Below are 72089 nucleotides of genomic sequence, written 5' to 3'. Positions count from 1 at the left end.
TCACTAGTAAAGTAATGCTCAAAATTCTCCAAGCCAGGCTTCAGCAATATGTGAATCGTGAACTTCCAGATGTTCAAGTTCGTTTTAGAAAAGGCAGAGGAACCAGAGATCAAATTGACAACATCTGTTGGATTATCAAAAAAGCAAGAGAGTTCCAGAAAAACATCTATTTCTGCTTTATTGACTATGCCAAAGCTTTTGACTGTGTGGACCACCAAAAACTGTGGAAAATTCTGAAAGAGATGGGAATACCAGACCTCCTGATATGCCTTTTGAGAAACCTGTATGCAGGTCAGGAAGCAACAGTTAGAACTGGACATGGAACAACAGACTGGTTCCAAATCAGGAAAGGAGTACGTCAAGGCTGTATATTGTCACCCTTTTTATTTAACTTATATGCAGAGTACATCATGAGAAATGCAGGGCTAGCGGGAGCACAAGCTGAAATCAAGATTGCCAGAGAAATATCAATCACCTCAGATATGCAGATGACACCACCCTTATGGCAGAAAGAGAAGAAGAACTAAAGAGGCTCTTGATGAAAGTGAAAGAGGAGAGTGAAAAATTTGGCTTAAAACTGAACATTCAGAAAACTAAGATCATGGCATTTGGTCCCATCACTTCATGGCAAATAGATGTGGAAACAGTGACAGACTTTATTTTTTTGGGCTCCAAAGTCACTTCAGATGGTAACTGCAGCCATGAAATTAAAAGATGTTTACTCCTTGGAAGAAAAGGTATGACCAAATATTAAAAAGCAGAGACATTACTTTGCCAGCAAAGGTCCATCTAGTTAAGGCTATGATTTTTCCCGTAGTCATGTATGGATGTGAGATTTGGACTATAAAGAAAGCTGAGCACCAAAGACTTTATGCTTTCGAATTGTGGTGTTGGAGAAGACTCTTGAGAGTCTCCTGGACTGCAAGGAGATCAATCCAGTCCATCCTAAAGGAGATCAGTCCTGCATATTCATTGGAAGGACGCTGAAGCTGAAACTCCAGTACTTTGGCCACCTGATGCAAAGAACTGACTCATTTTAAAAGACCCTGTTGCTGGGAAAGACTGAAGTTGGGAGGAGAAGGGGATGACAGAGGATGAGATGACTGGATGGCATCACTGACTCAATGGACATGAGTTTGAGTAAACTCCAGAAGTTGGTGATGGACAGGGCGGCCTGGTATGCTGCAGTCCATGGAGTCACAAAGAGTTGGACACATTTGAGTGACTGAACTGAACTGAAAATCCAGTCAAAACTAAATAGATAAAGACTTCTGAATGTTTTCTTAGTTATGACTGAGTAACTGAACTGAACTGACTGAACAACTCATAACAGACTCACCTTGCTACTGTAAACTGGAAAACTGGAAAAGTAGTTGTAATTACTCTGTAGACATGTGACAACAGGCATCTCTGTGCTGGTATCTGTGATGGAAGGAAAACAAATCAGGTGAGTCTTATAATTGCCCAGGCTTTCATTTTGGTGGTCTAATCATGCCCTGCCACAAGAGGGGTTGCCCAAGAAAATCACAATATTTCTACTAGTTGTACAAGAGATCAGAACACAGGGGGCTTAGTCACTTCAAATATGAGGAAGAGGACATGAGCTAGGTAGAGAAAGAGCTCCAGAAACATGAATACAGTCCTCTTTTTTCTTTGGCTAATACTGAACTTTGTATGTATAGGGTGAAGTTCCATGAGGCCAAGTTAATAATAACTACTGCTGATTTGGAAGCTGAATGATTCCCAGAACTCACAGAAAGCCTGGAGATGTCTGAACTTGCATCATTCAGCTTACTGAAACCTGAAGGAAAATTAAGTACAGGCCCATGAAAAGTAATAGTTTAGGAGTAGTACTGCTGCTGCTGCTGTTAAGTCGCTTCAGTCGTGTCTGACTCTGTGCAACCCCAGAGACGGCAGCCCACCAGGCTCCCCTGTCCCTGGGATTCTCCAGGCAAGAACACTGGAGTGGGTTGCCATTTCCTTCTCCAATGCATGAAAGTGAAAAGTGAAAGTGAAATCGCTCAGTTGTGTCTGACTCTTAGCGACCCCATGGACTGGAGCCCACCAGGCTCCTCCATCCATGGGATTTTCTAGGCAACAGTACTGGAGTGGGGTGCCATTGCCTTCTCTGAGAAGTAGTACTAAATTTGTTTAACTCTAAATTAAACCTGCTTTAACAAGTCTTAGAAAGAAACTTCAAAAAGATTAAGCTTATATCAGATCAGATCAGTCTCTCAGTCATGTCCGACTCTTTGTGACCCCATGAATCACAGCACGCCAGGCCTCCCTATCCATTACCAACTCCCAGAGTTCACTCAGACTCACATCCATCGATTCAGTGATGCCATCCAGCCATCTCATCCTCTGTCGTCCCCTTCTCCTCCTGCTCCCAATCCCTCCCAGCATCAGAGTCTCTTCCAATGAGTCAACTCTTTGCATGAAGTGGCCAAAGTACTGGAGTTTCAGCTTTAGCATCATTCCTTCTAAAGAAATCCCAGGGCTGATCTCCTTCAGAATGGACTTGTTGGATCTCCTTGCAGTCCAAGGGACTCTCAAGAGTCTTCTCCAACACCACAGTTCAAAAGCATCAATTCTTCGGAGCTCAGCTTTCTTTACGGTCCAACTCTCACATCCATACATGACCACTGGAAAAACCATAGCCTTGACTAGACGAACCTTTGTTGGCAAAGTAATGTCTCTGCTTTTGAATATGCCATCTAGGTTGGTCATAACTTTCCTTCCAAGGAGTAAGCGTCTTTTAATTTCATGGCTGCAGTCACCATGTGCAGTGATTTTGGAGCCCAGAAAAATAAAGTCTGACCCTGTTTCCACTGTTTCCCCATCTATTTCCCATGAAGTGATGGGACTGGATGCCATGATCTTTGTTTTCTGAATGTTGAGCTTTAAGCCAACTTTTTCACTCTCCGCTTTCACTTTCATCAAGAGGCTTTTGAGTTCCTCTTCACTTTCTGCCATAAGGGTGGTGTCATCTGCATATTTGAGTTTATTGATATTTCTCCCGACAATCTTGATTCCAGCTTGTGTTTCTTCCAGTCCAGCATTTCTCATGATGTACTCTGCATAGAAGTTAAATAAGCATGGTGACAATATATAGCCTTGACATACACCTTTTCCTATTTGGAACCAGTCTGGTGTTGCATGTCCAGTTCTAACTGTTGCTTCCTGACCTGCATACAAATTTCTCAGGAGACAGATCAGGTGGTCTGGTATTCCCATCTCTTCAAGAATTTTCCACAGTTTATTGTGATCCACACAGTCAAAGGCTTTCGCATAGTCAATAAAGCAGAAATAGATGTTTTTCTGGAACTCTCTTGCTTTTTTGATGATCCAGCAGACATTGGCAATTTGATCTCTGGTTCCTCTGCCTTTTCTAAAACCAGCTTGAACATCTGAAAGTTCACAGTTTACATACTGCTGAAGCCTGGCTTGGAGAATTTTGAGCATTACTTTACTAGCATGTGAGATGAATGCAATTGTGCGGTAGTTTGAACATTCTTTGGCATTGCCTTTGTTTGGGATTGGAATGAAAACTGACCTTTTCCAGTCCTGTGGCCACTGCTGAGTTTTCCAAATTTGCTGGCATATTGAGTGCAGCACTTTCACAGCATCATCTTTCAGGATTTGGAATAGCTCAACTGGAATTCTATCACCTCCACTGGCTTTGTTCATAGTGATGCTTTCTAAGGCCCACATGTCTTCACATTCCAGGATGTTTGGCTCTAGGTGAGTGATCACACCATCGTGATTATCTGGGTCATGAAGATCTTTTTTTGTACAGTTCTTCTGTGTATTCTTGCCATCTCTTCTTAATATCTCTGCTTCTGTTAGGTCCATACCATTTCTGTCCTTTATCGAGCCCATCTTTGCATGAAATGTTCCCTTGGTATCTCTAATTTTCTTGAAGAGATCTCTAGTCTTTCCCATTCTGTTGTTTTCCTCTATTTCTTTGCATTGATCACTAAAGAAGGCTGTCTTATCTCTTCTTGCTATTCTTTGGAACTCTGCATTCAAGTGACCTAATGGCCATAAAATAAGCCATTACAATTTTTAAAGGAGAGCAGGATAATTTAGAAGCTCAACAATGTTATAGTCATAATGTTTCAAAATCAATAAAAATCAGTAGATAGTACAAAAAAAAATGCAAATCACAACCAGGGCAAAAGTCAGCCAGTAGAAACATACCAGAAATTATACAAATATTGGAATTAGTCAACAAGAACTTAAAAAAGGCCTTATATACACACTCAAGAGTGTTAAGGAAAATAAGAATATAGCAGAGTGAAAAAAAAAGGAAACTACAAAAGAAAACCAAATGGAACACGTTGAACCGAAAATGCTTTATATGAAAAGAAACTTTGGTAGATGACCTTAACAGATCAGTAGACATTATAGAAGAAATAAATAAAAAACTTGAATATTTGGCAAGAGAAAGTGCTGAAATAGAGAGAGATAGAAAGAGAGAGAGAAAGAGAGAGAGAGAGAGAGAAAGGGAGAGAGGATTCAAAAATAAATAGACTTAGTGCCTTGTGGTACAATATCAAGTGGTCTAATGCAGTTCAACTGGACCCAAAGAGTGGCATAGGTTAGAGAAAATATTAGAATCAAAGATGGCTGAAAATTTCCAACTTTGAAGAAAACAATAAACCCGCAGGATAGGCTCAATGAACCTCAAGCTGAATAAACACAAAGAAAACTGCATCAAGTTATCCCCATAATCAAATTGCTTAGAATCGGTGTTTTTTAAAAAAATGTTATGCCAACCAGATTATAAAGACAAATTTCATAGAGGACCAAAAATGAAGATTATTGTTGACTTCTTGTCATAAAGAATACACACCAAAGGACAATGAAACAATATGTTTAAAATGTTGAAATAAAAACCTGTCTATCCAGAACTATATACAGAGAAAATATTCTTCTAAATTAAAGTGAAGTAAATTTTATTTTCTTTCAGAAAAATAAGAGCTTAGAGAATTCATTGCCATCACGTCTTCCCTATAAGAAATGTTAAAGGAAAATGACACCAGATGGACACTTGAGTCTACAGGAAGGAATGAAGATTGTTGGGAATAGTAAATATGTGTTTAAATATAAAAAAGCTTGTTTTCTTCTTTTAAGTTGTTTAAAAAAGATAACAGCTTACAGTAATTTAAACTTTCACTTTACCTATAGTTCCTAATTTTATGAAATGAATACATACTGCATAGAAAACCCTGAAAGTAAAACTACACATACAAAATTGGCCATTTTACAAACTGGCTATTCAGTGAATTACTTTCAGCAAACTGTCCAGTTGGTAAATTATTTTCAGCAACTGATTTTCAGGCAACTGGCGCAAATCATGTAAAAGACATAATCAACATGATTTAATTATGATGGAGAGGAGGAAGCAAGCAGAAAAATGGTGCCATATTCTGATCAGGGTAATGCAGCAGGAGCCACTTTAGAGGGAAAATAATAAGTTTTCGGTGTGTTGAGTCCTAGGTGTCTATGGGACATTCAGGTGGAGATGTGCAGTGGGTTGCTGGGTTATAGGTGTAAAATCCCACCTAGAAATATGGATTGGATTTTCAATTCAGTCAGTGAGCAAGTGGATGAGATGGCTCAGAAAAAGTGAGTAGGACAAGAAGAAAGAAGTTGAGGATCTGTTGTCATTAAAATTAAGGACAGGTGAATAAGGAACCTTGAAGGAGAATGAATATAAGTAGGCAGAAGTTGAAGGAAAGGTGGAAAGTTAAAGTGTCTTGAAAATGCAGTTGTCAATGGTATCAAGTAAACAGGACATCAGAATATCCACCTGGTTTAAAACATCTGATGCAATTAATGAACAGTAGTGTGACACAGACAAATCAGTTTTAACTGTTGCCATGCTGTAGAGAGGGGAACACCAGCAAAGAGAACTTAGCATCTTGGTCAAGGCAGTCCAGCCAGGAGTAGTTCAAGGCAGAAGACTCAGTACAATTAGATTTGGCTCCTTCCACAGCAACACATCCCTTCTAGATGTGAGCTAGCCACCAGAATAAAGTTGTTGGGAAAAGGCTTTGTAAAGTTCTGAAACACTTTTTAGAGAAAAAATGTGGCTTTCATTTTCAGTAAAGGTCTCATTGGAAAAGACTGATGCTGGGAGGGATGGCAGGAGGAGAAGGGGACAGCAGAGGATGAGATGGCTGGATGGCATCACTGACTCGATGGACCTGAGTCTGAGTGAACTCAGGGAGTTGGTGATAGACAGGGAGGCCTGGTGTGCTGCGATTCATGGGGTCGCAAAGAGCCAGAGACGACTGAGCAACGGGACTGAACTGAACTGAAAGGTCTATAAATTGCATTTAATCCCTTCAATCTTTGTTTTCTATTTGTCTAATACTTCTGTTTTTAGAAACACTTTTTCTTGTCCATGGAGATGTTTATTGTGTTAAGAATCATCTCCCTGTTCCAGCATATTAAGCCACACACTTTGGACTTGAGATGATGTTAGTTTTTTCCCCTTGTTAATCCCCTTTTTATGTCAGTTCACTTCATAATCTTGATTTATCTTTCATCCTTGGGAAATTGTAGATTTTATAGCATTGCACAGGGAGATTTTCTTTTTAAAATAGTACATTTGTTCTTGAAATGTAAAGCTTAAGATAAAAATTTGTTTTGAAGACCTTTGAGGTGTTACTTGTAACAAAGATGAGCCCTGAAAAAGCTCCATAACTAAATTCTTTCATTATTTCTGTGGTAAGTTTCCTTTTAAAATTTTTAATTGAAGGATAATTGCTTTACAATGCTGTGTTAATTCCTGCTATACAACAACATGAATCAGGCATATGTATACATATATCCCCTCCCAAGGGGCTCCCTCCCACATCCCCCATCGACCCCTCTAGGTCATCACAGAGCACTGAGCTGAGCCCCTCGTGCTCTACAGGAGCCTCCCCCTAGCTGTCTGCTTACACACAGTAGTGTACACATGGCAGTCCCACTCTCTCAGTTCATCCCACCCGCTCCTTCCCTCACTGTTCAACAAGTCCACACTCTACATCTGCATCTATTCTTGCCCTGCAGATAGGTTCATCAGTACCATTTCTCTAGATTCCATATATACATATGCAGTAATATAGTATATATATTTTCTCTTTTTGGCTTACCTCACTCTGTTTGGCAGACTCTAGGTTCACCCACATCACTACAACTGACACAGTTTTGTTTCTTTTATAGCTGAGTGATCGGCATCTGGTCCCATCACTTCATGACAAATAGATGGAGAAACAATGCAAACAGTGACAGACTTTATTTCCTTGAGCTCCCAAAATCACTGAGATGGTGACTGCAGCCTTGAAATTAAAAGACACTTGCTCCTTGGAAGAAAAACTATGACAACCATAGACAGTATATTAAAAAGCGGAGACATTACTTTGCCAACAAAGGTCCGTCTAGTCAAAGCTATGGTTTTTCCAGTAGTCATGTATAGGTGTCAGAGCTGGACCATAAAGAAGACTGAGAGGTGAAGGACTGATGCTTCTGAATTGTGGTGTTGCAGAAGACTCTTGAGAGTCCCTCGGACAGCAAGGAGATCAAGCCAGTCAATTCTAAAGGAAATCAATGCTGGGACTACTGGGTCATAGGATAGTTTTATTCCTAGTTTCTTAAGGAATCTCCATAATTTCCTTCATAGTGATTGTATCAATTTCCATATATAGTTTCTCCCAAAGCACCTCAACTTTGAAAATCTCACCTACAGTCACGCATCATCTGACATCATTCAGTAAAAACATCAAAACTAGTGCATCGAGGCTTTAATCTAATGAAAATTTTGACAAGGCAGAAGTTTATGTTGAGAAGTAGAAGACACAATAGACAAAAGCAAACTAAAGAGGACGAACAAATTTGGATATATCCCTGGATTGGGAATCTGATCTATGAGGAGTCAGCCTCAGAATTGGAGAAGCTAGAAAGTCAATAGAGAGGAGCACTCGATTACAAGTGGGTGGAAGGTAGGGACAGCCAAAGGGAGTTTTAGTTGAGAGAAAAGCTGCTTCTGACAGACGCTGAGACGAAGTGCTTGATAGAGAACCTTTGCTACCACTAGACTTACAGCCTATGGGAAGATAAGGGCAGAGAATCACAGAAATCTTCTTTCTTGTTTGCTGGACAGTGCAGTTATTCCCAGAATGAATGAAATATGAATACACTATTGAATGAAAGTGAAAAGTGAAAGTGTTAGTTGCACAGTTTTGTCTGACTCTTTGCAACTGCAGGGATTGTAGCCCATTAGGCTCCTCTGTCCATGGGATCACCAGGTGGGAATATTGGAGTGGGTTGCCATTTCTTTCTCCAGGACATTTTCCTGACCCAGGGATTGAACCTGGTTTTCCTGCATTACAGGTGGACTCTTTACTGTCTGAGCCACCTGGAAAGCGTATCTTACTCTAAATTATAATAGATAGCTCTTAGTGTTAATTGTTTCTTGACATAATTCTTGTTTTTATTAAAGTCATTTCATATTTATTTGTTACTTTTCCCCAAATTGCCAGATTTCAGAAGGCAGGGACTCTGCTTTAAGAATTCCAGTGACCCTCAAGAAGAGGAAGTTTAATCAGGTGATTATATATAGGGGCTTAAATTTACACAGACCCAGGCATGTGGGCTCTGAGACACATTGTCTCTGTGAGCAACTTACCTTAATAACGAATATCATTATTATGAGAAATAGAATATATGTGCATGATGTTTTCAATCTTGGCAGCCAGAAAGTGTAAAGGGTCTTTGTCAGGCACAGTAATGGATATTCAAGAAATGGTAATAACAGTCATTTTTCCAATGATTTTTTTCTTAATTATACCAGATAACTGTTTGTTGAAAGAAACTGTCTCTAAAAACCAAAGCAATACTTCAACATAATAAAAGCTATATATGACAAACCCAAAGCAAACATTATCCTCAATGGTGAAAAATTGAAAGCATTTCCCCTAAAGTCAGGACCAAGACAAAGGTGCCCACTCTCACCACTACTTTTCAACATAGTTTTGGAAGTTTTGGCCACAGCAATCAGAGCAGAAAAAGAAATAAAAGGAATCCAAATTGGAAAAGAAGAAGTAAAACTCACTGTTTGCAGATGACATGATGCTCTACATAGAAAACCCTAAAGACACCACCAGAAAATTAGTAGAGCTAATCAAAGAATATAGTAAAGTTGCAGGATATAAAATCAACACACAGAAATCCTTTGCATTCCTATATACCAATAATGAGAAAATAGAGAAATAAAGGAAACAATTCCATTCACCATTGCAATGAAAAGAAGAAAATACTTAGGAATATATCTACCTAAAGAAACTAAAGACCTATATATAGAAAACTGTAAAACACTGTTGAAAGAAATCAAAGAGGACACTAATAGATGGAGAAATATACCATGTTCATGGATCAAAAGAATCAATATAGTGAAAATGAGTATACTACCCAAAGCAATCTATAGATTCAATGCAATCCCTATCAAGCTACCAGAAGTTTTTTTCACAGAGCTAGAACAAATAATTTCACAATTTGTGTGGAAATACAAAAAACCTTGAATAGTCAAAGCAATCTTGAGAAAGAAGAATGGAACTGGAGGAATCAACCTGCCTGACTTCAGGCTCTACTACAAAGCCACAGTCATCAAGACTGTATGGTACTGGCACAAAGACAGAAATATAGATCAATGGAACAAAATAGAAATCCCAGAGATAAATCCACACACCTGTGGACATCTTATCTTCGACAAAAGAGCAAGAATATACAATGGAGAAAAGACAATCTCTTTAACAAGTGGTGCTGAGAAAATTGGTCAACCACTTGTAAAACAATGAAGCTAGAACACTTTCTAACACCATACGCAAAAATAAACTCAAAATGGATTAAAGATCTAAACATAAGACCAGAAACTATAAATATCTTAGAGGAGAACATAGGCAAAACACTCTCCGACATACATCACAGCAGGATCTTCTATGACCCACCTCCCAGAATATTGGAAAAAAAGCAAAAATAAACAAATGGGATCTAATTAAACATAAAAGCTTCTGCATAACAAAAGAAACTCTAAGCAAGGTGAAAAGACAGCCTTCAGAATGGGAGAAAATAATAGCAAATGAAGCAACTGACAAACAACTAATCTCAAAAATATACAAGCAACTCCTACAGCTCAATTCCAGAAAAATAAACAACCCAATCAAAAAATGGGCCAAAAAACTAAATAGACATTTCTCCAAAGAAGACATACAGACGGCTAACTAACACATGAAAAGATGCTCAACATCACTCATTATCAGAGAAATGCAATTCAAAACCACAATGAGGTACCATTTCATGCCAGTCAGAATGGTTGCAATCCAAAAGTCTACAAACAATAAATGCTGGAGAGGGTGTGGAGAAAAGGGAACCCTATTATACTGTTGGTGGGAACGCAAACTAGTACAGCCATTATGGAAAACAGTGTGGACATTCCTTAGAAAACTGGAAATAGAAATGCCATATGACCCAGCAATCCCACTGCTGGGCATACACACTGAGGAAACCAGAAGGGAAAGAGACACGTGTACCCCAATGTTCATCGCAGCACTGTTTATAATAGCCAGGACATGGAAGCAACCTAGATGTCCATCAGCAGATGAATGGATGAGAAAGCTGTGGTACATATACACAATGGAGTATTACTCAGCTATTAAAAAGAATACATTTGAATCAGTTCTAATGAGGTGGATGACACTGGAGCCTATTATCCAGAGTGAAGTAAGCCAGAAAGAAAAACACCAAAACAGTATACTAACGCATATATATGGAATTTAGAAAGATGGTAATGACAACCCTGTATGCGAGACAACAAAAGAGACACAGATGTATAGAAGTCTTTTGGACTTTGGGGGGGTATAATATCATAAAAAATTGAAAGGTTGTTGTTGTGAATGGGGGCCCAGAGACGAGGCTTGATCGCTCGATTTGGGAGAATGGCATTAAAATGTCATGTAATTTACATTTTAAGATAACAGAAGGTTGAATCCAAAGACTGTCCTTATCACATTATTGGTATATAAAAAATGAAGAAAAAGTTTGTCCAACAACAACAGGAAAAATCCTAAAAAACCAGAAATGTCACAATGAAGAAACAACATCAAAAAATGAAAAACAAACATTTCTATCCCTGGAAAACAAACAATCCTGGGAAAGTAATCTCTCAGGAAATGGTCTTGAGGGAGTGTCTGAATAATGAAGTCACTGAGATCTACAATCCTAATAAAACTCCCCATTCTCCTGTTATCCACTAGTCAGGAAAAGGCACAGCCTCCTTCCTTGTAACTGGAGGGTTTTGAGTAAACCAGTAATTGGAAACATGCTCTTTATAGCAGAATGAGATACAAGATAAATCAGAGATTCTGATTCTTAAGACCAGATTGTGAGGAGAGAGTTCTGAGCTCAAAGCAGCCATCTTCAATTCACTATGGTCATTTTCTTTCCCAGGACAATTGTGGACAAGAGACAGTGGAGTATGGCCTTACAGCTCTAAACTAAAGGAAGGTGAGTTCGTGATTGGCCCTGGTGAGTCATGCAACATGGTGGTTACCAGTGCAAACTGTGAGAGTCAGACTGCCCAAGTTCACCTTCTGGCAGCTGCTCAGTAGTTTTAGGGCTGAGTTTTGGGTAAGTTACTTAACTCAGCTTTCTCATCTGCAAAATGTGGATAATAGTATTGTCACATAGCTCTTAGTACACAGCCTCACATAGTAGCCACTTAAATAAGTGCTAGCTTGAAACAATTATCATTAACTCTAAAGCCACTAGAGACAGGAGATCCTGGAAAAATATGGGATCTCCTTCTTTGTTTGTCAACACTGACCCAGAGGTGGGAGCTCTGAGAAGTCACAGTGTCTTCTGCCAGTCAAGGGAAAGTCCCCATTGTCAAACAGAAGTAGGAGAGACAGGGCACAGAAAATGGACTGACATAAAGACCTAAAAGACATCTCTTATTTTTGAATGAACTGGAATATGAATATATGTCTGCTTCTTGTAGAAGTGCCAGCGGTCACTCTGGAGGCAAAGTCTAGCCTCTTTATTGTTCTCTGGAAGGTCAAGTCACTTAGCTATTAAAATAGATCCATAGCAAATGGTAGAAACCTTCCTTCCACACGAAATCTCAAATGTCTTGGTGGATTTCATTCTCAAGAATGGGAGGTGGGTACTGGGAGGGTGGTAGTGGTGTTTCTCTCAAAATGGTTCTCTTTTCGTTCCCCCATGGACCGGGTTTTCTCCAGGGGAGAATGGCAGCTGAGAACTCTTCAGTGACAGAATTCATCCTTGCAGGCTTAACAGACCAGCCAGGACTCCAGATCCTCCTCTTCCTCCTGTTTCTAGTTTTCTATGTGGTCACTGTAGTGGGGAACCTGGGCTTGATAATGCTGATTGGGTTGAACTCACGCCTGCACACCCCCATGTACTTCTTCCTCTTCAACCTCTCCTTAATAGACTTCTGTTACTCCACTACCATCACTCCCAAAATGCTGATGAGTTTTGTCTCAAAGAAGAACAGCATCTTGCACGCAGGGTGTTTGACTCAACTGTTTTTCTTCTGCTTCTTTGTCATCTCTGAGTCCTTGGTCCTGTCAGCGATGGCATATGACCGCTATGTGGCTATCTGTAAGCCACTGGTGTACACAGTCACCATGTCTCCTAAGGTCTGTTTACTGCTTTTGTTGGGTGTGTATGTGATGGGGTGTTCAGGGGCCATGGCCCACACAGGAAGCATAGCAAGTCTGATCTTCTGTGCTGACAACCTCATCAATCATTTCTTGTGTGATATCCCTCCTCTGCTTGAGCTGGCTTGCAACAGCTCTTCTGTGCACGAACTGGTGGTCTTCATAGTTGTGACCACTGTTATTGGAATGGTCATTGTCACCATCTCCATCTCTTACACTCTAATCCTTTCCAGCATTCTCCGCATTCACTCCACTGAGGGCAGATCCAAAGCTTTCAGTACATGCAGCTCCCACATAATTGTGGTTTTCCTTTTTTTTGGTTCTGCAGCTTTTGTGTATCTCAAACCACCTTCCGTTTTGCACCTTGACCAAGGGAAAGTGTCATCCCTGTTTTATACCATTGTGGTGCCCATGTTAAATCCACTGATATATAGTTTGAGGAACAAGGATGTCAAAGCTGCCCTGAGGAAAACCTTGGGGAAAATTAATTTCTTGAGAAAGGAGTAGTATTTGAAGAAGTAGATAAAATATTTTATTTATTAGCTTGTGTGTGTTTTCAACGAAGGGTGTAAGTTCCATTCTTTCCTCTCTCTTGTATGGAAAGCTTTAAGTCTTTGTGTCTGGATGTGCAACTAACACTTTCACTTCGGGCTTCCCAGGTGGCACTAGTGGTAAAGAACACAACTGCCAATGCAGGAGACATAAGAGATACGTTAGATCTCCCGGAGGAGGGCATGGCAACCCACTTCAGTATTCCTTTTTAAAAAATGAATTTATTTATTTCAATTGGAGGCTAATTACTTTACAATATTATGGTGGGTTTTTGCCATACATTGACATGAATCAGCCACGGGTGTACATGTGTCCCCCCATCTTGATCCCCCCTCCTCCTCCCTCCCCATCCCATCCCTCTGGGTTGTCCCAGTACACCAACTTTGAGTGCCATGTTTCAGGCATTGAACTTGGACTCATCATCTATTTCAAATATGGTAATATACATGCATCAATGCTATTTTCTCAAATCTTCCCAACCCTCACCTTCTCCCAGAGCCCAAACGTCTCTTCTTTATATCTGTGTCCCTTTTGCTGTCTCACACATGCAGGGTCATTGTTACCATGTTTCTAAATTCCACATATATGCATTAATATATTGTATTGGTGTTTTTCTTTCTGACTTACTTCATTCTGTATAATAAGCTGCAATTTCATCCACCTCATTAGAACTGACTCAAATGTGCTTTTTTTTAAAGGCTGAGTAATACTCCATTGTGTATATGTACCACAGCTTTCTTATCCATTCATCTGCTGATGGATATCTAGGTTGCTTCCATGTCCTAGCTATTGTAAACAGTTTTGCAATGAACATTGGGGTACATGTGTCTCTTTCAATTCTGATTTCCTTGGTGTGTATACCCAGCAGTAGGATTGCTGGGTCATAAGGCAGTTCTATTTCCAGTTTTTTAAGGAATCGCCACACTGTTCTCTGTAGTGGATGTACTAGTTTGCATTCCAACCAACAGTGTAAGAGGGTTCCCTTTTCTCCACACCTACTCCAGCATTTATTGTTTGTAGATTTTTTGATAGCATCCATTCTGACTGGTATTAGATGGTACCTCATTGTGGTTTTGATTTGCATTTCTCTGATAATGCCCACTCCAGTATTCTTGCCTAGAGAATCCCATGGACAGAGGAGCCTGCTGGGTTACAGACAATGGGGTTGCAAAGAATTGGACATGATAGAAGTGAGTGAGCACTGAGTGTTTGGTTCAGATGTATTTCCCCTGCCCCTTGATCCACCCTGAATATTCTAATATTATTTTATGCATATGCTCTACAATCATAGATCATTTAATCTTGAATGGGTCTTATAAACCATTTAATCTAGTCTCCTCATTTAACAGACTTGGAGACTTGGAAATATTACATATGTTTTCCAGGGCCACAGAACTGGTGCCACAGCTGGGACTGGAATCCAGGCCTTGAATTTCAATCTGCTTCGTTTTCCTCTGTGCCCTTTGTTCTTGCATCATTTCCTTGTTGCCCTTGCAGATTTCATTTTGAAAGTATGATATATCAGTATATTAAAATCTGACAGTAGTTACAGTTATTTAATAAAAGTTCTCAGTATATAAGTTTTGAATATTACATTTCTTCACAAGAGTAGGAGACAAATGTTTGCTAAACTTGATCCTGGCCAACTGACAACAGAATTGTGTTAAAAATGTGGTGTGTGGGTATCAAGTGTGTAGGTCCAAGATAGCAGGTGAAGCATGGTAACTCTTATGGTTATGTGTAGAAGCTGAGGGACCCAGGCTAGTGAATTAGAACTTCTGTTATTTAAAGGATTATAAAGATGCTTGATTGGAATATTTCCAACATTATTTCAAGACTAAGAGAGTCAGAATTTAGAGTTATTTAAGGGTTAGAAGAGAAGACTCTCAGAGAAGACAATGGGACCCACTCCAGTACTCTTGCCTGGAAAATCCCATGGATGGAGGAGCCTGGTAGGCTGCAGTCCATGGGGTCGCTGAGGGTTGGACACGACTGAGCGACTTCACTTTCACTTTTCACTTTCATGCATTGAGAAGGAAATGGCAACCCACTCCAGTGTTCTTGCCTGGAGAATCCCAGGGATGGGGGGAGCCTGGTGGGCTGCCGTCTATGGGGTTGCACAGAGTCGGACACAACTGAAGTGACTAACAGCAGCAGCAGCAGAGAAGACTCTACACATGAACATCACCAGATGGTCAACATCGAAATCAGATTGATTATATTCTTTTCAACCAAAGATGGAGAAGCTCTATACAGTCAGCAAAAACAAGACCTGGAGCTGACTGTGGCTCAGATCATGAACTCCTTATTGCCAATTTCAGACTTAAATTGAAGAAAGTAGGGAAAACCACTAGACTATTCAGGTATGACCTAAATCAAATCCCTTATGATTATACAGTGGAAGTGAGAAATAAATTTAAGGGACTACATATGATAGATAGAGTGCCTAATGAACTATGGACAGAGGTTCATGACATTGTACAGGAGACAGGGATCAAGACCATCCCCATGGAAAAGAAATGCAAAAAAGCAAAATGGCTGCCTGGGAGGCCTTACAAATAGCTGTGAAAAGAAGAGAAGCAAAACGCAAAGGAGAAAAGGAAAGATATAAGCATCTGAATGCAGAGTTCCAAAGAATAGCATGGAGGGATAATAAAGCCTTTCTCAGCGATCAATGCAAAGAAAGAGAGGAAAACAACAGAATGGGAAAGACTAGAGATCTCTTCAAGAAAATTAGAGATACCAAGGGAACATTTCATGCAAAGATGGGCTCTATAAAGGACAGAAATGGTATGGACCTAAAGAAGCAGAAGATATTAAGAAGAGGTGGCAAGAATACACAGAAGAACTGTACAAAAAAGAGCTTCATGATCAAGATAATCACGATGGTGTGATCACTCACCTAGAGACAGACATCCTGGAATGTGAAGTCAGTGGGCCTTAGGAAGCATCACTGCGAACAAAGCTAGTGGAGGTGGTGGAATTCCAGTTGAGTTCTCTTAAATCCTGAAAGATGATGCTGTGAAAGTGCTGCACTCAATATGCCAGCAAATTAGGAAAACTCAGCAGTGGCCACAGGCCTGGAAAAGGTCAGTTTTCATTCCAATCCCAAAGAAAAGCAATGCCAAAGAATGCTCAAACTACCGCACAATTGCACTCATCTCACACGCTAGTAACGTAATGCTCAAAATTCTCCAAGCTAGGCTTCAGCAGTACGTGAACTGTGAACTTCCAGATGTTGAAGCTGGTTTTAGAAAAGGCAGGGGAACCAGAGATCAAATTGCCAACGTTTGCTGGATCATCAAAAAAGCAAGAGAGTTCCAGAAAAATATCTATTTCTGCTTTATTGACTATGCGAAAGCCTTTGACTGTGTGGATCACAATAAACTGTTGAATATTCTGAAAGAGATGGGAATACCAGACCTGCTGATCTGCTTCTTGAGAAATTTGTATGCAGGTCAGGAAGCAACAGTTAGAACTGGACATGGAACAACAGACTGGTTCCAAATAAGAAAGGGAGTACGTTAAGGCTGTATATTGTCACCCTACTTATTTAACTTATATCTAGAGTACATCATGAGAAACGCTGGGCTGGAAGAAGCACAAGCTGGAATCAAGATTGCCGGGAGAAATATCAATCACCTCAGATATGCAGATGACACCACCCTTATGGCAGAAAGTGAAGAGGAACTAAAAAGCCTCTTGATGAAAGTGAAAGTGGAGAGTGAAAAAGTTGACTTAAAGTTCAGAAAACTAAGATCATGGCATCTGGTCCCATCACCTCCTGGCAAATAGATGGGGAAACAGTGGAAACAGTGGCTGACTTAATTTTTCTGGGCTCCAAAATCACTGCAGATGCTGATTGCAGCCATGAAATTAAAAGACGCTTACTCCTTGGAAGGAAAGTTATGACCAACTAGACAGGATATTCAAAAGCAGAAACATTACTTTGGCAACAAATGTCTGTCTAGTCAAGGCTATGGTTTTTCCAGTGGTCATGTATAGATGTGAGTGTTGGGCTGCGAAGAAAGCTGAGCCCTGAAGAATTGATACTTTTGATCCGTGGTGTTGGAGAAAACTCTTGAGATCCCTTGGACTGCAAGGAGATCCAACCAGTCCATCCTAAAGGAGATCAGTCCTGGGTGTTCATTGGAAGGACTGAGGCTGAAGCCTAAACTCTAATATGTTGGTCACCTATGTGAAGAGTTGACTCATTGGAAAAGAGCCTGATGTTGGAAGGGATTTGGGACAGGAGGAGAAGGGGACGACAGAGGATGAGATGGCTGGATGGCATCACTGACTCGATGGACATGAGTTTGGGTGAACTCCTGGGGTTGGTGATGGACAGGGGACCTGCTTGTCTGCAATTCATGGGGTCACAAAGAGTCGGACATGACTGAGGGACTGAAGTGAACTCAACTGAAGGGTTAGTTTGGGTATTTAGCTGTGATGGAAAAGTCTGTGGCTTGGGATAGACTACTTAAGAGTCTGTAAGTTGTAAGATAGGAGTAAATAATTTGTGGATTTAGTTAGTTATCATGAAGTACTAAGCAGCTGATTATTAGAAGAGGTCATTTCTAGAGGATTAAGGCACTATAGATTGCACGGATCTTCTCATGCAGTCATATATGGGAAAGAGATAATTCATTTTGACTGTTTTATACACCTAGAACACTGGGTAAAGTGTTTATAGAATACATTGGAACACCTTGGGTCTCAATGATTGACTAGTAAAAAGGAAAGTTCTTTGGAAAGGTATTAACATATTAAATGCTGAAGAGACATTTTTCATATGAGCTTTTCTTTGGAAGTTTCTCTTCCTTTGGGAAAAAGGGAACTTTGAATGTGTGGTTAGTTTGCCCTTTAGATCAAAGTTATAAAGCTGAGAGTGCTGGGGGATGGTTTTGCTTTACTCATTATGCAACAGGGAATGAGAATTGAATTCAGGAGACCTTTTGAGTGTGTGGTTTATGTACCTGGTGAATAAGGTGACTAAGACCCTTTCAAAAGGTACCAGCTGCTAAGTCACTTCAGTCATGTCCGACTCTGTGCAACCCCATAGACGGCAGCCCACCAGGCTCCCCCGTCCCTGGGATTTTCCAGGCAAGAACAAGTGGATTGCCATTTCCTTCTCAATGCATGAAAGTGAAAAGTGAAAGTCAAGTCACTCAGTCGTGCCCGACTCTTCGCGACCCCATGGACTGCAGCCCACCAGGCTCCTCCGTCCATGGGATTTTCCAAGCAAGAGTACTGGAGTGGGGTGCCATCGCCTTCTCCGAAAAGGTACCAGAGGAATCATCAATTTGTGACCCTGTAATGGAGTTGGTTTTCTAGTAATCTGGTAAGCTCAGTTGATAGTTGTGTAATTTTGAGAAAATTACTTAATGTCTTTAAATATTAATTTCTCTGTTTTTAAAAGTGAGATAATGGTCTTGACTTCATGAGGTTTTGATAGAAGTAAATGCCAGGCGCTTAATAAATCTTAGTTCCTTTCCTGCTGGAACTCTTTCATCTAGTTATCAGTACTTCCTTTGCTTTTTGCATGACCTGTAGCATATCACTTCACCTTTCAAGAACTTCCTTATTCATGAGAAAAATTGAGTGTTTTCTAATTTTCATTTTAAAATTGTATTTTGTGTGCATGCTTAGTTGTTCATTAGAGTCCAACTGTGTGCAAATCCCTGGACTGTAGCCTGCCAGGCTCCTTTGTCCATGAAGTTTTCCAGGCAAGAATACTAAAGTGGGTTGCTATTTCCTCTTAAATATTATTAAAATACAGTAAAAACATTTTGACCAAGTAATTCTTGCACATGGTAAACAATTAAACAACACAAGTGGAGGTTATGCAGTGAAAATATGTCTGTGTCCCCTCTAGTTATTCCATCCCTGAATTCTCTTTAGAAGCAACAGCTGTTGCTATTCCTTATGAATATGTCTATATTCAAACATATATCTTTGTACATTTATATATATAATATACATGTATACATATAGGCAAATGCTCTAGACAAGATGCACCACAATGATCTTGTAGACATGTGAGCAACAAATAATCATTGCTGTACACCAGTGAGATTTTGTGAGACTCTTATATAGCAACAGCTAACTGATACACACACTCCACCATTCAGAGATCAGGAAATGAGGATCTTATCTGGAGTATAATATTTTCTTCCAGTGTGATCATGCTCTATGTGTCATGTTATAAAATATTGTTAACTTTCTCATTATAATGGGAGCATTTACTTATCAGTAAATATTTTTGAATCATACTTTTTCATGGGTTTCATCATGTAAAAATGTCATTAATAATCTTCCTTCTATTGTTAAAAATTAAAATTGTGTCAGGTTCTCCAATGTTTTATTATTATAAATAATGCTATAATTGTTAGTTTGTGTTAAAATTTTGTCTAGATTTCTGATTATTTCCTCAGGAGAGACAATGTAATATTTCTCAGCCATTATAAAGAATGAAATAATGTCATTTGCACCAACATTGATGGACCTAGAGATTATCTTACAAGTGAAGCAAGTAAAATTGAAAGATAAATATCATATGATATCGATTATATGTGGAATCTTAAATATGATACAAATAAATTCACTTACATAAAGGTAGAGACTCAAAGACATAGAAACAAACTTATGGTTACCAAGGGGTAAGATGGGAGGGATAAATTAACCCTAGTGTTCATCAAAGCACTGTTTATAATATCCAGGACATGGAAGAATCTAGATGTCTATCAGCAGATGAATGGATAAGAAAGCTGTGGTACATATACACAATGGAGTATTACTCAGCTATTAAAAAGAATACATTTGAATCAGTTCTAATGAGGTGGATGAAACTGGAGCCTATTAAACAGAGTGAAGTAAGCCAGAAAGAAAAACACCAATACAGTATACCAATGCATATATATGGAATTTAGAAAGATGGTAATGATAACCCTGTATGTGAGACAACAAAAGAGACACAGATGTATAGAACAGTCTTTTGGACTCTGTGGGTGAGGGAGAGGGTGGGATGATTTGGGAGAATGGCATGGAAACATGTATAATATCATATAAGAAACGAATCGCCATTCCAGGTTCGATACAGGATGCTTGGGGCTGGTGCACTGGGATGACCCGGAGGGATGGTACGGGGAGGGAGGGTGGGAGGGGGGGTTCAGTATGGGGAACACATCTACACCCATGGCGGATTCATGTTGATGTGTGGCAGAACCAATAAAATATTGTAAAGCAATTAGCCTCCAATTAAAATAAATAAATTTAAATTAAAAACAAAACAAAACTAAAAAAACAAAGTTTGGGATTAGCACACATAAACTCTTATATTTAAATAGATAAATCAGAAGGTCCTACTATATAGCGCAGGGAACTGCATTAAAAATACCGTAATAAGACATAATCAAGATGATTCTGAGAAAGCCATATTTATGGCTTTCCCAGTGACTCAGCAGTAAAGAACCCATCTGCAATGCAGGAGGCACAGGAGATTCGGGTCTAATCCCTGGGTCGGGAAGATCCCCTGGAGAAGGAAATGACAACTCACACCGGTATTCTTACTTGGAGAATCCTATGACCAGAGGAGCTTGGCAGTCTACAGTCCATAGGTTCACAAAGAGTTGGACAAGACTAAAGCTACTGAGCACACACACAATCTATGTTTATCTATACATCTGTCTGAATTACTTTGTTGTATACGAGAAACTAACACAACATTGTAAATCAACTATACTTCAATAAAAATTAGCAGGAAAAATTTCACTCTTAGAACTGCTTTTGTTGTAGCCCATAAGATTTGGTATGTTGTATTTCCATTCAGTTTATCTCAAGATTTAAAAAAAATTATTCTTTGACCGACTGGTATTTCAGGAGTATGCTGTTTAATTTCCACATATTTGTGAATTTTCTGGCTTTCTTCATGTTACTGATTTCTAGTTTCATACAAATGTGGATAAAAGAGATGCTTTGCATGATTTCAGTCTTTTAAAATTTCCTAGGGCTTCTTTATGAACTATCATGTAATATATCCTAGAAAATGTTCTGTGTGTCTTTGACAAGCATTCTACTGCTGTGGGATGGTATATTCTGTCGATGTCTGTTAGGACAATTTAGTCTAAAGCATAGTTCAAGTTTGACATTTCCTTTTTACTTTTTTGTCTGGGTGATCTATCCATTATTGGCAGTGGGGTGTCGTAACCATGTGTTCTTTTTGTATTGTTGTCAATGTCTCCCTTCAGATCTGTTAGTATCTGATTAATTGGATGCTTAGATATTTAGTGCATATAATTTATGGTTATTCTATTCCCTTGATGAATTATCCCCTTGTCATTATCTAATGACAATTTTTTGTCCCTTGTGATCATGTTAAATTTGATGCCTACTTTGTCAGATATAACTATGCTACCATTGTCCTTTTTTATTTTGACTTGTATAAACTATCTTTTCCCTTCCTTTCACTTTGACTCCATCAGTTCAGTTCAGTTCATTTCAGTTGCTCAGTTGTGTCCGACTCTTTGCGACCCCATGAATCGCAGCACACCAGGCCTCTCTGTCCATCACCAACTCCTGGAGTTCACTCAGACTCACGTCCATCGAGTCAGTGATGCCATCCAGCCATCTCATCCTCTGTTGTCCCCTTCTCCTCTTGCCCCCAATCCCTCCCAGCATCAGAGTCTTTCCCAATGAGTCCACTCTTCTCATGAGGTGGCCAAAGTACTGGAGTTTCAGCTTTAGCATCATTCCTTCCAAAGAACACCCAGGGCTGATCTGCTTCAGGATGGACTGGTTGGATCTCCTTGCAGTCCAAGGGACTCTCAAGAGTCTTCTCCAACACCACAGTTCAAAAGCATCAATTCTTTGGCATTCAGCTTTCTTCACAGTCCAACTCTCACATCCATACTTGACCACTGGAAAAACCATAGCCTTGACTAGACGGACCTTTGTTGGCAAAGTAACGTCTCTGCTTTTGAATATGCTATCTAGGTTGGTCATAACTTTCCTTCCAAGGAGTAAGCGTCTTTTAATTTCCTGGCTGCAGTCACCATCTGCAGTGATTTTGGAGCCCCCCAAAATAAAGTCTGACACTGTTTCCACTGTGTCCCCATCTATTTCCCATGAAGTGATGGGGCCAGATGCCATGATCTTCGTTTTCTGAATGTTGAGCTTTAAGCCAACTTTTTCACTCTCCACTTTCACTTTCTTCAAGAGGCTTTTGACTCCATGTGTGTCAGTAAACCTGAAGTGAGTCCCTTACAGGAATCATATAGTTGAGTTTTTTTTTTAAATTCATCCAGTTACTCTATGCCTTTGATAGGTGAATTTAATTCATTTATATTAAGAGTAATAGTTGATAGGTAACAATGTACTAATGATATCTTATTGTTTTCTGGCTATTTTGTAGCTCTTTTGTATGTTTTCTCCTCTCTGGCTACTTTCCTTTTTGAATAATTTTCCATATGAGTGTACTTTGACTACCTTCTCTTTATCTTTTGTGTATCTCTTAGGTTTTTTGCTTTGAGTTTACATGAGGCATACATAAAACATTTTATAGATATAACAGTCTATTTTATGCTGACAGCAACTTAATTCAATTGTGTACAAAAACTTTACGCTTTTACTCTCTCCCTGCTGACACAGCTTAGTTCTTTTCATATTGTATATCCATTAGCATATTGTATATCAGTAACATGAAATTACAAGATGCTTGCTTCTTGGAAGGAAAGCTATGACAAACCTAGAAAACATATTAAAAGGAGAGACATCAGCTTGCTGACAAAGGTCCATATGATCAAAGCTTTGGTTTTCCAGTAGTCTTGTATGGTTGTGAGAGTTGGACCATAAAGAAGGCAGAGTGCTGAAGAACTGATGCTTTCAAACTGTGGTGCTGGAGAAGACTCTTGAGAATCCTGCGGGCTGCAAGGAGATCAAACCAATGAATCCTAAAGGAAATCAACCCTGAACATTCATTGGAAGGACTGATGCTGAAGCTGAAACTCCAATACTTTGGCCACCTGATGCGAAGAGCTGACTCAATGGAAAAGACCCTGATGCTGGGAAAGATTGTAGACAACAGGAGAAAGGAGTGACAGAGGATGAGATGGTTATTAGCATGATTGACTCAATGGACATGAATTTGAACAAACTCAGGGAGATAATGAAGGAGGGGGAAGCCTGGCATGTTGCAGTCCATTGGGTTGTAAAGAGTCAGACACTACTTACAGACTAACAACAATAATCCATTAACACAATATTGTAGCTATAGTTATTTTAATAATTTTGTCTTTTAACCTTCATATTAGAGTTTAGTGGCTTGGATACCACCATATTATATCATAGTAGTATTCCGAGTTTGACTATATACTTACATTTAACTTGTGTATTTTCAAACATTTCATGTTATTAATTAGTGCCTTTTCATCAGCTGCGGTCCATGGGGTCGCAAAGAGTTGGACACGACTTAGCGATTGAATTGAACTGAACATCAGCTTGAAGAACGCTTTTTAGCATTTCTTATGAAGCAGGCTTAGTTGTGATGAATTCCTTCATTTATGAGTGTAGCTTCAAATGCAAACCAACCACTGCTGGACCCATACACCCAACAACCCCGTTTACTGTGCTCTCAAACTCTTGGCCACTATCCATCTGCCCTAACTAAGCCAAATTCAGTTTCTATACAACTGGGGACAGCCCTTGTGTTCCAGAACCAGCTGAAATTATTCAAACTAGCCAATCCTAAACCTGCTTAGTCTGCCCTGCTCATTATTCCATGTGGAAAACACAATAAAGTCTCTTGTCCAGTTACATCCTCTCTTTGTGCTTCCTGACCAAGCCTGTGCTTCTGTGTTTAGCCCTCATGGTATGGCACGCTTTCTTCTGTTGGTAACTGTGAATATAAAAACCATTTTCAAAAAAAGACATTATTTTTCTTTGGAGCAGTTTTTGGCTCAAAGCAAAATTGAACTGAACGTACAGAGATTTCCCACATATCTCTTGCCTCCTCATAAGCATAGCCTCTCCCATTATCAGCATCCCCCATCAGAGTTGCACATTTGTTATGACTTATGAATCCACATTGATACATCATTGCCACCCAAGTCCATAGATGACATTCGGGCACTCTTGGTATTGTGCATTTTGTGGATTTTGACAAATGTATAGTGATATATATATAAACATTTATAGTGACATACAAAGTTGTTTCACTGTCCTAAAAATACTCTTGTGTTCTACCTGTCCATCCTGCCATTCCCCAGAACCTTGGCAACAACTCATCTCTCAGACCTTGGAAGATATATCATCAAAGAAGATATACAGAAGGAGAACAAGATGGCAGAGGAGTAGCTGGACATGGAGTACATCTCTCTCCATGGATACATCAGGAACACACCTTCAGACACATAAGTGCATGCAGAACACCAGCTGACAGTGGACAGGGGTACCTGACCTGTGGAAAAGAATATATAGAACCACGCAAAACTCAGTAGGATGAAGGAACTAGGGGGAAAAACAGGAGTGTTAGTAAGACTGGACCTGCGCTCAGTGGGTGGGGGAACTGAAGCAGGGGTCCAATCTGCACACTGGGGCAATTGTCTGAGTCAGAGGAGAAACATTTAAGGCTGAGAGTGAAACAGCTGATCTGTGGCAGCCTAAATAGAATGAGAATCAGACAGTTCTTGACACAACCATACATACCCTGGACAGGCACGCTGGTCCTCTGGAAGGTGCAGCAGCTGGGATCTGGAGTTTAGGGAGTGTGGAGCAATCCCAGGTTGAGAGGTGCTGTTGACTGCAGAGAGACGGATCGATGGGATGTGAGGGAGGAAATTGTGGTGGGAAATGCCTGTGGAGGAAAGCCAGGCAGCCATGGTAGCAAGGCAATATTGTTGAGTCACATGTAAGGGGTGGAGCCATCACCATAGCCTCTCTTCCCCCACATGCCAGCATTGGCAGCTGAACAATAGAGAGGCTTGCCCATCAAATGCCTGAGGCACTGAACTTCAGAGTAGGACCCCACCAGCGTGCTCCTTTAAGTGCCTGATGCACCAATCTACAGAGTAGGACCCCAGTCAGGGGGCCCCTGTATGTGCCTGATGTGCCAAACAAAAGAAAAGGATCCCAGGGAAGGGAGCCTCTAAGTGCATGAAGGTGGAGCTACAGAGAAAGACTAGCCAAAGAGGACTTCTGATCGCCAGCTCCAAGAGGCTCGAAAAGACCCTGATAGGGCCATAACCCCTGCAGGGGAGGCACTCTGTGTCCCTGCACACTTGGTGTCGCCAGGGTCCCTCAAAGCCAAACAGCTGCACCACCTTCACGCTCAACTTTCACTGGGGCAGAGCTGCCACAGGCAAAAAAAGTCTTGTGTCTATGCATGCAGGGTTGCTTTGGTCATGTCCGACTCTTTGCGACCCTGTAGACTGTGTCCTGCCAGGCTTCTCTGTCAGGGAGTGGGTTCTCCAGACAAGAATATTGGAGCGTATTGGCCAATACTGGTTGCCATACCCTTCTAGAGCACTATATTTCCTGCAGCCGTATCCACCAGTGCCCCTGAGTACCTAGTGCTGCCAGAACCCCTGCGACCCAAGCAGCTGCATCACCTCCACACCTGGCCCTCACAGCGGCAAACCCAAGTCCTCCAGGGCAGACTCAGGAGCAAACCCCAGTGGACGACCCACATGTAGAGGTGGAAATAAAACCACAATTTAAACCTAGCGGCAGTGTGACTAAGGAAGAAGACCCAAACCTTCCCACCAGCTGTACAAGCTGCAGATTAAATCCACACGGTCAAACAGACAGACTATGCTTATGGAATATATTAAAGGTCATTGAGAGCTCCCACGAAAGAAAACGCACTAGTTCTGATAGCTGTGGACATTGGCGGTAAGAACACACAGGAATAGGACCTGATTATACTCTGAGCTGCCCCCACAGCGGGTCCAGAGATCAGCATGGTTTTGGAGGGCATCCTAGGGAGGTGAGGTGGACTGTGACTCCCAGCGACGGAAAGGACTCTGACAGCAGTGACTCAAGAAAAACATTTATTATTCTTATTTTTTGACTTGTTCTATAGAATCTTTTGGATTTTTTTTTCTTGGTTTTTTTTTTTTTTTTTTCCTTCCTCCACCCCCTGTTGTAGTTGTTGATTTTGTAGGCAGTATGAAATCCAATTACGCTTTTGAGCTTAAAAATTTTTTTTCTCAGTCATATTTTTTATTGTTGTTGTAAATCTCTGCCTCTACATTGAGTTTTTGCAGTTCTGTGGAGTTTTCCTCTCTTTTTTTTAATTTTAATTTTTAAAACCCATCATTTTTTCTACATTTATTCCTACTTTTTTTTTTTTTCCTTTTCCTACTGTTCTTTTCCCCTTGCAGTTCATCTTTAATATATGTAAATCCTTATTTACCTCTATTTAACTTTGCATATCTAGATAATCTTTCTTTCCTTTCATTTTCACCTTTCCTATCAACATATGTTCTATTTTCATTGCTTTATTCCCAAATTGGCACCTTGCTTTTTTTTTTTTCAGTTTGTGTTTTAGTTCTGTGCCTTATTTAGTTAGTGCTTTATTTTGGTAGATATAAATTTGGTTTCCTTTATTAGCCAGGTCAATCTATTGTACTATATTTTTGTTGGACTGTTTTGATTTTGCTTATGGGTATATATTGGAGAAGGCAATGGCACCCCACTCCAGTACTTTTGCCTGGAGAATCCCATGGACCGAGGAGCCTGTTGGGCTACAGTTCATGGGGTCGCTAAGAGTCGGACACGACTGAGTGACTTCACTTTCACTTTTTACTTTCATGCACTGGAGGAGGAAATGGCAACCCACTCCAGTGTTCTTGCCTGGAGAATCCCAGGGATGGGGAGCCTGGTGGGCTGCCATCTATGGGGTTGCACAGAGTCGGACAGGACTGACGCGACTTAGCAGCAGCAGCAGCATATATGTATATGTGTATATTCAATCACACCTTTTCTTCTATTATAAAACTCTGCCCCTACATTGGGCTTTTGCACTTCTTTGGAGTTTTCCTTTTTCCTCCTTTTTCTTTCTTCTTTTAAAAATAATTTTAATTTTTAAAATCCTATTACATTTTTTCTACATTTATTCCTTTGTTTTCCTTTCCTACTGTTCTTTTCCTTAACTGTTTTTGCAGTTAATCTTTAGTGTATATTACTCTTCTTCATCTACCTCTATTTAACATTGCACATCTATTCTTTCTTTCTTTCCTTTCCTCTCAACATATCTGTTAGTTTTGTTTTCATTGCTTTATTCTCCACCTGGCACTTTGCTTTAGTTTTGTTTTCCAGTTTGTGCTTTAGTTAGTTTTGTTCTTAAATGGTAAATATAACTTTTGATTTCCTTTGTTTGCTGGGTCAATCTACTGTACTTTATTTTAGTTGGACTGTTTTGACTTTGCTTATGGGTATATATGTTTATGTGTATATTCCATTATTTTAATTATTATTTGCCTGATTTTGTAACTGCCATATGCCTGGGTTTCATCTTTGGTTTTAGTGTGTTTGTTTTAATCTCACTTAATGCCATAACAAACTACTTGTGACCAGAGATCAAGCCCTGAGCCTTTGGAGTGGAGCACTGACTTCAAGATCCTAGATTCCCAGAGAACTAACCCTAGGGAGTATCAAATAGTGAGAACTCAGACAAAGGAAACCACTTGAATACAAGATCCAGCATCAGCCAACCACCAGTAGCACCTTGTGCAGGATGCCTTATCTAAACAACAAACAAAACAAAAGTGTAAACCCAATCATCAGCAGACAGGATTCCAACCTCACTCGGCCTTGCCCACCAGAGGAAAAACAAACAAACAAACGGAAACTCAGCACAAATATCACCCTATATGAAGCTTACCGAAACCACTGGACCAACCTTAGGAGGGCAGAAACCAAAAAGAAGAAAGAATTCAATTATCTTCAAGGAAAGAATTCAACTTGCCTTGAAGCCTGGGAAAAGGAGACCTCAAACACAATAAGTTAAAAAAATAATGAAAAGACAGAGAGATACTACACAAACGAAAGAACAAACTAGAAACACAGAAGTCCAAATAAATGAAGAGGAAATAGGCAAACTACCTAAAAAGGATTTAGAATAGTGATAGTGAAGATGATCAAAAACCTTGAAAACAAAATGGAGAAAATGCAAGAATCAACAAAGACCTAGAAGAATTAAAGAACAAACATACAGAGACAAACAGCACAATTACTGAAATTAAAAATACCCTAGAAGGAATCAATATCAGAATATCTGAAGCAGAAGAACAAGTCAGTGAGCTGGAAGATAAAATGGTAGAAGTAACTGATGAAGAGTGGAATAAAGTAAAAAGAATGACAGGAACTGAGGATAGTTTCAGAGGCCTCTGGGACAATATCAAATGCACCAACCTTAGAATTATAGGAGTCCCAGAAAGAGAAGAGAAAAAGAGAGGATATGAGAAAAATTTTTGAAGAGAGTATAGTTGAAAATTTCCCCAACATGGAAAAGGAAATAGTCAACCAAGTCCAAGAGGCACAAAGAGTCCCATACAGGATAAACCCAAGGAGAAACATGCCAAGATACATACTAATCAAACTAATGAAGACTAAACACAAAGAAAGACTATGAAAAGCAGCCTGGGAGAAGCAACAAGTAACTTACAAGGGAAACCCCATAGGCTTAACAGCTGATCTTTCAGCAGAAATTCTGCAGGCCAGAAGGGAATGGCAGGATATATTTAAAGTTCAGTTCAGTTCAGTTCAGTTGCTCAGTCATGTCCGACTCTTTGCGACACCTGTTAAAAATAGCAAGAAAAATATCTGAACATTTAGTTTCCTGTATTAAATTCTTTCTGCTTAAGAAATTTAGAATAGTTCATTTTTCTGCATCAAGTTATGAAATACTGTATCTAAATAATTAAAATGACAGAGGATTGATAATTAGCTTAGTATTATTAAAAAATTATGAATGATAATGAAAAGAATGCCCTCAAATATTTGCAGTGCAAGGCAACTAATTCTCTAATTCATTGTTTCAGTGAAATGGTGAAAGACATTTTGTACCAGGTCAACTGGTTTACTGAGTCATATAGGCGGAGATTGCAGAATGTTATTTAGCATGGAGAAAAAACTACAAGGATGTCTAATATTCCTTGGATGTCTGGAAGCTGTGGGAAGATAATGGAAGGAAAAGTTAAACATTGGAAATTTATAATTATGCTAAGAATAGCGGGATACACAGAGATACTGTTGGCCGAGAGAGGGGGGATGACGATCTGTCAGTGTGAATCTCAGCGTTAATTGTTTAGCAGCTATGTTATCTGAGATTACTTAACTTAAAGTTTCCTCATCTGAGAAATGAACTAATTCCATCAAACACTTAGATGTTGGCCTAGCATCCATGAATGTGAGATGGATGGTGATAATTCAGTGATGATCCTATAGTGATAGTAATAACTGGGTGAAGGCACCATTTAAATGATCATGGCAGAGATGGAGATCAGACATATGGGTCAAGGATACTTGGTTACTTTGTGTATTAATTGTCACATTAAGCTTTGCAGCAAAAGACTGGCCATTAAAGTTTTGCCTCCGCAGAGGAAAAGGAGGGGAAATAAATTTTCAGCTGAAGGACATTTTAGGAAAACAATAGTTGTGGCAGGTATAAGGACACAGTAAAAGTATAATAAAAGAGAAAAGTGGGATAAATCTGGGTGAGAAAGAGACTATTTGCTATTTCTTATGACTTCTTAATTCATCCCTATTTGTCTGTGTACTCTAAAGGGCTAGTTGGGGAAAAATCAATGGATAGTTCTCTGACAAAATGTGGTCCACTGGAGAAGGGAACAGCAAACCACTCCAGTATTCTTGTCATGAGAACCCCATGAACAGTATGGAACTCATTGCTAGATGTTCTAAACTTATGCTATAATCAAGATACATGTTTTCAGTTCAGCCCATCAGTCGTGTCCGACTCTTTGCAACCCCATGAATCGCAGCACGCCAGGCCTCCCTATCCATCACCAACTCCCGGAGTTCACTCAGGCTCACGTCCATTGAGTCAGTGATGCCATCCAGCCATCTCATCCTCTGTCGTCCCCTTCTCCTCCTGCCCCCAATCCCTCCCAGCATCAGAGTCTTTTCCAATGAGTCAACTCTTCGCGTGAGGTGGTCAAAGTACTGGAGCTTCATCTTTAGCATCATTCCTTCCAAAGAAATCCCAGGGCTGATCTCCTTCAGAATGGACTGGTTGGATCTCCTTGTTTACCAGAGGGCAAAGCATAAATAAACCAACCAACCAAATAACTGATCTCAAGCAAAACAAAAGACCACTTGAAACCAGAAAGATTCAAGCAGAGTAAGACATGAGAGATGTGAGAGGGAGAAAGGGAATTGGAAAAAATTAGCAAATACATTCAATAAATCATATTGATAAGTGGTTGTTTTTCCATTATATGTATGTAAATTTTTACAGGGCTTCTCCTCTATATTTCTCTACCAATTTTCAACCTGAAAAAGAATAATGACATTTGCATCCAAAGAGTTTTCTCCTTAGTGTTTTCTGCATGGCAGCTTTCACTTCCTTATTTCTCAAGCTGTAGATTAGGGGGTTCAGCATGGGTATTCCTGTGGTGTAGAACAGGGAGACGACATTCTCCCGGGCCAGGGAACTGCCTGTGGGGGGTTTTAAGTACAAGAATGTGGTAGATCCGTAAAACAATCCCACAGCTGCAAGATGGGAGCTGCATGTACTGAAGGCTTTGGACCTTCCCTCTGTGGAGTGGATACGGAGAACGCTGGAGAGAATAAAAGCATAGGAAACAAAGATTGTTAAGCTGGTGACTATGATGTTAAATCCAGCCAAAAAGAAAGTTGTTATTTCAATATGATAAGTGCTGGAGCAGGAGAGCTTCATGAGTGGGACAACATCACAGAAGTAGTAACTGATGAGGTGCTCACAATAGGATAGTTTTAACATGAGGCCAATTTCTATGGTTGAGCCAATGAGCCCCATGGTATAGACTGCAGCCACCAGGAGGGAGCAGACTCCATGAGACATGATGATGTTGTAAAGCAGAGGTCTGCAGATGGCAACATAGCGGTCATAGGCCATCACTGTCAGCATGTAACACTCAGCAATGACAAACACAATGAAGAAGTAGAACTGGGCCATGCACCCTGCATAGGAGATGGTGTTCTTTTCTGACACAAAGTTCACCAGCATCTTAGGGGTAATGACAGAGGAGTAGCAGAGATCTAATAGTGATAGACTGCTGAGAAAGTAGTACATGGGTGTATGAAGCTGAGCATTCAGACAAATCAGTGTTATCACACCCAGGTTCCCTATCATGGTGACTGAGTAGATCCCAAGGAAGAGGAAGAAGAAGGGTAGTTGGAGCTCTGGCTGATTTATTAAACCTCCAAGAATGAACTCTGTCACTGTGGAGTGGTTTTGTGCAGCCATTCGCCTCTGGTTGGGAGCTCTGTGGAAAAAAGAAATAAGAGCTTATGAAAACATAAGCCCCTGAAGATACTTATAAATAACCATATATGAGCCTTTCTGGTGTGGGTAGGTATCAGTTTCTGTTCCTGAGTGAGTGATATTGAACTCATTTTTTCTAGTTGTTTGTCTCTTCATGTCTAATGTTTTCTAGGATTCCTACAATTATGGCATGGTTTGAAGAATATGAAGTTGGAGAAAATAGGGGTCCCTATAGAGCCTTTCCACTCTCATATTTTCCAAGTACCCTGGAGGTAACTACAAGTGTGTTTTATTTATGAGACCAAAGTTGAATTTTGCTCCAGAAAGAAAAAGGCCCTTATCATCTCTGCAATCCCAAAATACTCCCCATGAAATGAAAGCATGAGGTCACCTTATCTTAAATCCAGATAGTGTGGGATGATAGAGCCCTTCCAATTACTGAATGACAAGTCAGTTTCCACATTTGAGAATTATATGGAGTTACAATATCAATTTTCAAAGTTAAAAATATAATGGAATAATATACATGAAATATTGGATTGGCTATTGTTCAGGGTTTTCTGTAAGATGTTGCGGAAAACCCAAACAATTTGCCAACTCAATATTTTCCAAATATTCTGTTGCTATACAAGTGTACATTTTCATTAGGCATATGGAATTTGTAGTAATTTTTCACTGAACCTGTGGTCTTAGGACAGTTATTCTTAGTTCTGGTTACACATAAATATCACCTGATGAGATTAAAAAAATAATGATGTCAGGTTTATACTTACATTAATTCTAATTTACTGGGATTTTGTGGTTATTGAGTGCTATGTTTCTGAAAGGCAATGGCAAAGTATGTTCAAACTACCGCACAATTGCACTCATCTCACACACTAGCAAAGTAATGCTCGAAATTCTCCAAGCCAAGCTTCAACAGTATGTGAACCATGAACTTCCAGATGTCCAAGCTAGATTTCGAAAAGGCAGAGGAACCAGAGATCAAATTGCCAACATCCATTGGATCATCGAAACATCAAGAGAGTTCCAGAAAAACATTTACTTTTGCTTTATTGACTATACCAAAGCCTTTGACTGTGTCTATCACAACAAACTGTGGAAAATTCTTCAAGAGATGGGAATACCAGACCCCCTGACCTGCCTCCTGAGAAATCTGTATGTAGGTCAAGAAGCAACAGTTAGAAACAGATGTGGAAAAACAGACTGGTTCCAAATCGGGAAAGGAGTACGTCAAGGCTGGGTATTGTCACCCTGCTTATTTAACTTATATGCAGAGTACAACATGTGAAATGCCAGGCTGGATGAAGCACCAGCTGGAATAAAGATTGTCAGGAGAAATATCAATCACCTCAGATATGCAGATGACACCACCCTAATGGCAGAAAGTGAAGAACTAAAGAGCCTCTTGATGAAAGTGAAAGAAGAGAGTGAAAAGCTGGCTTAAAGCTCAACATTCAGAAAACTAAGATCATGGCATCCAGTCCCATCACTTCATGGCAAATAGATGGAGAAACAATGGAAACAGTGACAGACTTTAGTTTTTGGGCTCCAGAATCACTGTAGATGGTGACTGCAGCCATGAAATTAAAATACAATCCTTGGAAGAAAAGCTATGACCAATCTAGACAGCATACTAAAAAGCTGCTGCTGCTGCTAAGTCGCTTCAGTCATGTCTGACTCTGCGTGACCCCATAGATGGCAGCCCACCAAGCTCCCCCGTCCTTGGGATTCTCCAGGCAAGAACACTGGAGTGGGTTGCCATTTCCTTCTCCAATATACTAAAAAGAGACATTATTTACCAACAAAGGTCCATCTAGTCAAAGCTACAGTTTTTCTAGTAGTCATGTATGAACGTGAGAGTTGGACTATAGAGAAATCTGAGTGCCAAAGAATTGATGCTTTTGAACTGTAGTGTTGGATAACACTCTTGAGAGTCCCTTGGATGGCAAGGAGATCCAACCCGTCCATCCTAAAGGAAATCAGTCCTGAATATTCATTGGAAGGACAGATGCTGAAGCTGAAACGCCAATACTTTGGCCACCTGAGAAGAACTGACTCATTTGAAAAGATCCTGATATTGGTAAGATTGAAGGCGGGAGGAGAAGGGGACAACAGATGATGAGATGGTTGGATGGCATCACCAACTCAATGGATATGAGTTTGAGCAAGCCATGGGAGTTGGTGTTGGACAGGGAAGCCTGGTGTGCTTTGGTCCATGGGGTCGCAAAGAGTCAGATACAACTGAGGGACTGAACTGAACTGATGTTTCTGGACAGGCAAAATTCAACTAAAGTCAGTAAAGGATTTTATTTTAAGTTTTATGCTTATTGTAACCAGAATGCCTTTGTAGCTTGAAATTTTGGCATGGTAAGCAGTTTATACTGCATTAAACAAAGCTCCTGAGGAAGAGTTTGAGACTGCCCTCCACTGTGTTGAAAGGACTCAGGAAAAATTCATGTTGGACCAGGCTTAGAAGTAGGTGGAAGTAGAAACAGAATACAGTACAACTTACAGATCAAGAGCAACATTATTTGAACAGCGTGTGTACATCTTCTCTTATCCCTTTCTTTGCTTATCTTTAAATCTTGGGATCCCTATTTGTTAGATGATCTTGGTCACTTTTTCTTCTCACATCAAGTATATCCTTTAGAATATTCACTGTCTCTCCTGTTGCTTCATCATTTTTCTGTTTCTATGTTGTTGATTTCTAGATTACTACCTATTGTTTGTCCATCTTTAGTCCAATCTAATCAGTACAGAGAAGACTTTTAGCTGATGTTAATAATATGTAGATGCCTAAGACTGCCTGGAAGGAATCTTGGTATATCTAAGTCAAAATGGCAGTTTAAAATTTGTCTTAAGCAAGTCTTGTCAACAGTGATAGTTGTATTTCTTCTTTTCCAATTTGAATTCTTTTTATTTTTTTCTTTTCTACTTTAGTTAGGACTTTCAAAACTGTGTTGAATAAAAGTCACTGTTTTGACTAAAAACTATTTTGAATAAAAGAGTGGACATCTTTGTCTTGTTCCTGATATTAGAGGTAAAGCTTTCAGCTTTTCACCATTAAGTATGATGTGATCCGTGGGTTTGTCATATATGGCCTTTATTATGTTGAAATACATTCTCAACATAAAGAGTGGATGATGAACTTCATCAACAGCTATTTTCTCTTCTGTTGATGTGACAAGGAGTTTTTTATTTCAATTTGTTAACATGGTATATCACATTGATTGATTTGTGAGTACTGAACCATCTTTGATTCCCTGGGGTAAATCTTACTTGATCATGTTGTATGATCCTTTTAATGCATTGTTGGATTTAGTTTGCTGGTATTTGTTGAGTTTTGTATCTATGTTCATCAGTGATATTGACTTGTAATTTTCTTTTTTGTGGTATCTTTGTTTGCTTTTGGTATCAGGGTGAGGGTGAACTCACAGAATGAGTCTCTTTTTTCTCTTGATGAATATGGCTAATGTTTTATCAATTTTGATTACCTTTTCAAAGAACCAGTTTTTCATTTCACTAATCTTTTATATTGTTTTCAATCTCTATTTCATTTATTTACGCTCAGTTTGCAGAAATTTGGAAAACTCAGCAGTGGCCACAGGACTGGAAAAGGTCAGTTTTCATTCCAATCCCAAAGAAAGGCAATGCCAAAGAATGCTCAAACTACCTCACAATTGCACTCATCTCACACGCTAGTAAAGTAATGCTCAAAATTCTCCAAGCCAGGCTTCAGCAATATGTGAACCTTGAAATTCCTGATGTTCAAGCTGGTTTTAGAAAAGGCAGAGGAACCAGAGATAATTGCCAACATCTGCTGGATCATGGAAAAAGCAAGAGAGTTCCAGAAAAACATCTATTTCTGCTTTATTGACTATGCCAAAGCCTTTGACTGTGTGGATCACAATCAACTATGGAAAATTCTTCAAGAGATGGGAATACCAGACCACCCGACCTGCCTCTTGAGAAATTTGTATGCAGGTCAGGAAGCAACAGTTAGAACTGGACATGGAACAACAGACTGGTTCCAAATAGGAAAAGGAGTACACCAAGGCTGTATATTGTCACCCTGTTTATTTAACTTATATGCAGAGTACATCATGAGAAACGCTGGGCTGGAAGAAGCACAAGCTGGAATCAAGATTGCCAGGAGAAATATCAATGACCTCAGATATGCAGATGACACCACCCTTATGGCAGAAAGTGAAGAGGAACTCAAAAGCCTCTTGATGAAAGTGAAAGTGGAGAGTGAATAAGTTGGCTTAAAGCTCAAAATTCAGAAAACGAAGATTATTGCATCCTGTCCCATCACTTCGTGGGAAATAGATGGGGAAACAGTGGAAACAGTGTCAGACTTTATTTTTCTGGGCTCCAAAATCACTACAGATGGTGACTGCAGCCATGAAATCAAAAGACGCTTACTCCTTGGAAGGAAAGCTATGACCAACCTAGATAGCATATTCAAAAGCAGAGACATTACTTTGCCAACAAAGGTCCGTCTAGTCAAGGCTATGGTTTTTCCAGTGGTCATGTATGGATGTGAGAGTTGGACTGTGAAGAAGGCTGAGTGCCGAAGAATTGATGCTTTTGAACTGTGGTGTTGGAGAAGACTGTTGAGAGTCCCTTGGACTGCAAGGAGATCCAACCAGTCCATTCTGAAGGAGATCAGCCCTGGGATTTCTTTGGAGGGAATGATGCTAAAGCTGAAACTCCAGTACTTTGGCCACCTCATGCGAAGAGTTGACTCATTGGAAAAGACTCTGATGCTGGGAGGGATTGGGGGCAGGAGGAGAAGGGGACGACAGTGATGGATGGCATCACTGACTCGATGGACGTGAGTCTGAGTGAACACCGGGAGTTGGTGATGGACAGGGAGGCCTGGCGTGCTGCGATTCATGGGGTCGCAAAGAGTCGGGCAAGACTAAGCGACTAATCTGATCTGATTTGATCTGATACTTAGAAAATCCTGAAGATGCTACCAAAAAAAAAAAAAAAACCTATTGGAGCTCTTGAATGAATTCATTAAAGTTTCAGGATACCAAATTGATATACAGAAATCTGTTGCATTTCTATGCACCACGAACAAAAGATCAGAAAGAGAAAGTAAGGAAACAATCCCATTTACCATCACATCAAAAAGAGTAAAATACCTAGGAATAAGTCTGCCTAAGGAGGCAAAAGACCTATAAGACATTGATGAAAGAAGCTTAAGACAAAAATGGAAAGATATACCATATTCTTGGGTTGGAAGAATCAGTATTGTCAGAATGACCATACTACTCAAGGCTATCTACAGACTCAATGCAAACTCTATCAAACTACCAATGGCATTTTCACAAAACTGGAACAAGGAATTTAAAAATTTTTATCAAAACCCAAAGGCCTCAACTATCCAAACCAATCCTGAGAAAGAAGAATAGAGCTGGAAAAATCACACTCTCTGACTTCAGACTATACTACAAAGTAATCAAAACAGCATGGTACTGGCACAAAAAGAGACAGAGATCAATGGAACAAAATAAACAAAATAGAAAGCTCAGAAATATACCAGTGCACTAATGGTCAGTTAACTTATGTCAAAGGATGCAAAACTATACAATGGAGTTTTAAAAGATAGATTCTCCAACAATTGGTGCTGGGAAAACTGGACAGCTAAATGTGAAAAATGAAATTGGAACACTATCTCCATACACAAAAATAAACTCAAAATGGATTAAAGATCTAGATGTAAGACTGGATACTATAAAACTCCTAGAGGAAGGCAGAACACTCTTTGACCTAAATCACAGCAATATCTTTTTAGATCTGTCCCCCAGAGTAATTAAAACAAAAGGGAAAATGAATAAATGGGACCTAATTAAATTTAAACATTTTTGTACAGGAAAGGAAACCATAAATAAAATGAAAAGATAAACTACAGAACAAGAGAAAAAATTATGCAAATAAAGCAACCAACAAAGGCTTAATTTCCAAAATATATGAATATACATAAAAATTATATACCTCAATATTGAAAAAAACAAACAACCCAATCAAAAAAAAAGTGCAGAAGGTCTAAATAATCAGTTCTGTAGAGAAGACATACAGATGGCCCACTAGCACATAAAAATATGCTCAACACTGCTAATCATTAGAGAAATGCAAGTCAAAACTACAAAGAGGTATCACCTCATACCCATCAGAATGGCCTTCATCAAAAAGTCTATAAATAACACACACTGGAGAAATGGGAACCATGCTGCCCTGTTGGTGGAATGTAGATTGGTACAGCCAGTACGGGGAACAGTATGGAGGTTCCATAAAGACTAAAAACAGCCACCATATGGCCTTCAATTCCACTCCTAGGCATATATGTGGAGGAAAATATAATTAAAAAAATACATGCAACCCAATATTTATAGCAGCAGTATTTATAATAGCCAAGACATGAAAGTGAAAGTGAAGTCGCTCATTCATGTCTGACTCTTTGCGACCCCATGGAATGCAGCCTGTCAGGCTCCTCTGTCCATGGGATTTTCCAGGCAAGAATACTGGAATGGGCTGCCATTTCCTTCTCCAGGGGATCTTTCCAACCCAGGGATTGAACCTGGGTCTCCTGCATTGTAGGCAGATGCTTTTACCATCTGAGCCACCAGGGAAGTCCATGTGTGACAAAAGAGAATATAATTTATACATGGGTAGGGAATATATTGGGTTGATGTTCACTGGAGTATAAACTTTGTGAAAATAAAGGCATTGTCATTGTATTATTCATTATAATGAATGACCAGGGAAATTCATTCATTTGGTATCTATCATGAGAAGACAGTTGAAATAGGAACCAGGTAATCTGGATCTAGAGTTGGCTTTGTTGTGGAAAAAAAAAAAAAAGTTAATGTGCGGACTTCCACTTCCTCCCACAAAGGGTGAACTCATACAGGAACTGTATTTACACCATAAACGACTAGAAGATCAGACAAGATATATGAAAAAACTATTTCTAGACATTTGAACACAGGCAGCACCAAAATGATTCCTTAGAGGAGGGAAAAATACATCATGATCCCAGTGACTACATCAGCTTACCTGTAGGAACTGCCTGTAGGAATTTTCCATGCTACCCTCCAGTTGGACAAACCCCCAGGAATAAATATTGTAACACCTAAAACAACATCTAAGTAGTAGTAAAATGAAGAGTCACAGCTAATAATCCAATAGTGGAGATAAAATATTACCATCAAAGCACTCAACTAGTACAGAAGAGTCAAAGAAAAAAATGTCATAAAGAGCAATTGGTAGAAGTAGAAAACCAGTAGCAAGATGGTAGACCTAATCTCAACCACATTGATGACTGAATTAAATGGAAAGACCTTCAATGTTCTAATTTAAATGCAAATTTTTGTTAGACTAGATAAAAGGTATTACCCAATTATACTCTTTACCAAGAAATCCACTTTAAATATAGATGAACATAGTTGCACAGTCGTGTCTGACTCTTTGGATCCCATGGACTATAGTCTACCAGGCTCCTCTGTCCATGGAATTCTCCAGGCAAGAGTACTGGAGTGGGTTGCCATTTCCTTCTCCAGGGGATCTTTCTGACCCAGGGATTGAACCTGGGTCTCCTGCATTGCAGGCAGATTCTTTACCAACTGAACTACTAGGGAAGCCATACCAATAGTTAAAACTTTAAGTATGGAAGAAATATACAATGCAAATATCAATCAAAAGAAAGCCAGACTGAGTATATCAGCATTAATAAAAGCAGACCTCAAAGCAAGAAATATTACTAGCAATAACAAGGGGCATTTCATAATGATAAAGAAGTCAATTCATTAAGGTGACATAAAACTCACAAAGAATTTTACCTATTAACAGTGTTTCAAAACACATGAACCCAAATGACAGAACTGAGAGTATAAAAGTCCACCATTAGTTCAAGATTGCAATACTCTTTTTTATAAAAAAATTAATTGATAGAACTAGTAGAAAAATAAGTAACAACACAGAAACTCACAAATTGACATTTTTGGAACACTGCACCCAGAATACACAATCTTTCAGGTACACATGGAGCACTTTTCAGGATAAAGCCTATTCTGAGTAATCAAACCACATGCATGTGTGTGCTCGGTCGTGTCTGAACCCATGGACTGTAGCCTGCCAGGCTCCTCTGTCTAAGGGATTCTCCAGACAAGAATACTGGAGTGAGATGCCATTTCCTCCTTGAGGGGATGTTCCTGACCCAGGGATCAAACCATGGTCTCCTGCACTGGCATTTAGATTCTTTACCGCTGAGCTACCTGGGAAACCTTAAGACAAACCACAGTACCCTTAAAAAGTTGAAATCATATATGGTATGTACCTTTATCAAAACAAACTACAAATAATTTATGGTGAGATATCTAGAAAATGATAATATACTTGAAAATTAAACATGGGTTGAAGAAGAAATCACAAATTAAATTAGAAAATAATATTTTAAACTGAATGAACAAGAAGATAAATCAATAAAACATTTTGGAATGCTGCTAAAACAATTCTAATAGTGAAACTTGTCATTAAGTGACACTTTAGAACAGAAGAAAATTCTAAAATCATTGATCTAGTTTTCCACCTTAATAGGCTACAAAATAATCAGAATTAAGGAAGAAATACAGATAAACACACAAATCAAGGAAATAGGTAAACAGTAGAAAGAAATCAATGAAATGAAAAACAGTCTGAAAATATCAGTAAAGGAAAAGTGTCTAGCCAAAGGAAGAGAGAGAGAGAGAAGAGAGAAAGGAGAGTCATAAACAAAATACAAAAAGCAGATATGAGATGAGGCATCTGAAGACAAGGATTTCAGGACTTGGGATAGAGGGGACTCAACACAAGAGAGCTGCAAAGGGAACTCTAGGAGAATAAGTCCAGAAAGAATAGAGCATGGAGGCCTTTAGTAGAGAAATGAAGTTGGTGGATTGTCTCAAATATTTGGAGATTTGGAAAATAATAGTAATGAGTACTTAGATACTATGGAGCATGTGAAAATATAAAGGAGAGGTACTTGTTATTGGGCAATTATTACGATTCCAGAAAACTTACAAGTAGTACAAATAAGGAAACACAATCCAAAGTAAATATTTGTCTCTACAGTGATGATTCTCTGCAGAATTAAGTATGATAAGGAAGTCTGCATTAAAACATAGTTCTAATCTGGTAGGCATGGAATACTGAGAACCAAAAACTGTATTAAAAGTGTTTTGGGAGAATAGGGAGGGGTACTGAGGTGAAGGAGTTTTAGATAATTCTGCACCTATATTAAGTGGAGGTAATGCATTCAAGAAATATTTTTTAATAACCATTATGACTTAGGGGCTTCCTAGGTGGTGCTCAGATCAGATCAGATCAGTCGCTCAGTCGTGTCCGACTCTTTGCGACCCCATGAATCGCAGCACGCCAGGCCTCTCTGTCCATCACCAACTCCCGGAGTTCACTCAGACTCACGTCCATCGAGTCAGTGATGCCATCCAGCCATCTCATCCTCTGTCATCCCCTTCTCCTCCTGCCCCCAATCCCTCCCAGCATCAGAGTCTTTTCCAATGAGTCAAGTCTTTGCATGAGGTGGCCAAAGTACTGGAGTTTCAGCTTTAGCATCATTCCTTCCAAAGAAATCGGAAGGGCTGATCTCCTTCAGAATGGACTGGTTGGATCTCCTTGCAGTCCAAGGGACTCTCAACAGTCTTCTCCAACACCACAGTTCAAAAGCATCAGTTATTCGCGCTCAGCCTTCTTCACAGTCCAACTCTCACATCCATACATGATGTGAGGAAAAACACAGGAAAAACCATAGCCTTGACTAGACGAAACTTTGTTGGCAAAGTAATCTCTCTGCTTTTGAATATGCTATCTAGGTTGTGCTAGTGATAAGTAACTTGTTTGCCAATGCAGGAGATGTAGTAAGAGATGTGGGTTTCATCCCTGGGTTGGAAAGATCCCCTGGAGGAGGACGTGGCAACCTGCTCCAGTATTCTTGCCTGGAGGTCCCATGGACAGAGGAGCCTGGCAAGCTACAGTCCATAGGGTAGCAAAGAATTGGACACAACTAAAGTGACTTAGCACGCATTATGACTTAGACCCTATTTCAGGCCATGAATAATGTCTAAAATAATAAAATCCTCAAAGTGTATTTATTATAAGCATATAATGGGGAAACACAGAAGTGAATACCAGAGGAAACATACTTGAAAGTGGTTTTCTCTGGATGGCAGAGTGGACGTGGGGCTGCTTGGGGAAGGCAACCATTAGTTTTCTTGACTACTCTTTTAGTAGCATTTGAATTTTAAACTATGTGATGCATTAATTTTAAAAAATTGATTGAAATGCTGTCTTTCCTTATGTTTTTTATTGGTGGAATTAATATATTATGGGTTGTAGTTTTATATAAAAAGCATAATTGTGTTAAAATATTATATTTGACATTTAGTGTGGTAGTAGCTGTAGACTCAAAAGTCATACACAGCGAGGTTAAATTCCAACTTTGACTTTCACTATGTGATCTGAAGCAAATTATGTAAATATTTTACTTTCAAATATTCTTTTTTTGAATACTCAAAATAGTCATTTATTTCTTTCTGAACAATAAAACAATACAGATTTTGTTAGGTACAATTTGAATTCTTACAACAAATTATGAGGGCCAATTGCAGAATAGAGAAGGAAAGGAAGAAACACTTTCTGGAGCATTTGAAAGTAAAACTCAAGGAAGGACAGAGATAATGCACTTATCTTACAAGGAAGCATCAACTTTCATGAGCACTGAACTTAGTCAGTTAATGAACTTCTAGAATCGGGTCCTGCTGGACTTCATTGGAACTCAGGTACCTTTCATTTTTTTGAAATACATTTTTAGTGGAGTATAGCTGCTTTACAGTGTTGTTAGTTTCTGCTGTAGAACAAAGTGAATCAATTGCTGCTAAGTCACTTCAGTCGTGTCCGACCCTGTGTGACCCCCATAGACGGCACCCCACCAGGTTCCCCCGTCCCTGGGATTCTCCAGGCAAGAACACTGGAGTGGGTTACCATTTCCTTCTCCAATGCATGAAAGTGAAAAGTGAAAGTGAAGTCGCTCAGTCGTGTCCGACTCTTAGAGACACCATGGACTGCAGCCTAACAGGCTCGAGTACTGGAGTTGGGTACCACTGCCTTCTCCGATACATATATTCACTCTTTTTAAGATTTCCTTCCCATTTATGTCACCACAGACTGTTGAGTAGAGTTCCCTAGGCTAAACAGTAGGTTCTCATTAAGTTAAAAGGGAAGGGCTACTTATTCCAGTATTCGTGCCTGGAGAATTCCATGGCCAGAGGAGCCTGGTGGGCTACAGTCCACGGGGTTGCAACGAGTTGGAAACAACTGAGTGACTAACACACACTGTATTAGTTCCAGGTTGACGTGCAGAAGTTTTAAGGCTTCCCCCAGGGTCCCAAAACTTACCAGTGGTGACTTGAAACTTGAACCTAATTCTGCTGTTTTTAAATCTGTATGCTCTTTCCTCTCCCTTGGTCTGTAGGCTTATAAATCCACACAATTACAGGTCTGTGGCAATGTTGCAGCTGCACAATATTGAGGTTTACTCTTTGTTTCTTAATATAAGGAGAGCATAGAAAAAACAGGGAGAGAGATGCTACATAATACTAAATACTCTCCAGGATAGGCTTCAGAAAACTTAGTCAAATCCAGCTCACTGCCTGTTTTTGTGATAAAGTTTCACTGGAGCGAAGCCATGTTCATTCCTTTATGCTTCATTGATGCTGCTTTTGTAGTAGAATGACAGAGCTGAGTAGTGGCCACAGAGATCCTAAGGACTGCAGAGCCTGAAATATTTACTCTCTCATCCTTCCTGGAAACACTTGCAAAACCCTGCTCTAGGAAACATAACTCCAGTTGCACAATTCACCCAAGAACCCAGAACCCAGGAGCTGTGACCATCAGTTTGTTTTGCTTTCCAGCTGTATTACTGTAACTTATGTCCTTGTGGCACTTCATATTTTAAGTAAACTTAATTTAGTACATTAAGGCCAAGGAGGGATCTTATTGCTGTATTTCCAGAATTTTTTTAAATTAGAAAAGCAATATATCTGTACTGTAGAAAAGTAAACATATAGATAAGCAATATCAACTCATTTATTCTAATGACTGAAAATCTAAAATTGCTATGTATATTCCACTAGATATTTTTCTATGCATATATGCATTAACATATATATGCATTAATATATATGTTTCTTTTTTTTAGTAAAAATGAGCATACTATACATGTTGGTTTGTAACCTGGTTTGTTTTGCAGCATTAAAAGACACTGACTCACTTGCTCAGCAACAGCAATAATATTACTTGTGTTCATTTTGGTATTGAAGATAAGATAACCGGCATTATCTTAAACTTTATAACTTAAATTACTGACAGTGAGGTAGTAAACTTCTTAGTAACTAGTAAGAGTTAGAATTTTGAATTGTATTTCAATTTTTAAAAGAAAATAGATAAACAAATTTTATCTAGAGAGTGACAGTAGATTTAAAAGATATCTTACATATCCCCTCAAAAAGGAAGTCTCCTAAATGATAAATAACAGAAAATCCACAAAAATGTATCATTACCAGCAGTCAGAGTTCCTTATAAAACAGAATATTGTTACAAAGCAGAGATTTTGTTTCCAGCCTCTTGACGTGGACATCTTTTCTAATGAATAGAAAATAAGAATTTAAATTTTATTCCTGTAATCTTCTAACTAATTTATAAATGATTGCAGAATTTCTAGTTAGTTGCTAAAAATCTTACCACTAGTTTTATCAGCTCAGGAGAAGCTCAAAATTGCTGCTAATGACAACAAATAGAATTATGAAGACAAATATATTTCCTTTTCAAGTGGGGAAAAAGCACTGAGACAAGGGGGATATATGATTGAGAAATAGTATATAAAAAGGTTGATAGTAGAAATGGGAATTCATGGATGATATCTTGTCCTTATCTTATACAAAATTGCCTTAAAACTATAATTGAATACATGTGTTGAGGAAAACTGGAACACTGTTACCTGAAATTCTTAGGAGGTACTTTGTTTTCAGCAATCAAGAAATAAAAATCAGAAAATAGAAAACTAAAATTTTTACATCTATTTCCAGTCAAAGGGATCAACAAAGTCACAGAGATGGGTCACTGAAATTGGGAGCACTGAGTATGTTTATACAGGTAGACTCTCCTGGAATGCAGTTGCTCCAGAGACTGGGTCCTTGTTGAATGAGCAATTAGTCTGGGTTTCCATTTGCACTATGAAAGATGTTTTACCTCCCAGGTGTGTTAATTTTTCTTCTAGTGGGAGAGTTACCTGTAGCCTGGTAAGTTTGGTGCTTAATGTCAACACTAAGACACTTTTAGCTTCATCATCATTACCATCACCACTTCAGCCATTACCATCTTCAGCACCTTCACCAACATCATTGCCTCTGCCATCAGTCCATACCATCCTGGTTAATATTCATCATTAGTTTTCATCTTTACATATAATGAACTATATTTATAGTCTTTATTATGCAAAGGTTTTATTTTATATCTTTTTTGGGACATTTCTCCATAAATTCACTGAATTTAGTAAAAATGAAACTTTATTAAAATTTTTTAAAATATAAATTTATTTATTTTAATTGGAGGCTAATTATTTTACAATATTGTAGTGGTAAATGAAACTTTAAAAAATTTTAGTTAACTGCTTTTTTCATTGAACTAGAATAAACTTTTTTATGTTTTGGTAATTAACCTTGCTTAGTTTTTCTGTTTTTTATTTTTTCCAGTTTTATTGAGATATGAATGACAAAGATTATATACATTTAAGTACATGTGAGTTTTTAGGTGTACAATGTGATGATTTGGCATATATGTATATTGTGAAATGATTACCACAATCAAGTCAATAAACATGTCCATTATCTCACATAGTTACCTTTTCTTGTGCTGAGGGTACTTAAAATCTATTTTATTAGCAAGTTTTAAGTGTGCAATTCAATATTATTAACTATAGGCACAAAGGTGTACATATGATCCCCAGAACTTATTCATCTTATAATTGAAAATTTGTACCCTCATTTTTCCCAAGCCCAACCCCTGGCAATGACCCTTCTTAGATTTAAAGGTAAAAAACAGTACTTAATGCTATGCATATCTGTTTAGTAAAATTTGTCCATCGTAAAAAGATCCCCTGAGTTTTTATCAGTTAATAGTAGTTTGTCTGCAGTTTTATATTTAAATCAGACTGGCTGTATCAAAATTAATCATCCTTCATTCATGTTTATTTTTTTTAGTATCTAAAATGTACTACTCCATTTTCTTCTTCTGTAAAGCATATTGTGAAAATGCCTGATGGCACTATAGCCTGCCGGACAGAAGATGCTGAAAGCCACTGATATGAGATAAAGATGATTTTTGATGCAGAGGCAAGGAAGGAACTCATCAAGGCGGGCGTATTCCCTAGAGCAACTCTGAGAGGGACTGAACTTTTGGCAGTAGCAATACCAGCATCCTTGTCAGCAGAGGAGAAGTAAAAGGGTGATGTCTTTGGGGAATGAAGATAAGCTTGTATCAGCATAAAATAGATTGTTTTACCTATGAGGCATTTTATGTAGTTTTTTTTTGGTAACCACGGATAAAAACTAAAACCTTACTATACGCTGCTTACAGAATACCCATTTCTGCTCTAAAGACACACATAGGCTCAAAGTGAAAGGATGGAAGTAGATGTTCAAGCAAGTGGAAGCCAAAAGAAAGCAGAGGTAGTCATACATATATCAGACAAAATGGAGTTCAACCAAAAATGATAACAAGAGACAAAAAGGTCATTACATAATGATAGAGGGGTTATTACATCAAGAAGATATAATAACCATTAATATATATTCACTCAACGTCAGAGCACCTACAAGTTTTAAACAAATACTAATTCTAAAGGAGATCAGTCCTGGGTGTTCTTTGGAAGGACTGATGCTAAAGCTGAAACTCCAATACTTTGGCCACCTCATGTGAAGAGTTGACTCATTGGAAAAGACTCTGATGCTGGGAGGGATTGGGGGCAGGAGGAGAAGGGGATGACAGAGGATGAGATGGCTGGATGGCATCACCGACTCGATGGACATGAGTTTGAGTGAACTCTGGGAGTTGGTGATGGATAGGGAGGCCTGGAGTGCTGCAATATGTGGGGTCACAAAGAGTTGGAGACGACTGAGGGACTGAACTGAACTGAACTGAACAGATCTGAATGGACGGTACAATAATAGTAAGGGGTTTCAATACTTCCTTGGGAGCAATGAATAGGTTTTCCAGACATAAAATCAACATGAAAACATTGGAATGGAACTGTACTTTGGACCAAATGATCTTGATGTATACAGAACATTCAATCCAACAGCAGCATAATACACATTCTTCTCTAGTACACCTGGAACATTCTCCAGAATATATCATATGATATGACACCAAAAAAATCTTAGCAAAATTAACACTGAAATTATACAAACTACCTTTTATGAATACAATGGTATAAAACTAGAAATTAATAACAAGAGGAAAGTTAGAAAATCTAAAATATGTGGAAACTAAACAACATACTTCTGAGCAACTACGGGTCAAAGAAAAAAATCAAAAGAGAAAAATTATCTTGAAACAAATGAAAATGGAAAGCAACATATCAAATCCCATGCTGCTGTTTAGTTGTTCAGTTGTGTCTGACTCCTTGTGACCCCCTGGACTGTAGCCTGCCAGGCTACTCTGTCCATGGGATTCTCCAGACAAGAATACTGGAGTGGGTTGCCATTTCCTTCTTCAGGGGATCTTCCCCACTCAGGGATCAAACCTGGGTCGCCTGCATTGCAGGCAGATTCCTTACCAACTGAGCCATGCGAGAAGCCTGTGGGACCCTGCAAAAACAATTGTGAGAGGAAAGTTTATAGGAATAAATACATATATTAAGAAATTAGATCCATAAGAAGATGAATGGATAAAATAGATGTGATATATATATATATAATACATATATATATGTTTGCTTGTTTATATACACACAGTGGAATATTACTCAGCCATAAAAAGAATGAAATGCTACCATTTGCAACAACATGGATGGACCTGGAGTGTATTATGTTTACTGAAATAAGTCAGACAAAGACAAGTACTCTATGTTATCCCTTATATGTGTAATCTAAGAAAACAAAACGAATATATATAACAACACAGAAATAGATTTAAAACAGGTGTCTGAAACTGAAATGGACTCACATTCAGAGAACAAACTAGTGGTTACCCATGGGGAGAGGAAAGGGGGAGGGGCAATATAGGAGCAGGAGATTGAGACACAAACTGCCACATATAAAATAAATAAGTCATATAGATATATTTTACAGCACAGGAAAATATGGCCATTGTTTTGTGATAACTTTGAATGAAATATAATCTATAAAATATTGAATCACTATGTTCCATATCTGAAACTAATATAATAATGTAAATAAACCATATTTCAATAAAAAAGGAATGAAAAAGATCTCAAATAAACAGCCTAATTGTACACTCAAAGGACTAGAAGAACAAATTAAACCCCAAATTAGCAGAGGGACTGTAATGATAAAGATCCATGTGGAAATTAATGAAATAGAGACCAGTGAAAATAATTGAAAGGTTCAGTGAAACTAAGAGCTGGTTCTTTGGAAAAATAAGCAAAACTGACAAACCTTTAGCTAGGTTAATTTAGAAAAAAGAGATCAAACAAATAAACTTTGCGACCCCATGGACTGTAGCCTACCAGGCTCCTCCATCCATGGGATTCTCCAGGCAAGAGTACTGGAGTGGGTTGCCATTTCCTTCTCCAGGCAATCTTCCCAACCCAGGGATTGAACCCGGGTCTCCTGCATTGTAGGCAGATGCTTTACCATCTAAGCCACCAGGGAAGCTCAAATGAAAGCAAAGACATTACAGATGATACTATGGAAATACATATGATCCCAAGAGCATATTATTAGTGTTTGCCCCCAGGTGGCTAAGTGCTAAAGAATCCACCTGCCAGTGCAGGAGACACAGGAGACAAGGGTTCAGTCTCTTGGTTGGGAAGGTCCCCTGAAGGAGGAAATGGTAACCCACTCCAGTATTCTTGCCTAGAAAATCCCATGGACAGGGGCGCCTGGCAGGCTACAGTCCATGGGGTAACAGAAAGTCAGATATGACTGAGAAACTCAGCACACTTATGCTAATAAACGAGGTGACACAGACGACGCTGACAAAATCCTAGAAACACACAACACAATAGCATATGCAAATCAGGAAATGAAATATATCACATTAATAGAATGAAAGATAAAAATCACATGCACATCGGTGTAGATGCAGAAAAAGCATTTGACAAAATAGAACATCCTTTCATGATAACACAATAAATTATGTATAGAATGACATAGTAAAGACAGTATATAACAAAATCACAGTTAACACACTCAGAGAAGAATAACTGAAAGATTTCTAATTTCAGGAACAAGAAAAGGATGCCTACTCTCACCACTCTTATTCAATACAGAACTGAAATCCTAGCTAGAGCAATTGGATAAGACAAAGAAATCAAAGACATTAAAAATCAGAAAAGAAGTAAAAGTGTTGCTATTTGCAGATAATATGATTTTGTGTATAGAAAATTCCAAGAGTCAACCAACAAGTTTTTGAAACTAATCAACAATTTCAGTAAAGTTGCAGGATATTAGGATATTAAATTAATATACAGAAACAAGTGAATTTTGATACATACTTGAAAAAAGAATAAAACTATCCCATTTACAATAGCATCAAAACAATAAAATATATAGGAATAAGCTTAACCTAGGAAGTGAAAGATCTGTATAATGAAAACTACAAGAATCTGTTGAAAGGAATCAAAGACACAAAAGAAAAGGTATACTATTGCATTCATGGGTTGGAAGAATTAATAGTGTTAAGACATTCATACCACCTATAGTCATCTACAGATTCAATAGAAGTCCTGTCAAAATTATAATGGCATTTTTCACATACATAGAAAAAAATTCTAAAATTTGTATGGAAACACCAAAAGACCTCAAGTAGCTAAAGCAATCTTGAGAAAGAAGAATTTCCTGATAGTTTCCTGATTTTAAAATATACTACAAAACAATAGTGTGTACAGTATGGTTTTGGCATAAAAATAGACATATTAACCAATGCAAGGGAGCCCAGGATTAACTCCTTGCATACAGAGTCAGCTAACATTGGTAAGTGAGTAAGGGAGCCAATGGGGACAGGATGGTCTCTTTAAGTAGTGTTACTGGGAAAACTGAATAAATACTGCAAAACAATGACATTGGACCACTCTCTTACACCTTTCACAAAGATTAATTTTAACTTTAAAAACTTAAAGATAAGACCTGATAACATAAAACTTCTAGAAGAAAATATAGGGAAGAATCTCCTTGACATTGCTCTTGCAATGATTTTTTTTGGGCTATGACACTAAACGTGTAAACAACAAAATCAAAAATAATAAAATGGGAAATGGGACTACATCAGACGTAAAAGCTTCTGCATAACAAAGGAAACTGTCGGGAGCCGCGTTAGGCATTACTGACAAAATGGAGGCACGGTCCCCAGCCCCTCTCCTGATTCCGCAGGCACGGATCCTGGGATGAAGGAGTTAGGCCTTGTCATTCTGACTTGTCTTTTCCTCTCCTTGGCTGAGTTGACTGAAAAGGAATATTAAGGTGCTTATTGTTCTTGAGAGGAGCATGAGAAGGCACAAAGCCTTCTGCAGTTGTGCTCAGAAAATAATTCATAAAGTTAATCATTGACATTTGTTTAAGGACTTTTACAAAAGAGTGTTCCAGGATGAGCACATAGGCCGTAGCTTGAGGCCATGGGAGGGATTGATATCTGAAGCCTATTTGTGAGGAGAATGTTTATGGCAAAGGAGTTTACTGAATTTAAGGTTTAGAAATAATTAAAATAGTTAGAAGTTAAAGATTTAAGGAATGTTGTAAAGTTAGCATATTTTACTATAGCTTATAGAAGTTAGGAATTTTTAGAGACACTATAGCTAGAAGCCTTTTTAGAGATAGTGAGCTCAGGATATTAGGGGCAAATAGGATTTAAGAAGATAAGTAGTAAACTGAGGAATGTAGCATGAGCTACAGTGTAATCACAAGTTACCTATAGGACACATTAGAGGAGGTAGATAATAGATGATAAGGCTGATTCCAAAGAATCACTGAAGCAGGAACTCTGTTTGAAGAGCAACAATGATTTATGGAGATAATAAATCTTGGAGAGGGGGAACTGAAAATGTCAAACCTCTGGCCTAATGTTTTTGTAAAAGTATAAAAGAGAATCTTAAGCTTGAAATAAAGAGGCAGTCCAAAAGAAAAATGAGAGGCTGCCTCATCACCGACACCGTTCACCTCTTAAGGTTGAATCCCTGGTTGCTGGAGTTGGACTCTGGCAGGAAACAATTCTGTGACAGGTGGGGATTGGTTTGGGCCCATGCTTGTACAACTCTGATGAACAACCAGAAGTCTGAGAGCTAATGCATACGAATGAGACACATTTGCAGACATGTTATCATGTGTAAATCTTCATGTATAATATATAATTTGTAAGTTAGAAATAAACAGAAGAAGGAAGTCATTTTTCAAGGATTCAGGTTTTGGACAGGTGACAGTACTATTCAGTTCAGTTCAGTTCAGTTCAGTTCAGTCGCTCAGTTGTGTCTGACTCTTTGCGACCCCATGAACCGCAGCACATCAGGCCTCCCTGTCCATCACCAACTCCCAGAGTCCACCCAAACCCATGTCCATTGTGTTGGTGACGTCATCCAACCATCTCATCCTCTGTCATCCCCTTCTCCTCCTGCCCTCAATCTTTCCCAGCGTCATGGTGTTTTCAAATGAGTCAGCTCTTCGTGTCAGGTGGCCAAAGTATTGGAGTTTCAGCTTCAACATCAGGCCTTCCAATGAACACCCAGGACTGATCTCCTTTAGGATGGACTGGTTGGAACTCCTTGCAGTCCAAGGGACTCTCAAGAGTCTGCTCCAACACCACACTTCAAAAGCATCAATTCTTTGGCACTCAGCTTTCTTTATTGTCCAACTCTCACATCCATACATGACCACAGGAAAAACCATAGCCTTGACTAGACGGACCTTTGTTGGCAAGGTAATGTCTCTGCTTTTTAATATGCTGTCTAGGTTGGTCATAGCTTTCCTTCCAAGGAGTAAGCGTCTTTTAATTTTATGGCTGCAATCATCATCTGCAGTGATTTTGGAGCCCAGAAAAATAAAGTCGCAATGTTTCCACTGTTTCCCCATCTATTTGCCAGGAAGTGATGGGACCGGGTACCATGATCTTAGTTTTCTGAACTTTAAGCCAACTTTTCACTCTCCTCTTTCACTTTCATCAAGAGGCTCTTTAGTTCCTCTTCACTTTCTGCCATAAGGGTGGTGTCATCTGCATATCTGAGGTTATTGATATTTCTCCCGGCAATTTTAATTCCAGCTTGTGCTTCTTCCAGTCCAGCGTTTCTCATGATATACTCTGCATATAAGTTAAATTAGCAGGGTGACAATATACAGCCCTGATGTACTCCTTTCCCTGTTTGGAACCAGTCTGTTGTTTCATGTCCAGTTCTAACTGTTGCTTCCTGACCTGCATACAGATTTCTCAAGAGGCAGGTCAGGTGGTCTGGTATTCCCATCTCTTTCAGAATTTTCCACAGATGATTGTGATCCACACAGTCAAAGGCTTTCGCATAGTCAATAAAGCAGAAATAGATGTTTTTCTGTAACTCTCTTGCTTTTTCAATGATCCAGCAGATGTTGGCAATTTGATCTCTGGTTCCTCTGCCTTTTCTAAAACCAGCTTGAACATCTGGAAGTTCACGGTTCATGTATTGCTGAAGCCTGGCTTGGAGAATTTTAAGCATTACTTTACTAGCATGTGAGATGAGTGCAGTTGTGCATACAGATAGAAAAACAAAATGACCTTTTCTTTTTTCTTTCTGATTTTACTTTCTGCTTGTACTTAAGCATCAGGTAACATAGCTTCAGAGGAGTGCTGCTTAAGATACATTTGGGAATCAGGTTGCCATGGCAACTGTCTCTGAAATAACAAATCCCCTTAGAGTGTTCTGAGAAACTCCCCTCACCCCATATCTTCTTTACACTTGGATCTCAAGGAGAGCCTATTTTAATTCCATTTTAATGAATTATCTTTCTTCATTTTCAATTTTTGTGCAGTGGGATTGAGATTTTTAGGGTTACTCTGGGACATGGAAAATTCTAAATGCATATCAGAAAGATAAAGCACCATCATTGCTAAGTCTTAGCTGAGGGTGAGCAGGTCCTCACTGATGTATGTGCACAAACTCGTAACCACATACTGGCCTGGGTGCAGTGCTTTTAGTTAGACTTGCCTGGAGGAAGACAGACTTCTGCCTTTGTGCTTTGATTTCATAACTTTTGTACGAGGACTTCTGTCATTATCCCAGAACCAAAACTTCTCTAAGCCACTGGCAAACCAAACCTCAAGTTTCCCCATATCAAGATTGATTTCTTGGCTATGAACCTGTCATCCTTAGTATATAAAACTCCTGGTAAGAGATGCAGAGTACAACTTGCCTCTTTAGTCTGTATTTGAATGAAATTCCTTCCTGAAAACTGTTTGAGAATGTGTACAATTTACAGTAGCCAGGCCTGATGTCTAGAGACAAACTGGTTGCTGTCAGTAACATACAATAAGCACGATGTCCTTGGCCCCTTTGAAGTTTGGAGTTGGAGAGACCAGAGTGTGAGTTAAGATTCTGGAGCCTACAAGCTGTGTGCCCATTTTCTTTTAAAGTGAAGATTAATAGGTCTAACTTATTAGTACATTGTTATGAGGAATTAATGAGATAAAATTATTTTTGTGTTACTTTGGTTTCTGGAACACAGTAAGTGCCCAATACAAAGTCTTAAGAATTACTTTTCCCATACTGCTTTGCTCTTCTTTGTTCTTAAAAAGATGTATCTTGAATAAAAGAATAGGCCATTAAAAGCCTTGTCAAGCATTATCAGAGATGTAAATAAACATTTCTTCTTCCCTGGGGAAGGTGGTCTCTTGGAGCCGTAATCCCAAGGGAGTCTCTTATAATGAGGTCAACTGAGATCTATGATCCAGAATAAAATTCTTCAGTTTCCTGTTGTCTATGGCTATCAGGAAAGGATGCTACTTCATCCCAGGTCAGGCAGACACTCACTCACCCTTCAGCATCTGCCTGACCTGGTCTGTCCTGTGGCAGGGAGGTTACAAGATCATGTTCTGAGCCAGACCACTTGAGTTCACCTTCTGTTACAACTGGGATTTGTGCAATTCACTTAAGTCCAGTGTCCTCATCTGTTACATGGAGATAACTATAATGCTACACAGCATATAGAACAATAACTACCCCACAGTTAGAGCTCTGTAAGTGTTTCTTTTCTTTTTCTTAAAGTTTATAGATAACTTTGCATTATGACTCCATTATTATTAGTGCATGTGTGCATGCTCAGTCGTTTCTGACTCTTTGCAACCCCTGGACTGCAGTCTGCCAGGCTCCTCTGTCCATGGAATTTTCCAAGCAAGAATACTGGAGTGTATTGCCATTTCCCCTCCAGGGGATGTTCCTGCCCCAGAGATAGAATCCATGTCTTCTGGGTCTCCAGCATTGACAGGTGGATTCTTTACCACCTGGGAAACCATCATTATTATTATCATCACATAATAATTTCACAACCATTCCAGCCAAAGACCCTGGGCACATGACCTCACCGTCTTGCTCTGCTCAGTTTGAGACCTAAGGTGGAAGGTCTAGTCAGGGTCGAATGGCTTCCATGTCTCAAGAGTAACCCTAGAGAAGGGCCCGAGGACTTACATACTTGACCAAGGGCTGTGGAGGGGAGGAAGTGCACAGAAAGGGTACAGGAAAAAGTGGCCGGATGAGTTCATGGACTCTGCTTGATTGTACCAGCCTTTACTCTGAAAGCAAATTTCACCCACAGACAGTTACTAGGGTGGTTCATGGCACTTGGGTACCATGAGAAGAGAGTAGGTATGAAGAAATGCCATCTTCCTGAAGTTCAAAAATCCCTCAGTTCAAATGCCATTCTGAAGAAGGATTGTTTTCCTCTCTTTCTCTGAACAACTCTTCATTTCCCCTCACAGATTCTCCGAGAGGAGAATGGCTGAAGAGAACACCTCCTCTGTGATAGAGTTCATCCTCACAGGCTTAACAGATCAGCCAGAACTCCAGATCCCCCTCTTCTTCCTGTTTCTGTGTTTCTACATGGTCACTGTAGTGGGGAACCTGGGCTTGATAACCTTGATTGGACTGAATTCTCACCTTCATATTCCCATGTACTTTTTCCTCTTCAACTTGTCCTTCATAGATTTTAGTTTCTCTACTGCCATCGTCCCTAAAATGCTGACAAGTTTCATCTCAGAGAAGAACTTCATTTCCTATGCAGGGTGTATGACTCAGCTCTTTTTCTTCTGTTTCTTTGTCTTTTCTGAATCCTTCATCCTGTCAGCAATGGCATACGACCGCTATGTCGCCATCTGTAAGCCACTGGTGTACACGGTCACCATGTCTCCTCAGGTGTGTTTACTCCTTTTGTTGGGGGTCTATGGGATGGGAGTGTTTGGGGCTATGGCCCATACAGGAAATATAGTATTTCTGACTTTCTGTGGTGACAACCTTGTCAATCACTATATGTGTGACATCATTCCCCTCCTTGAGCTCTCCTGTAACAGCTCTTATATAAATTTGCTGGTAGTCTTTATTGTTGTGACCATTGGCATTGGGGTGCCCATTGTGACCATTTTTATCTCTTACGGTTTTATTCTTTCTAGCATTTTCCACATTAGCTCCACTGAGGGAAGGTCCAAGGCTTTCAGTACTTGCAGTTCCCACATACTTGCAGTCTCTCTTTTCTTTGGGTCAGGAGCTTTTATGTACCTCAAACCACCTTCTATTTTACCTCTTGATCAGGGCAAAGTGTCCTCCTTGTTTTATACCATTGTGGTGCCCATGTTCAATCCATTAATCTATAGCTTGAGGAATAAGGATGTCAAACTTGCCCTAAAGAAAACCTTGGACAGAATAATGTTGTCTTGAAGAAATATTAGAAATTGAGAAAAAGGATCCCATATTTTTTTATTGGAATGTTTGTTATTATTGTCGTTGTTACTTGGTGTGGACTTCAAGTTCCAGGGCTTCCATTCTGTCCAATATATAAAGGAGATTTAACTTTTTCCCAAGTGGATTTATCCTCCCTCACCATCGTTTCCCCTCTTCCTTCTTTATTTTACAAAGATAGTTGCTATATTATAGAATATTCAATGTTGAATGGGACTTTGGAATCATTTAATCCAGTGCCAGTGTATAATACATCACACTTTGGAGACTCAGAAATGTATGTTACCCAAGAATATAGAACTACCTGGTGCTACAGCTGGGACTGAAATCTCAGCTTGAATCCCAACCTAGTTTGTTTTCTTTATGCCATGTTTTCTTGCCTCATGTCTTTCTTGGAATATTCTACTTCACATGTTTGTTGACCTAGCACATTTCACTTATGAATATGTTCACAGTAATTTCATGCTACTTTTCACAGGATAATTTTAATATATCACATTTTGTAGGAGAGTAGGAGGTGAAAGATTTTGTTGAGTTGGTCTTGGCAAAACGACAAGATCGGTTCTGATGAATTTTGTAGTGTGTGAGTGGGAAGTATGTTAGATTTCAGATAAATGCAAGATGGGCACCTCTGACTTGGTAGGTGGAGCTCTAGGGACGAAGTTTAGTGAATTAGAACTTCCAGATGAGAGAAATGTAATTTGATGGGGTATAAAGATGTAGGGTGGAGGTATTTCAACACTTCAGTTCAGTTCAGTTCAGTCGCTCAGTCGTGTCCGACAGCACGCTCCCTGTCCATCACCAACTCCCGGAGTTCACTCAGACTCACGTCCATCGAGTCAGTGATGCCATCCAGCCATCTCATCCTCTTTCAACACTAATGGGCGAGAATTTGGAGTTTCATTTCAAGGGGTACCTTGGTTGTATTTTGAGTTAACTGGGAGCTGTTAAAAATCCAGTCCAATCCAATCCAATAGCCACTAGCCATATACAGTATCCAGTACTTGAAATGTGATCATCCAAATTGAGACATGGTGTAAGTGTAAAATACACACTGGATCTTTGAATAATTAATATGAAAACTAATGTAAAATACCTCATCGATTGTCTTTTATATTGATTACATGCTGAATTGACACTTTTGATCTACTATGTTGAATAAAAATGCAATTAAAATGAATTTATCTGTTTAGTTTTTTAACGTATCTATCTACCAGAAAGTTTAGAATTATACAGGTGGCTTGCATTTTATTTCTGTATTTCTTGTAAAATTTCTATTGTCTGGAGGATGGGACAGAGAAGTAGATGGCTGTGGGTACACATTTAGTTATCAGGGCAGCACCAAGCTACTGCTTTTTAGGAGAGGCAATTGCTATTGAATTTTCAGGCACTGCTGATTGCCATCACATTCTAATGATGAGGCAAATGGAAAAGAAATGTTGATTTCAGGATAAATTTACAAAAACACAGTATTATTGAATGGAAAATGTGTGTGTGTATGTGTGTGTGTGTGCGTGCACTCTGTGTCACTTCAGTCGTGTCTGACTCTTTGCAACCACATAGACTGTAGCCTTCCAGGCTCCTGTGTCCATGGGATTCTCCAGGCAAGAACACTTAAGTGGGTTGCCATTTCCTCCTCCAGGGAATCTTCTGGATCCAGGGATCGAACCCAAATGTCTTAAGTTTCGTGCACTGGCAGGCAACGTCTTTACCACTAGTGCCTTCTTGGAAGCATGGCATATGGGAAAGAGATATTAATCTCAAGATAAATTTATACATACCCAGTATTATTAATGGAAAATATAGCTTTATATAAAAAATTCAAAAAAGAAAAAAATTTTGGTTTAAACTCACTAAACTCATTAGTGGTAAAATTTCTTTGAGAATAATGACAAGTGAAGTGCTAGGGAAATATTTTTACTTATAAATTTTCCCTTAGGAAAGTTATTGTATTAGGAAATAAGGGAAGTTTGGATAAAACTTAGTTTTGCCCTTTGATTCTGGCCAATGTTGCTGCAATGAGAAGAATAAACATACAGAAGAGGACTGTACTTTAGATGAGATTGTATAGTTCTTTGAATTCAGGAGACCTAGGATTTATGAATGGGGTTGGTATATTAGGGTATGCAGTACAAAGCAGTTAATGAAAGAAAACAGAAACCTTTGCAAAAATTTTTGTAATTAAATTTCATATAGTAAAGTGCACAAATCATGTGTATAACTCATTGAACTTTTGCATAGGTATATGTAATCACAACCTAATTCAAGATCTAAAACCTTTCCATCTACATTAGAAAGTTTCCTCTTTCTCCTTTCCAGTAAAACTGTTTATGCTGCTATCAACAATGTCCAAAAGTTTCAGTTTCTCTACATCCTCATTAATACTCAACATTTTTATTTATCCTTTCAGGTCTTCTAGCAGAATGCCTTTTTATTTCAGTTTTCATTTTCCTGATGGGTAATGAAGTTGAGCACTTTTTAGTATTTTTATTGGCTATTTGGATATCTTCTGCAAAGTAATTATTCAAGTATTTTTCCTACTTGAAAATCAGAACTTTTAGTTGTTTTCTTATTACACCTGTGGCGGATTCATGATGATGTATGGCAAAACCAATACAATATTGTAAAGTAATTAACCTCCAATTAAAATAAATAAATTTTTTAAAAAAGAAAAAAAGAATTAAAAAATTCTACATACAAGTCCATATATTTGCATGTATGCTTATATATGTACATGCATGTAAAACACATGTGTATATACAGGTAATATACATGTATATGTACACATACACATATCTTTATGTCTACCTCTACCTCCATCTCTCTCTATTATCTATTTTCTCTTAGACCATGTCTCACTTATTCTTAACAGTATCTTTTGATTGCAGATGGTCTTATTTTTCATCGTTTGATTTATCAGCTTTGCATCTAACGGTTAGGGCTGTGTCTTACTGAAGAGTGACTTTACTGTTCTTCCTGAGGCCAGAGGAAGAGGAATGCAAAGGGATACGAGTGAGAAAGAAGACACAACAAACCCCTGGTGGCTTTGTCTCTGTCACCATTTTGGGTCCCTTGATCTTCTGGCTCTACGCTATGCTTATACTATCTCTACTTCTATTTGATTGATACTTTGCAGGGGTGGAGCACTTGGGGCATGAAAGTGCAGTCTTATAAGTATTTTCAGTTTAGTAAACATGTATTTATTTTTTATGTTTTAAAAGGGGTTTTAAGAAGCTATAATTAGCATACAATTTAAACAAATTAAATCAGCACACACTTTAAACAAATGTTTAAAACTGTAATTCTGATACATTTTGACATACGTCTACACTCATGAAACCATCACCACAGTCTTGTCCCTTTGGGAACTCTTCCATTCCCCCCATTCTTTCTGGGTAACCACTGATCTGTTTTCTTTCTTTCGTCTTCATTCTCAAGATTTTCTAAAAGTGTAATTGTACAGTATGTGTTCATTTTTGTCTGGTTTATGCCACTTGGTTTAAGTATTTTGAGATTCTTACATGTTGTTACATCTATTAGTAATTCATTATTTTTTGTTGTTGAGTAGTGAGTTACCGGGGTCCAGCCCCAGTCGATCCAGGGAATTCGAAGGGGAGATGGCTTCGGCGATCAGGATATGATAGAGTTAAAGATATAAAGAGTGGTTAAATAAGGATAGCTCAGCGAAGAAATTTAGTGAAGAAAAGAGGCTGAATAACTTGGTTTACGTGGAAAGCTAATGAAATTCCAATACAAAGAATTTATGTCACCTACATAGGCCGCAGGTGTCCTCCCGTTCTCCTGAAAGAGAGGAGACACTAAGGCCTCCCTGGTCAGATCTTAGAAGCCCAGGCATAATTGGTAGGCTTGACGAGCCTCCACGCTCCAGATGGGAATTCAGCCAGAAGGTGAGAGAAAGAACGACATGGGGAGACCAAGTTTTGGTGAACAAGGCCCGCACTTTATTTTCCAAAGTAGTTTTTATACCTTAAGTTATGCATAGAAGATAATGGGGGAAGGGGTAGAGTCATGCAGTAAGCCAGGCTTTCAAACTTATGCAAAAGTTTAGGTGATTTACATCATCTTCTGGCCAGGAGGCCTGTTAACATTTTATGACCCTTTCTTCAGAAAACTTACTTTTCTCTATAGGTGATTATTCTAAAGTCAGGCGCCACCCTCTGAAAGCATTAGATAAAGTTGCATTTCTATAGGGCAAAGGTGTGGTGGGCTATAACAAGAAAAGAATTAACTCAAGGGTCCAAGGTTACAAACATTAAAGCTACTACTTACATTCCTATACACCAATTATATTAATCAATACACTGCCAGGGACACAGTAGGTAAGGGATATGGAAACTTAGCAGCAAAGCCCAATAAGTGAAAAACCCTTCACCAATACAATTTCTAATCCATCTTTGAACCGCTCAAAGGAATCTGTATTTAGACAGTTTAGAACATCTCATGCCACTCACGGTTGGGAGGCTCTGAACAATCACATGTGGCTGGAAGAACCTATTCAGGCAGGCTAGAGGACTTTCAAAGGAGTTTGTAGGTTGAAACACTCTTGTCACACCCAGGAACTTTATTAACTGGAGCTGTAAGTTAACTCTTTTTCAGAGAGCGGTGGTGGGGGACAGCCCCCCGTAAAGTCAGGGGTGTAGGTGAGGGCACAAGCAGTAAAGTAGGCAGACTCTGGTTTTAGGGGCAGGTGCTTGAGAATTTCCAGGGGGACTCCTGAGGCTTGATCCCGCCTTTGCGTCTGTCGAGCCTCCTTCCTCATGACCTTTGCCACGGGTGGAGCTCCTCACGTTGGCTCCCGGCAGTGAGTCACTGAGTGAATGATTATACTACTAACCACCACTGCTACAACTACTAGTGTATGTGGATACACGACTACCATTTGTTTATCTTTCCCCTGTTGATAGCCATTTGGGTTGTTTCCAGTTTTGGGGCTACTACAAACAAAACTCCTGTGAACATCCATGTATATGTCTTTGTATGGACATAGTCTTTCATCTTTCTTGAGTAATACACAGGAATGGAACAGTGAGATCATATGATAGGTATATGTTTAATTTTTCAAAAACCTGCCACACAGTTTTCCAAAGTGGTTGTGCCATTTTACTCTCAGGAGTAGTGTTTAAGATTTTCAATTCCTGTACTTCCTCACCATACTTGGTATGGCCCACTTTTTAATTGAAAAGATTTTTAATAGATGTGTCATGCTATCTCAGTGTGGTTTTAGTTTTCATTTCCCTAGTGACTAAATGATGATGAGCATCTTTTCATGTGGACGTGTGTCAAACATATGTCTTCTTTGGTGAAATGTCTATCTAAATTTTGTCCCATTAAAAAAAAATAGCTTATTTATTTTTTCTCATTGAGATGTCAAGGTTCTTTATATATTTTGAATTCTAGTTCTTTGCTAAACATAAGATTACTAAATGGTCCATGGTTTGTCTTTTCATTCTTACAGAAGATTAATTTTGATTGGGATTGTATTCAATCTGTGGATCTTTTGGGGGAGAACTGACATTTACTTTCCCCTCACCAATAAATGGAATACTCACTTTCCTACAGTCCCTGGAACATAGAATATGCTCAACATTTTTCAACTTTTTCAACCTGATATGTGAAAAATAGTTTTTAAGCATTGCTATAATTTGGATTTCTCTAATAAATGGAAACATTGGAGATGTTTTCAGATATTTAATGGCTGTTGGTATTATTTCTTATATGGATGATCTTTTCACAACTTTCTCCCACTTTTCTGCTGGATTTTGATTTTCCCAATTTTTAGGAGGACTGTATATAAACTATATTAGTTTTTTGTCTGAGATATAAGTTGCATATATTTCCTCCCTATTTTGTGATTTGGCTTTTGACTTTCCTTATGATATAAATTTTTTTAAGGTTTTAATTTTTTATTATTTCTCATATTTCAATCATAGTTATAAATGCTTTCTTTCCTCTTAGGTTATAAAGAAATTCACTAATCTTTTCATAATGTTTGCATGATTTAAAAAAAACCTGAATGTCTGATCTTTTTAGAAATTGTACCAGTGTATGGTGTGAGGAATGGATCTAACTTTATCTTTTTCCATATGGCTATCCAGTTGTTCTATCACCATTTATAAAAAAAAAAAGTCCTTCATTTCCCTGCTGGCTTGAGCTGTTGTCTTCATTACATACTAAGTTTTATAGGCTCTTGAGTTATTTCTGTATTTTCCATTCTGCTTTATTGGTCTGTAAGTCTATTCATAAGTCAATACCACACTGCTTTAATTATAGAAGCTTCACAGAATTTTCCTATCTTGAAGGTACCTTCCACGTATTGTTCTTAGTTTTTTTAGGGTTTTCCTGGATATTCATTTTAAGCCATAACTTTTATAATTAATCTGTCTAATTCTAGAAAAAACTGATGGCATATTTATTTATTGCATCTTAAAATTATAAGTAAGCTTAGGGAGGGTTGACATTTTTGGATATTCAGACTTTTCACCATGACATGTGGTATGCCTTACCATTTTCTTCAGGCCTACTTCGGTAACATTTAGGAATGTTTTGTAATTTTCCTCATTTATGTTTGAACATTTCTAATTAGATTTATGCTTAAGAATTCTATTTTATTTTGTTATTATAGCAAGGATTCTAGCTTTCATATTATATTCTGATTAGTGTTTATATATGTGAATTCTACTGAATTATATGTTAACTTTATACTTTAATATAACCGTTTTTTGTAGAAGTTTTTCCAGGAATTCCCCTCAGGTTTTCCCATTATGCTGATTAAATTTCTATAAACAGAGATAATTTTGTCTATTTCCTTTTGAGTCTTAGCCTCTAATTCCTTTCCCATTTATAATTGCATTTCTAATACTTTTAATACAATGTTAAGTAATAGTGGAGACTGTAGGCATCTTGGTTCTGCTAGTTCTAATTAGAGATGTCTCAAGGGTTTTCAAATTAAGTTGCTGGCTTTTTACTGAGTTTTACATATTTTATCATCTTTAAAGAAGTATCATTCTCTAAAAATACTTTAAAAGCATGAGTGGATGTTTTATTTTGTCAATTGCTTTTCATCTTCTTTGGGATTTTATTCTCTCAAATTTTCCTCATCTTTTTTTATATCTTCAATATCTCCATCTCTATAGACTTCTATTGCTGGATATATGCAATCCTACATTACCTTTAAATATTGTAAAGTAATTAACCTCCAATTAAAAGAAATAAATTTATGTTAAAAAACTCCCTTAATTAAAAAAAATAAAAACTTCCTTTGATACTCATTCTCTCCTCTGCCTTTTCTGTCTACATTCAGTCTCAACAATATATACTTTAAAAAATGTTATATAGTCCTCCAATGTCTCCCTTTGTATCGCAGTGCCAGAATGTAACACTTCTGTTCAGATGCACTTGTATTTTAAAATCTAATTTTTCCATGCCAGTGAAAACTTCACATCTGGTTTTCAGGGCGTTCTTAGACCCTAAGGTTTAGCTCCTATCTATGTGCCTTGATTACTGTCCTGAAATTTAGGCAAGAGACCACCAGGTATAAGGGTTCACTATTCCACTTGAATTTGAAGGTGTTATGCACACTCCAATTTTTCAATAGGTATGAAGTTTCAGTTTGGCATGATGAATAAATTCTAGAGACCTGTTGTACAATATTGTACCTATAATTAACAATGCTGTATCACACACTTAAAAATCTAAGAGGGCAGACCTCATGTTAAGTGATCATACCACAATCAAAACAAAACAAGTAAGATACAAAAACAAGAAACATAACACAAAAAACCTTACTACATTCCATGTCATTTTATGAACAAATACATAACATTATTTAAGAAAGTAAATTCTAGAAAAAAAATGCACCATCATTCAGTTAACACCATGTTTTAAAGGAAACTTTTTACAGCAACTGGGTATAATTTTTCAATACTTTTTCAAATGCAGAAATGATGGATTACAGAATAATTATTGAATAAAAGCATGAATCATTCATGCAGTGAACTTCTACCTTAGCCAAAATAATAGAGGATATGTATTTAGATTTTTGGCCTCCAAAAATGAGGTATCTTTAGAAAAATGTCGCTATGGCTATGTGTGATTCTTCCCTGCTGTCTCTACATGGCACATTACTGCTTCCATAGAGTCAATGGTAATACAGCATTTACTTCCCTCACAGATTTTAAACCATTTTGAGGCAGATTTCATTGTTATTTGATAAGGCAAAGTCTTTGGTAGCTTTGAAGTGTCTAAACAATTTTACTGAGAAAGGTAATGTGGTGAGGGGCTTTGTAGGTTATGTGTGTTAGGACCCTAACCAACCCACATATTGTGTTACTGAAATTTGCCATTATTGCTGAGGACCAGCAAAGGGATTCCCAATTAGAGTCAACTTTGCATCCCATCTACGGCTCTGGAAGAGGGGCTCCTGCTTCTCTTCTTGGATAGCAGGTATAGAAATTGTGGACAGAAGTCTAAATGAGCTCTGTTTATGAAAACTACATTTTTTTTGGGTTTCTTTTGCAGATACTTCTCCTAGGAGAGCACCTGAGGGAAACGTCTTTGGGTTCCAGCCAGATCTTGATATGTACATACATGTAAAAGAAGCCCCCCTTTAAACATCATGCTCTGACTTCAGTGTCATGGACAGATGATGTGTCTTTTCTACAACTGGAGGGAACTATCTGGGGAAGACCTTGATGTAAAACCATGGTCTTTGACTCAGAATTGATTCCAGGATAATGTAGGCATTAATTTTCCAGACATCACAGGAAAAAGAAGGATACAAGCTTAGGGCACTCCTCTTCCTACACCATGCAAGCCTTTTCCTTTCAGGGAGAGCAGACTGTTAAGACTCTGTATTGCTAATGCTAAGCTGAACAAAGGGGAGTGGTTGCATGGCAGCATCCCATGTCTCTCTTTGTCCTTGTTTCTAACATGAAGCCCTGAAATCTGAGGGTTTGGGGACTACTTCTTGCTCTAATTTTATTCTGGGGTGAGGGGGTGACCTAAACAATGGAGTCAGAGATCATGATATCTCTAGGTCTCTTTCCAGTTCTCATCCCTTCTTCAAGATGTGTTTCCTAAGCAACCTGGGAAATTATTGAACATCTCTGAGATGCTGCACCTCTGTCTTTGCTGTGAGGATGGGGTTTCCAGTGCACACTCCAGTTGTAGCTCACCCTGAGTCACTGGCCTCCCTGAGCTACTGACTGTTGGGACATTTTTCAAACAGGGGGTTGTATTCACAAATGTAGAAAGACACAGGAAGGCATCCTCCTATGTTAAGACTAGTCATTCTCCTGTTATGGCAATAGAAATTCTCATCTCTGAGTCATGGAATATTGGCCCGTAAAGAGGTTTTTTCCTCCTACCTGCAGAAATGACTTCCCTGAAGAGATAGGCTCTGGGAAATGTATCTACAGTGACTATTTTTATATGCTTCACAAATGGACAACAACTCCATCCCACACTTCTCATTCCTGGAGCTTGGTCACTTTTACTGGGCTGGATATTCTCCTCAACATTCTCATGAGCTCGTCTTCTTATCTCTCCTATCTTTTTTGTCATTTCCCTTAAAATGATAACGAATTCTGCATCAGAGAGTTCATTTTCACTAACTTGAAGTGCAAAATCCTATTCTTTTCTTCTGCTCCTCTGTCATTAATGATCACTGTCTCATTACTTGCGGTCTGAGGTCACCGTGGAATATGTGTCCCTCGGGTCTGCTCTCGGCTGATACTTGATTTGTATTGGGTTAGGTCCTAGTGGGGTAATAACCCACTCAGTGACAGTGGGACCAAACACCATCGACCACTGCATGTGCTGTTAAGCTGCTTCTCATCAACGTCTCTTTTATCGGCACTTCTTTCACAAGCTGGTGGACTCTGTAGTCATAAGCATTAGACTGATCATCTCATCTCTCACGTACTTGTGGTTTCCACCAGCCTCCATTTTCTCTATCCTCAGGCAGAGACAAAGCTGTTTTTGTTTTCTCTGAATCAAGGAAATGCTTTTAAAACCTCATCCAGATGTCTCTAGTGTTCTTGCCTACTCCAACAACCCACAAGACAGAGTGACAGGTGTAAGCCAAAGACTATGGTCGACAACTGCACATCTCTGTGCCTCTCTTTCCTTACACGAAAAATGGCAGAGTAGAGTGCCCTGTCCCTTCTTGGAATTCAGGAAAGTTATCGCAAGTAGGAAGTGCTGGTGAATTGTTCTAGAGCAGTGTCCACCTTTTCTCGTCTTGAAGTGACATATGGTTTGGGAGAGCAGTCTCCTCAAATAGATCTGGTTTTATGTATTTGCCTAATGACCTAGGTTCCTATAAACAGGGCTGGTCACTGACCAATACATGCAAACAGCTGGGCTGAAGGAGAACAGTCTCTGAGAAACTGTAGTCTTTACATTTCAAGTTACTTTTTCAAGACGATTTGAAAAGTACATGTTTCAACAGTGAAGTGGTTCTGAGCTATATTTATGGAACTTTGGAAGCAAGAATCTAACATATAACTGTGCGCATATGTGAAATAAGTAATTATATGTTTATTCACAAGATTTGAGCAATTATTCCTCTTCTCTGCAAATGGCCAAATTCTCTCTGGCCCAAAGCAGATGATGATTCCTCTAAAATGGGTACCTGTCCCTCCATGCCCTAGGAGAGTAAAGAATGGGAAGAAACTTTTCTCTTTATCCATATCCTGTATTTCTCTTCCCTAAGGGAGAGGAGTGACTGGTGAAGCTGTGAAACTGAACTGGGAATGAATGGCCCAGTCCCCTTTGGGCCTCTTTACAAGACTGGCCTGTCACCTGGACCAAGACTTGTCTCCTCCTTCATGTGTCCCTTTCCAGATGTTGCTAGTGGTAAAGAATCTGCCTACCAGTGCAGGCAGATGTAAGAGACAAGGGTTTGATCCCTGGGTCAGGAAGATCCCCTGGAGGAGTGCATGACAACCCACTCCAGTATTCTTGCCTGGAGAATCCCATGGACAGAGGAGCCTGGTGGGCTACATTCCATAGGCAGTATGAGTCTATGACTACAGTCCATAGGCTGGACTCTGTATCCGCAAAGAATCGGACACAACTTACAGACACAGCAGGCATCATGTATCCCTTCATAGGGAAGGCCTGATGCTGTCCATTTTTCCTGTGCCTGGGTTCATCAGGCTTATCTGGGGAAGGCAACGAGGGATTTAGAGAAACTCTCCTTGACTGCAGAACTAAGCTGTATCCTCCAGTTAACTTTACTAGTATGAAGCTGATCTTTGATTTCCATTTTGTGAGGCTCTTATGTCTCATTTCTCAGTTCACTACTGAACGTGCAGACAGTGGGAAGAGTGATTATCATTCTTTACAGCTCCAAAAATCTCCCTGTCATACACTCAGTGATTCAGCCCATTCTATCACTTGCCTTTGTCCAGATGTATGCATATTTTCATATGCAAGGCTTTATTGGGCTTCCAGTTTTGGGTTTTCTTCAGTTAGTCTGCCTGTCATGCCCTCCTCCAACCTCTGCTGTGAACCCACTTATTATTCAGGACTCATAGCAATAAATTTCTAGTATATTGTAAGATTGATAACACATTTTCTTAGCAAAAATATAATAGTTATATATAATGAGACATGGTTTCTGGGTGATGATTTAAAGTAAAATAAAAAAAATGTGGCCATTAATTTGTTATAAAGGCAAAAGTATACTATGTACTAAGGCATATAATTCTTTTCCAACAAAAACCAAACCTTAACTTTATGCAATGGATTCACTACCTAAGGGGACTCAACAGGTTATAAAGTGCGATTAGGTGGCCCATGAAAAATAGACCTCTATGACTAGATATTCAAAATGGTGTTCATAGACTTGTGACTGCCATAATAGAGTGGTGGTGGAGGGAAGAACTGGGAGTCTGGGGTTAGGAGAGGCAAACTATTATAGATAGAATGGCTAAACAACCAAGTTTTACTGCATAGCAAGAGAGCTGTATTCTACATCCCGTGATAAACCATAATGGAAAAGAATATGAAAAAGAATATATAAATATACATGCATATATATGGAGAAGGAAATGGCAACCCACTCCAGTACTCTTGCCTAGAAAATTCCATGGATGGAGGAGCCTAGTGGGCTACAGTCCATGGGGTCACAAAGAGTCAGACACGACTGAGTGACTTCACGACATGTATATATATATTTAAATATTTAACTGCTGAATTTAGTAAAGGCAGAGGAACCAGAGATCAAATTGCCAACATCTGCTGGATCATTGAAAAAGCGAGAGTTCCTGAAAAACATCTATTTCTGCTTTATTGACTATGCCAAAGCCTTTGACTGTGTGGATCACACAATAAGCTGTGGAAAATTCTGAAAGAGATGGGAATACCGGACCACCTGACCTGCCTCTTGAGAAATCTGTATGTAGGTCAGGAAGCAACAGTTAGAACTGGACATGGAACACCAGACTGGTAAAAAATAGGAAAAGGAGTACGTCAAGGCTGTATATTGTCACCCTGCTTATTTAATTTATATGCAGAGTACATCAGAGAAACCCTGGGCTGAATGAAGGACAAGCTGGAATCAAGATTGCTAGGAGAAATATCAATCACCTCAGATATGCAGATGACACCACCCTTATGGCAGAAAGTGAAGAGGAACTAAAGAGCCTCTTGATGAAAACGAAAGAAGAGAGTGAAAAAGTTGGCTTAAAACTCAATATTCAGAAAACTAAGATCATGACATCTGGTTCCATCACTTCATGGCAAATAGAAGGGGAAACAGTGGAAACAGTGGCTGACTTTGTTTTTCTGGGCTCCAAAATCACTGCCGATGGTGATTGCAGCCATGAAATTAAAAGACACTTACTCCTTGAAAGGAAAGTTATGACCAACCTGGACAGCATATTAAAAAGCAGAGACATTACTTTGCCAACAAAGGTCCATCTACTCAAAGCTGTGGTTTTTCCAGTAGTCATGTATGGATGTGAGAGCTGGACTATAAAGCAAGGTGAGTCCCAAAGAACTAATGCTTTTAAACTGTGGTGTTCAGTCAGAATGGCTGCTATTCAAAAATCTACAAGCAATAAATGCTGGAGAGGGTGTGGTGAAAAGGGAACCCTCTTACACTGTTGGTGGGAATGCAAACTAGTACAGCCACTATGGAGAACAGTGTGGAGATTCCTTAAAAGACGAAATAGAACTGCTATCAGTTCAGTTCAGTTGCTCAGTCATGTCCGACTCTGAGACCCCATGAATCGCAGCACGCCAGGCCTCCCTGTCCATCACCAACTCCCGGAGTTCATTCAGACTCACGTCCATGGAGTCAGTGATGCCATCCAGCCATCTCATCCTCTGTTGTCCCCTTCTCCTCCTGCCCCCAATCCCTCCCAGCATCAGAGTCTTTTCCAATGAGTCAACTCTTCGCATGAGGTGGCCAAAGTATTGGAGTTTCAGCTTTAGCATCATTCCTTCCAAAGAAATCCCAGGGCTGATCTCCTTCAGAATGGACTGGTTGGATCTTCTTGCAGTCCAAGGGACTCGCAAGAGTCTTCTCCAACACCACAGTTCAAAAGCATCAATTCTTTGGTGCTCAGCCTTCTTCACAGTCCAACTCTCACATCCATACATGACCACTGGAAAAACCATAGCCTTGACTAGATAGACCTTTGTTGGCAAAGTAATGTCTCTGCTTTTGAATATGCTATCTAGGTTGGTCATAACTTTCCTTCCAAGGAGTAAGCGTCTTTTAATTTCATGGCTGCAATCACAATCTGCAGTGACTTGGAGCCCCCCCCCCCCCAAAAAAGTATGACACTATTTCCACTGTTTCCCCATCTATTTCTCATGAAGTGATGGGACCAGATGTCATACGACCCAGCAATCCCACTGCTGGGCATACAAACTGAGGAAACCAGAATTGACAGAGACACGTGTACCCCAAATATTCATCGCAGCACTGTTTATAATAGCCAGGTGGAAACAACGTAGATATCCATCAGCAGATGAAGGGATGAGAAAGCTGTGGTACATAAACACAATGGAGTATTGCTGCTAAACTGCTAAGTCACTTCAGTCGTGTCCGACTCTGTGTGACCCCATAGACGGCAGCCACCAGGCTCCCCAATCCCTGGAATTCTCCAGGCAAGAACACTGGAGTGGGTTGCCATTTCCTTCTCCAACACATGAGTGTGAAAAGTGAAAGTGAAGTCGCTCAGTCGTGTCCGACTCTTCTCGACTCCATGGACTGCAGCCTACCAGGCTCCTCTGCCCGTGGGATTTTCCAGGCAAGAGTACTGGACTGGGGTGCCATTGCCTTCTCTGAATGGAGTATTACTCAGCCATTGAAAAGAATACATTTGAATCAGTTCTAATGAGGTGGATGAAACTGGAGCCTATTATACAAAGTGAAGAAAGCCAGAAAGAAAAACACCAATACAGTATACTAATGCATACATATGGAATTTAGAAAGATGGTAATGATAACCCTGTATGTGAGACAGCAAAAGAGACACAGATGTATAGAACAGTCTTTTGGACTCTGTGGGAGAGGGTGAGGGTAGGATGATTTTGGAGAATGGCATTGAAACCTGTATATTATCATATGTGAAATGTATCACCAGTCCAGGTTTGATGCATGATACAGGATGCTTGGGGCTGGTGCACTGGGATGACCCAGAGGGATGGGATGGGGAGGGAGGTGGGAAGGGGGTTCAGGATGGGGAACACATGTACACCTGTGGCAGATTCATGTCAATGTATGACAAAACCAATACAATATTGTAAAGCAATTAGCCTCCAATTAAAATAAATAAGTTTATAAAAAAAAATAAACTGTGATGTTGGAGAAGACTCTTGAGAGTCCCTTGGACTGCAAGGAGGTCCAACCAGTCCATCCTAAAGGAGATCAGTCCTGAATATTCATTGGAACGATTGATGTTGAAGCTGAAACTCCAACACTTTGGCCTCCTGATGCAAAGAGCTGACTCATTTGAAAAGACCCTGATGCTGGGAAAGATTGAAGGCCAAAGGGAACGACAGAGGATGAGATGGTTAGATGCCATCATGGACTCAAAGAACATGAGTTTGAGTAAACTCTGGGAGTTGGTGATGGACAGGCAGGCCTGGTGTGTTGCAATCCATAGGGTCCCAAAGAGTCAGACACAACTGAGCGACTGAACTGAACTGAACTGAACTGAAATATTTAACTAAGTCACTTTCCTGTATAGCAGAAATGAAATACAACATTGTAAATCAACTACAGTTCAATAAAATTTTTAGAAAGAGATTAATGGATAATAAAATAGAAAATTCCCTCTCATTAAAAAAAAGAAAATGCAGTTCTTAATACTGACCACTTAAAACATAAGTGCTATGCTTGGTATATGCTAAATAAGAATTCAAGTAAGAGTAAAGTCATCATTTTTAATACACATTAAAAAGAACTTGAAGATGAATTGATAGCCTGCATTATTTTATACATTTTCTCCTATAACAGTATGTCCCTCTACAGGGGCATATTCCTTAGCAGCCACAGTGAAATCTTTAGTCACTGAGCAGTCACTGTCTGCTAGGCATTGTCCATGAACCAGGATAGTGATCTCTTCACCCACCTGACAGTGAGTTGTCTGTGTCTAGCCCTTATCTCACTGTATTTTTGATTGGAACAAACTTGTTACCTCCTGCATTAGTCCAGGTCCTTTGTGAAGCAAGATGCCAGGACAAGGTTAAATGTGTAACATCTGTCAGGGCAAATAAGGCAGGAGCTAGAGGAAGCTGGGGGAGATATTAGACTGGTGAGGCTGATGGTAAGGCACAGAGAATTCTTGAGCCAAATCCCATGGGAGGAATCCCATATCTAGCAAGAACATGCCTGCTTAAAAAAAAAAAAAAATCCCTGTTCTTTTCAGTCATTTTAGCTGGGAGCAGCCTGTGGGAACAAGGCCTTAGTACTAGTGTAGTGATGATCGATTTCAGAGTGCAGAGACAGGGCTGATCAGCCATTCACACTTCCTGAAGTAGTAGATCTGAGATGTGCATGTTCATATCAACACAAGGAACTCAAATATAAAATATGATGCTTTGGGACTTCCCTGGTGTCCCAATAGCTAAGACT

The 72089-nt window shown here is 39.1% G+C and overlaps 3 protein-coding genes and 2 non-coding genes across 5 annotated transcripts; 2 read left to right on the top strand and 3 right to left on the bottom strand.

Annotated features, from left to right (window-relative positions):
* Nucleotides 1-12296: 12296 nt before the first annotated feature.
* Nucleotides 12297-13238, top strand: LOC138986221 (olfactory receptor 8B12-like). Its single transcript, XM_070365026.1, has one exon. It carries the CDS (start codon nt 12297-12299, stop codon nt 13236-13238), a length of 942 nt encoding a protein of 313 aa, XP_070221127.1.
* A 17548-nt stretch (nt 13239-30786) lies between these two features.
* Nucleotides 30787-31749, bottom strand: LOC102286515 (olfactory receptor 8A1). Its single transcript, XM_005906551.3, has one exon. The coding sequence runs from the start codon at nt 31744-31746 to the stop codon at nt 30787-30789; it is 960 nt and encodes a 319-aa protein (XP_005906613.1). The 5' UTR covers nt 31747-31749.
* A 6586-nt stretch (nt 31750-38335) lies between these two features.
* TRNAC-ACA (transfer RNA cysteine (anticodon ACA)) lies at nt 38336-38408 on the bottom strand. Its single transcript has one exon. It is a non-coding gene; the product is annotated as a tRNA-Cys (tRNA).
* A 10242-nt stretch (nt 38409-48650) lies between these two features.
* Nucleotides 48651-48722, bottom strand: TRNAC-ACA (transfer RNA cysteine (anticodon ACA)). Its single transcript has one exon. It is a non-coding gene; the product is annotated as a tRNA-Cys (tRNA).
* A 6293-nt stretch (nt 48723-55015) lies between these two features.
* Nucleotides 55016-55951, top strand: LOC102286229 (olfactory receptor 8B12). Its single transcript, XM_005906550.3, has one exon. The coding sequence runs from the start codon at nt 55016-55018 to the stop codon at nt 55949-55951; it is 936 nt and encodes a 311-aa protein (XP_005906612.2).
* The last annotated feature ends 16138 nt before the right edge of the window (nt 55952-72089 follow it).

This window comes from Bos mutus, chromosome 29 (assembly GCF_027580195.1).
Source record: "Bos mutus isolate GX-2022 chromosome 29, NWIPB_WYAK_1.1, whole genome shotgun sequence".
Taxonomy (NCBI): domain Eukaryota; kingdom Metazoa; phylum Chordata; class Mammalia; order Artiodactyla; family Bovidae; genus Bos; species Bos mutus.
Note: the sequence above shows the minus strand (reverse complement) of the source record. Positions and strands in the feature narration are given on the sequence as shown.

Bases quoted from the DNA above. Each gene is read 5' to 3' on its own strand.
- LOC102286515 (XM_005906551.3), bottom strand. From the start codon at position 31,746: ATGGCTGCACAAAACCACTCCACAGTGACAGAGTTCATTCTTGGAGGT.
- LOC138986221 (XM_070365026.1), top strand. From the start codon at position 12,297: ATGGCAGCTGAGAACTCTTCAGTGACAGAATTCATCCTTGCAGGCTTA.
- LOC102286229 (XM_005906550.3), top strand. From the start codon at position 55,016: ATGGCTGAAGAGAACACCTCCTCTGTGATAGAGTTCATCCTCACAGGC.